Source organism: Gossypium raimondii, chromosome 9, assembly GCF_025698545.1.
Source record: "Gossypium raimondii isolate GPD5lz chromosome 9, ASM2569854v1, whole genome shotgun sequence".
Taxonomy (NCBI): domain Eukaryota; kingdom Viridiplantae; phylum Streptophyta; class Magnoliopsida; order Malvales; family Malvaceae; genus Gossypium; species Gossypium raimondii.
In genome coordinates, this window is record NC_068573.1 from 42,509,709 (window position 1) to 42,580,887 (window position 71,179).

At 32.2% G+C, this 71,179-nt stretch overlaps 7 protein-coding genes and 1 long non-coding RNA gene across 10 annotated transcripts in view; 5 read left to right on the forward strand and 3 right to left on the reverse strand.

The window, feature by feature from the left end:
* Window positions 1-6,185, forward strand: part of LOC105799902 (peptidyl-prolyl cis-trans isomerase PASTICCINO1) — a 6,232-nt gene extending 47 nt beyond the window's left edge. The window contains exons 1-21 of the mRNA XM_012630716.2: window positions 1-134; window positions 323-402; window positions 492-576; window positions 730-799; window positions 986-1,083; window positions 1,224-1,346; window positions 1,589-1,621; window positions 1,887-1,945; window positions 2,051-2,135; window positions 2,290-2,448; window positions 2,548-2,605; window positions 2,986-3,134; window positions 3,310-3,407; window positions 3,510-3,579; window positions 4,006-4,065; window positions 4,244-4,300; window positions 4,642-4,710; window positions 4,840-4,917; window positions 5,329-5,430; window positions 5,509-5,580; window positions 5,670-6,185. The exon at window positions 1-134 is cut by the window's left edge and continues 47 nt beyond it. Of these exons, the coding sequence (XP_012486170.1) occupies window positions 329-402; window positions 492-576; window positions 730-799; window positions 986-1,083; window positions 1,224-1,346; window positions 1,589-1,621; window positions 1,887-1,945; window positions 2,051-2,135; window positions 2,290-2,448; window positions 2,548-2,605; window positions 2,986-3,134; window positions 3,310-3,407; window positions 3,510-3,579; window positions 4,006-4,065; window positions 4,244-4,300; window positions 4,642-4,710; window positions 4,840-4,917; window positions 5,329-5,430; window positions 5,509-5,580; window positions 5,670-5,945 (1,875 nt within the window). The 5' untranslated portion in view covers window positions 1-134; window positions 323-328 and the 3' untranslated portion in view covers window positions 5,946-6,185. The remainder of the gene's footprint in view (window positions 135-322; window positions 403-491; window positions 577-729; window positions 800-985; window positions 1,084-1,223; window positions 1,347-1,588; window positions 1,622-1,886; window positions 1,946-2,050; window positions 2,136-2,289; window positions 2,449-2,547; window positions 2,606-2,985; window positions 3,135-3,309; window positions 3,408-3,509; window positions 3,580-4,005; window positions 4,066-4,243; window positions 4,301-4,641; window positions 4,711-4,839; window positions 4,918-5,328; window positions 5,431-5,508; window positions 5,581-5,669) is intronic.
* Window positions 6,186-8,550: 2,365 nt separating this feature from the next.
* On the reverse strand, window positions 8,551-9,289 carry LOC105799905 (18.1 kDa class I heat shock protein). Its single transcript, XM_012630720.2, has one exon. It carries the CDS (start codon window positions 9,192-9,194, stop codon window positions 8,715-8,717), a length of 480 nt encoding a protein of 159 aa, XP_012486174.1. The 5' UTR covers window positions 9,195-9,289; the 3' UTR covers window positions 8,551-8,714.
* Window positions 9,290-14,718: 5,429 nt separating this feature from the next.
* Window positions 14,719-19,435, forward strand: LOC105799906 (uncharacterized). The gene is made up of 4 exons (XM_012630721.2): window positions 14,719-14,919; window positions 15,035-15,097; window positions 16,086-18,680; window positions 18,776-19,435. Exons 3-4 carry the CDS (start codon window positions 16,170-16,172, stop codon window positions 19,073-19,075), a joined length of 2,811 nt encoding a protein of 936 aa, XP_012486175.1. The 5' UTR covers window positions 14,719-14,919; window positions 15,035-15,097; window positions 16,086-16,169; the 3' UTR covers window positions 19,076-19,435.
* Window positions 19,436-19,815: 380 nt separating this feature from the next.
* Window positions 19,816-21,555, reverse strand: LOC105799907 (uncharacterized). Of its 2 annotated transcripts, none has more exons than XM_012630724.2 (3): window positions 21,361-21,555; window positions 20,817-20,955; window positions 19,816-20,526 (listed from the first exon to the last, which is right to left on the reverse strand). In XM_012630724.2, exons 1-3 carry the CDS (start codon window positions 21,391-21,393, stop codon window positions 19,949-19,951), a joined length of 750 nt encoding a protein of 249 aa, XP_012486178.1. In that variant the 5' UTR covers window positions 21,394-21,555; the 3' UTR covers window positions 19,816-19,948. The 2 variants fall into 2 exon arrangements, with proteins under 2 accessions (XP_012486178.1, XP_012486177.1); XM_012630723.2 differs by having other exon boundaries at window positions 20,781-20,955; window positions 21,361-21,553.
* Window positions 21,556-39,426: 17,871 nt separating this feature from the next.
* On the forward strand, window positions 39,427-42,884 carry LOC105799908 (phosphatidylinositol:ceramide inositolphosphotransferase 1). Its single transcript, XM_012630728.2, has 12 exons — window positions 39,427-39,923; window positions 40,010-40,099; window positions 40,577-40,663; window positions 40,779-40,847; window positions 40,998-41,078; window positions 41,302-41,373; window positions 41,468-41,528; window positions 41,627-41,729; window positions 41,978-42,073; window positions 42,162-42,208; window positions 42,293-42,420; window positions 42,515-42,884. The coding sequence occupies exons 1-12, from the start codon at window positions 39,891-39,893 to the stop codon at window positions 42,590-42,592; spliced, it is 945 nt and encodes a 314-aa protein (XP_012486182.1). The 5' UTR covers window positions 39,427-39,890; the 3' UTR covers window positions 42,593-42,884.
* Window positions 42,885-47,459: 4,575 nt separating this feature from the next.
* LOC105799909 (serine/threonine-protein kinase BSK6) lies at window positions 47,460-50,913 on the forward strand. Its single transcript, XM_012630729.2, has 10 exons — window positions 47,460-47,990; window positions 48,082-48,302; window positions 48,403-48,538; window positions 48,608-48,741; window positions 48,829-48,934; window positions 49,027-49,112; window positions 49,430-49,618; window positions 49,784-49,948; window positions 50,143-50,256; window positions 50,522-50,913. The coding sequence occupies exons 1-10, from the start codon at window positions 47,909-47,911 to the stop codon at window positions 50,762-50,764; spliced, it is 1,476 nt and encodes a 491-aa protein (XP_012486183.1). The 5' UTR covers window positions 47,460-47,908; the 3' UTR covers window positions 50,765-50,913.
* A 74-nt stretch (window positions 50,914-50,987) lies between these two features.
* Window positions 50,988-53,866, reverse strand: LOC105799910 (uncharacterized). The gene is made up of 2 exons (XM_012630731.2): window positions 52,957-53,866; window positions 50,988-51,645 (listed from the first exon to the last, which is right to left on the reverse strand). Exons 1-2 carry the CDS (start codon window positions 53,391-53,393, stop codon window positions 51,405-51,407), a joined length of 678 nt encoding a protein of 225 aa, XP_012486185.1. The 5' UTR covers window positions 53,394-53,866; the 3' UTR covers window positions 50,988-51,404.
* Window positions 53,867-64,513: 10,647 nt separating this feature from the next.
* LOC128032655 (uncharacterized) lies at window positions 64,514-66,045 on the forward strand. Of its 2 annotated transcripts, XR_008188904.1 has the most exons (3): window positions 64,514-65,593; window positions 65,673-65,731; window positions 65,854-66,045. It is a non-coding gene; the product is annotated as an uncharacterized LOC128032655 (long non-coding RNA). The 2 variants fall into 2 exon arrangements; XR_008188905.1 differs by lacking the exon at window positions 65,673-65,731.
* Window positions 66,046-71,179: the final 5,134 nt, after the last annotated feature.

Below are 71,179 nucleotides of genomic sequence, written 5' to 3' on the forward strand. Positions count from 1 at the left end.
ATTGGTCCATGATCTTCTTGTGAAGTGATCAATGATCGAATATTAGCGGACGGACTTTGTTGCGGCATTCGCCTGGACGCTTGGAAACATCAACGACATTTGGTCAACCACTCTTGAACATTCGCGAATTCCCGGTAATTATTTTAATTTTTATTTAGTTTAATGTTCACAAGTTTTAATTTTTGGGTTCTTTTTTTCGGGTTTAATTTTGGTTACTAAGAAGAGGAAATGGAGCGACTTTCAAACAGTTAATTACGACTGTTTAGTTGAAATTAAGCTTGAACAAACTGCGATCATAGTGTAATATTGTTCAAATATTCAGTTAACGATGGCGTCAGAGGAAGATACCGAGCAGAGCTATGTACCGCAGAAGAAGAAATCGGAGTCTGAGGATGACAAGAGGTAGCTTTGTTTCTTCTTCAACCATATTTTTTTCGAACTTTTAGGAAAATAAAACAATACGGTTTTTATTTTGGGTTTGTAATTAATAGGAGAAAGAAAATTGTTCCTGGAAGCCTAATGAAAGCTTTGATGAGACCTGGAGGAGGAGAATCAAATCCTTCAGATGGTGATCAGGTTATATCTTTTTTGTTCATAATTGGATATGTGAAATGCGGATTTTTTTTTTTTTTTTTGCATTTGTAATAGAGAATATATAGTTTGAAAAACAATACAATGGGTTGAGTTGTGAATTGGTAGTTCTTTGTTTTCTTTTCTAATGTTTTGTAGATTATATATCATTGCACGGTTAGGACATTGGATGGAGTTGTCGTTGAGTCAACGAGATCAGAACATGGAGGTGAATACTAAGCGTTTGATTAGATTTAACTTTGAGGGATAATTTTGCGCCCTTGCTCTCTGGTGAATTGTGGAGTATTGAAGTTGGATAAATTGGTCTTAAGTTAAAGAGTGTGCATAGTTGAATTGTCTAATGGTACTTGCTTTTCTAGAAAAAAAAATGAATTGACATTCCTTTATGTGACAGGGAAAGGTATTCCGATAAGAAACGTATTGGGCAAGAGCAAAATGATATTGGGCTTGTTGGAAGGGATTCCAACAATGCTGAAGGGTGAAGTGGCAATGGTATTGTTGTCTTTGTAGTTCACTGAACTATATTTGAGTTTATTGCTCCAAAATTCTTTACCAAAAGTGAAAATAAAGGAACTTTGATTTCTCATTTCTTTTTATTTCTTAAAAGAATCTGGTGACATCTCTTGTTTCAGTTCAAAATGATGCCTCAAATGCACTATGGGGAGGAGGATTGCCCTGTTCCAGCTCCTAGTAGTTTCCCCAAAGAAGATGATCTCCATTTTGAGATTGAGTTGATAGATTTCTCCAAAGCCAAGGCAAGAATTGCTAAAGTTCAAATTTGCTATTTTTCTTTTTTGTTGTAGCATTTTGGCATGATGCAATTATTATCCCCTTACACAATGTGTATTCAGTGTTCCCATACATGCTTTCTTAGTAATGCCATTAGCATTCATATCATATTTTTGAGGAGCTGGTGATATCTAGATGTTATTGATTAATTCGCATGTAGCCTATTTTTAGTTCTAATGGCTTGTTATTTTTTGCTGCCCATTTTCAGGTTGTGTCTGATGATTTGGGGGTTTTAAAGAAGGTAAAGTGCCATAGCAGCGCTTACATTTTGCTAGGAATATGGTGCTAGATGGAATTAGGAAGTATGCAAGGAAGATTGGACCATATTCCTAGTTTTTAAATATGCTGTCAAATTTTAATGCTTTGCAGCTACATAGTTCATTATTATAATCATCATTTTTGGTTTGTTGTACTGTTGCTGTTTGGACTTCATTCTTTCCTCCATACTTGCACCATATTTATTTTATTCTGAAAGACATCACCTCATTAATACTTAATATAATTAGGTGATAGATGAAGGACAGGGTTGGGAATCACCAAGGGAACCATATGAAGTAAAAGCTTGGTAAACTTTTTCTCAAGCCTTTTTGTATTCTTTTGAGTGCATTGCACTAAGCTTTCCAGAATGGTTTAGATCATTTGTTAGATGTATCTTATGTGAACCTTTCAGGATTTCTGCAAAGACAGGTGATGGGAAATTGATTATGTCACACACTGAAGGAGAACCATATTTCTTTACTTTTGGGAAATGTGAGGTTGGTGATTTATATGTCTTCTAGAGTTTTTTTTTTTTTTAATTAGTCATCCTGGTTTTCTTTATCTAATCACGCGCTTGTTCTATCCTGCTTCGTGTTGTCATGCTTAAGCTACTTTTGATATAGATTTTGTTCTTGATCCAATAATATTTAGGTACCTAAAGGTCTTGAGATGGGAATAGGAACAATGACACGGAAAGAGAAGGCGGTAGTTTATGTTACCAATCAATACTTAACCCCATCTCCTTTATTGCCCATGATAGAAGGCTATGAAGAAGTTCATTTTGAAGTTGAGCTTGTCCACTTCATCCAGGTAAGTCATTGCTCTGCTATAGATATTTCTCATGCATATGTTTAATTTTGAATTACCAAATTATGGATGTAAGTGAGCTCTAGAGTGTTTGACTTATAGGTGAGGGACATGCTGGGAGATGGTCGCCTAATTAAACGACGACTACATGATGGAAAAGGTGCTGTTTGTTATTTGATTAAATATTTCCATTAAGATATAGCTTTGTTAAAATCTCTTCAGTTTTCGCTTCCTTATTCCATGCGAGATTCATTCAATGAACAAATCTATTGTTGACATATCATTAGTTATGCTCATGTGACATTGTCATTCTATTTGTTCACTCATTTGAAAGTTTTATTTGGAATTACAGTTTCTACACTCATTCTTCTTTGATGGAAAGATACCTAGGATGATGCTTAAAATTATGATTTTCATATCTGCAATTTATGTGCTAGTTACCGATTCCATTTCATATTCCTGTAATTGTGTCTGTCTGTCGGCAATCCTCTTTGTGTGGGTGCGTGGATGATGGTTTTCTTTGTTGTTTGGAACAATCAGGGGACTTTCCCATGGATTGCCCACTTCATGACAGTCTTTTACGAGTCCATTACAAGGGCATGCTTCTTAATGAAGAAAAGACAGTGTTCTATGATACAAGAGTTGATAACCAGGGTGAACCTTTGGAGTTCAGTTCCGGAGAAGGGATGGTAAGTTCTCCCTATAAAGTTGAAAAGGTTTTGTGGATTCTTTTATCTTCATCTTGTTCTAGTTGAAAATCAAAATGTAATATCAATACCAATTATCCAAATTGCTTTGATCAAAATTACAATGTTAGATTGAGACTGTGCCTTGGATCTTGTGAACTTTTATTTTTCCTTACAGGTGCCTGAGGGATTTGAAATGTGTGTCCGTTTGATGCTACCTGGGGAGATTGCTCTTGTCACATGCCCTCCTGACTATGCATATGACAGATTCTCAAGGTTGCTCTTTTTATTTATTTATTTATTTATTCTCTTTGAATATTATTATTTAATTTTCTTTTTTTGTGGATGACCACTGTACCTTGCTTCCAATTGTATTAGGCCACCTAGTGTTCCTGAAGGCGCTCATGTTCAATGGGAAATTGAGCTTCTTGGTTTTGAGATGCCAAAGGTAAAGAAGTCATCTTATAGTAACAATTGGTTTTAGGCAGTGTTATCTGACATCTATTAAGTCTTGACTTTCATAACATTCCAGTTAGGTCCTTCTGCCTATAAACAATTGGTTTTAGGGTGGATGCTTAACATAATATCAAAGCTCAGGTGTGTTCTGTTCTTGCTTTGGTTAACTACCCCTTGTAAGGCTGTCCGCGTGTAGGCCCTCGTTGAGATAGATGTGAGAGGGAATGTTAAGTGGTGTTATCCCACATCTTTAAATTGGGTTTTCTGTAGGCTTATATTCAAGTTAGACCCTTCCACCTATAATTAATTGGTTTTAGGTTGGATAATATAGGTTGGATAATATAGTCATTACATTGTCATTGTGCACTAATATTTTGTCATGACAAATAGTGCTTCCTAACTCAAATCTTCATTACAGGATTGGACTGGTTTGAACTTTCAGGAAATAATGGATGAAGCAGAAAAAATTCGAGTGACGGTATGTGGCATATTTTATGTTGCATTCTTCCTAAATGAGCCATTGTCTGGTCGTACACTTTACAGCCCCATTTCCATGTGTATGCTTGCAAGCTGTTGTGATGCACATTAATTGTTTAATCTTTTGTTTTGTTGTGCTGTAAGACTATTAATTTGAATATTTAACCATTTGTCTGCAGGGTAACCGACTCTTCAAATCGGGAAAATTTGAACTTGCCAAGGCAAAATATGAAAAGGTAGTATGTCAACTGTTTTAAATAGATCTTATATCTCCTTTGGGATCATGAACTATGTTTTAAGCATCAACCAAATATCTAAGCCCAATAAGAACAATTAAAAGAAATTGGCCTACATTGTGGTAAACAAATATGGTGATAAATGATAGAAAAACAAAATAAATAGCCCAGATCTGAAAACCAAGCTTAACATCCAATCCAAATGAATTGGTAATAGCTATAGGGTAAGCCTAAATACACTTTATTTAGTAGATGTTCATGTGAAATCAGTGAAAGTGTTTTCTACTGTGGTACATTGAAGTTCATATGTAACTCAATTCCATGTGTTGCTTTATTTATAGGTGCTTCGGGAGTTCAATCATGTTAATCCACAAACGGATGAGGAAGGAAAAGTGTTTTTAGACACAAGAGTAAGTTTCTTCCTGCTCGTGGTAACTGAAAGAATTTATCCTGTCCTTTGATCTATCAGTTGGTACATGATATTAGATAGCTGTTTCTGGATACTATTAATTTCTACTTTCCTGATTTATTGCATGAAGAATTCTTTACATCTGAATGTAGCTGCGTGCTTCCTCAAAATGGGAGAATGCAGAAAGTCCATTGACGCATGTAATAAGGTTTGTTATGACTTTAAATTGAAACTCTTTATCTTTCTCTCTTCCATTAGGAAGAAATTTTTGTGATTTTATTGGTGTTCATGTGAAGAGATGCATATTATTATCATAAATAACCAAAGGTAAAATATCATCTTTCATGCAAGAGTTAAAGGATATTCAAATTAATCAGATTGTTACCAAAATAACGTGGTGATTGGTTCTCAACTTCACGAGGAAAATTTTGTGTACATCTAATTTTGAGGTTTAAAGTTGAACTCAGGGAAGAAATAAAGATAAAAACAACCAACATAGTGGATCAGGAAAATGCTTTGCCATGAGCTGCTTTCTGTTTGACTTGTTTACGTATCTAAATAATAGATTGTTTGAGGATAGGCCATGGATTTGGTGATATTTTTTATTTAAACTATGTAGGTTTTAGATGCAACGCCTGTACATGCAAAGGCACTATACCGTCGTGGAATGGCTTACATGGCAGCTGGAGATTTCGAGGAAGCAAGAAGTGATTTCCAAATGGTACTGTAAATCTTTAAGCTTAGTGCACTCAAACCGGATTCTTGACCAATCTAAAACCCTGTTTCTGGATACTATCAGATGATCAAAGTTGATAAGTCATCAGAACCAGATGCAACTGCAGCTCTAGCAAAACTGAAGAAGCAAGAGCAGGTGTGTTAGTCGGTGATATGCTTTGTTTTCCATTCAACACAGTCGAAACATGGGAACTCATTATGTATATTTGTCGAGTTTATGAGCAGGAAGTAGAGAGGAAGGCTCGGAAACAATTTAAAGGATTATTTGACAAGAAGCCAGGAGAAATTGCAGAAGTTCAAGTTGAAGATAGAGCTGGGCGTGAGATCACTGGTGAAAACCAGAAGAATGATTTGTCGGCGCCATTATTAGAAAGAGACGATTCTCAACATTTTAATGAAGCTGATGGTGGTCAATATGGAATGGGCTGGTTTTACAGCTTGTGGCCTCCTGGGAGAAGAACATTTTCAGCTCTTGGCCTTGATAGATGTACCATACTCTAAGATTCTAAGTTTCTCAGGGAAGAATAAAACTACTAGGTATAATTTTAGAAAAGAGCAAGGTTTCTTCCTGTCTTTCAACTCTTTTCCCATAGTTTTGTCAATCGAGTTGTGTTTCAGAGGTCTCTGATTCTTCAAAACTTTTAACTTTCTCTTCTCATATCGTTAGAATTGAAACCGAGGTACCAAAATTTATCAATAAGAAATGTGAAGGGTATCCAATGATCTTCTATTTTGTTGCAACGTATGTCATATGTGAATATTCTTTATCGCAAATTTTTTAAGCCTTCAAGCAGACTTGAGATGACAGACTGATAGTTGATTTTGGTATTTGAAGATGTAAAATATTACGGGGGATTCCATTAGAAATATCTTGTGCAATACTCAAAAGGGAACCCTTTATTTATCTATTACATGCACACACAATTCATGGGTAAAAGCTTTTAATGAGCACCGTTCACAAAGAAGTTGGTGGAGACGACACAAATTTCACAGAGCTTAATTATATCCTCGATCTTAGCAGCCAAGGCTGTAAAACCGGTTCCTTTTACGCCATCTTGGCAAACTCTAGTGGTATTTGCAGCATGATACAGACGAGCAATCATGGGATTGATGATCTTATTGTAAAGTAAACTGCTAGCAATCCAAAGGTCCTCCATGGTGTTCATGTTAGAATCCCAACATATTTGGAGAAGCTCTTTGGCCTGTAGAGGGTTCTTTGCTACTGGTAAGATGGAAGAAGAATCATTAAGTAGACTAGCTATGATGGTTCCGGCTTCCAGAGCTTTTATCTGTGCCCAACCCAAAGTGGTACTGGCGATCCTTTCCCCGGATAATGGCGGCTTTGGGATTATGGTATCGACGCAATATTCATTGTGGGATGTGTGGCGGCAAACCTCGTCGACGAGGGCTATACCTTTCAAATGCTTAAGTCCGTATGAGGGATGGATGATGACCACCAAGGTCAGTAGAAAGAAAAGCTGAGGGGGGAGAAGTCGGGCCATTTCTTATTCAAAGTTGTTTGGGTCATTTTAATTAAGCCATAAACAGACCTTTTTAAATAGTTAGAAAAACATGATTTGGGGGATGATTCAGTGTCTCAGTTCATTACAACTTCTTCCAACTTGTTTAATAATGTCGTAATTTTTGTAACCGTTTCAGGAATATATGGCTTGCAAGTTCTTCATGACACTAAGGTAGGGAAGATTATCATCTTGAAAAAGCAAATATGATAGAAGAATTTAACCTCACTTCTGATGTTAGTACAGACTATGAAAATGATTAGATGTTTCACTATTTTGTATGAGTCATAAAAATAAATTTATTTGTTATAAAAAGATATGAGTCAAAAAAGTAAGTTTATTTACTCTCAACTGACACAAAAAATGTTTCGGCTCAAAATTCTGTTCTGACGACTTGCTTTTTTTAAATTTATTGTCCATAAATCTTTTAAGGCAAAAGCCCATGCCCAATGATAATGACATCAACATTAATCCATCATGTACATTTTTGGTTATTTTTTAAAATTAAAATCCTAATTTATCCAAAGCACGTGTTTAGGTTTTAATCTTTTGTCATGTATACTTCGCTTAGTTAATGACAAAGGTCTTCATGTGTCAAATTGGGTTTAACCAAAATTTTAAGCTTGAATTCGACTTAAAAAATTGACATAAAATTTTGCTCAAACCCGACATAGATAAAAATGCTATCATTATTTTTTTATGTTGTTATACTAAGGTGATATTGCTAATGTGGAAAATATATTTTTTTAGAATAACAAAAGTCTTTTCAATCACATTTTTAAGTCTTAAATGTCTCAAATGTCTCAAATTAAAGAGCTCGCGAGCTGTCTACGGTGCTTGTGTCTGGCACCATTCTCTCAAGTGATATCATACACCATGTTATAGTGTAAGAAAACTTTTCGTATTTGCATAATTAACACTGACCTTATAATATTTGGGTTCATAGTCCAAATAACTCATATTTTTAATTATAAAAACTAATATAAAATTAATTTGAAGAGAGACTTAGGCTAGGTTGTATCTCTTTTTATAATACGTAAATTAAATAAATAATAATATACATTTATAAAAAGATTTTATAAATTGTTTAGTAACTTTCATAACACTTCTTATAAATAATATATACATTTTTATTTTTTATAAATAAGTTATAATTAAAAAAAGGCTTTAAACATTTTTATGAATAAATTATTATTTTTATAATATATAGCATGGAGACATAGATAAGTTGTTGCCATACTTTTTGGTCGTAAATTTTATAAATAAATATATTATAACATTTTTAACAAGTAAAATAAATTTTAAATAATATATATTTTTATATTTTTATTAAATACGTAAATTATTCTTATAATATAATAAAATTTTGGCCATAACCACCTCAAATAGTTAATGTTTATAATATAATTTTTATAACTTGTATAAAATAATTTTAAAATTAGATTTGAAATCTGTATAATTACTCAAATTTTCACCCTCTTCTATATTACATCAAATTAAGTGAGAACCATGTGATTACAATAATCACTCAAATACGCCATTATTATATAATTATTAGGTGGCTACCTTAAATCTCTCTCATCAGCTCAGCCAAATATATATTTTTGAATTTTATAATATAAATAGTATTTAATTTATCATACTAAATTATAAGAGCCAAAATACAACAAAAGCACTCATAAGATTATATATATATATATATGATTCATAAAGACCTGGTCTCATTGTTAAGCAAAAGGGAAACACGAGATTACTGGACATGGATCTGAATGGTTCTTTTAGGGGGGTGTTTGTGCTCTTTCTTAGGAACTGTGACGGTGAGCACCCCCCGCTCCAAACACGCCGTCAGCTTATCAAGCTTCGCATCCTCAGGCAACCTGAAACGCCTTACGAACGCACCGCTGCTGCGTTCAACGCGATGCCACGTCCCGCCGCTCACTTCTTTCTCCACGCTCTTCTCCCCGCGAATGCAGAGAACTCGCCCCTCCTCTACTTCCACCTTCACCTCGTTCTTCTTCAGCCCTGGAAGCTCCGCTTTGAACACGTGAGCTTCCGGGGTTTCCTTCAAGTCTAGCTTCGTAAGCTCGAACCGTGATTCGGGCGAAGCAGCCGCAACCAAGCTGCTCCCGCCGTGCGGGACTTCTTGGAACGGATCCCAAACTGCTTGCTGCTGGTAGTAAGGCTCGTAAACACTGTGCCCACCGTAATACATACGTGGAATCATGGACATAGTTGTAAAAACAAACTAGGCAAGACGTGTAGATTATGTAAGAATACTCAAATGCTATTTTGCTATGAGAAAGAGGGTAAGATAGAGATGCATTTTTATAAGGGAAAAATGAGATATTCTTAATTTGATGCGTAATTATACAGTGGGTTTATAAATCTATATTGTAAAAATTCACTCAACTATCCAGAGATCTGTTACAACTTTTGTTTTTTTAATTTATTTTGTTTTCACCTTTCATATTAATATTCACCTCTTTATTTCCTTTTAGTATAAACCAGTTTTGACTTCTGACGCATCATTTTCATTTTTTAAATCCTATTTTCTTACGGGATAATTTACAAGAATAAAAATAATAAGAATAACCTAATTTTGGATTAATTAACGGAAAATTTATTGACGGTCCGCGCTAGAGACATCCTAAGTTTTAACCCTAAATTGATAAATTTTTAATTTTAATCTCTTTAAAATAATTAAATTATAAACTAATACAATATAAATCATATTTTAATCTTCAAATTTTTATAATTCAATTTTGTGCTAAAAAAATAATTTGCTTCACACTTAGTGCATAAAATAGTGAGCGTGAAGATGTTGGAGACAGGAATAAGGAATCCACTTTAGGGAAATGGTGCACATCCAGATGGAATTTTATCCATGATGAAGTGATTTAGACGAATATATATACTTATGGAGTTTCTTTTGCGTGGGGGGGAGTAGTCATTTTCAGAATATATTTGCATTACTAACAGTTCCTCAACAAAAGGGTGATGTAAGGGACATTGACGCCATGCCATTGCCATGTTCTGTTCTCAACCTAAATTGGGTCTAAATGTCACTAAACAATCCACCATGAGAAAAACCAATGAATGGGCCGTCACAGTAATGTTTAAGCTTTTGTGAAGTCCTCGCAACCCCGTGGGCGTTATGTTGCCACGCACAAATATCAATCTCTTATTTTTAGATTAAGGCTTGTTTAGACTAACGGAGCATCTCAACGGAGAGTCTGAATAGAGGGATTTGTTAGTTTAACAATGCTTTTAAGAAATATTTTTGGGATAAAAAGTGTTTTTAAAAAAAAAACATTTTTTTGAAAAAAAAAATCCTTAAACGTCAAAAATTGACTAAATGCAAAAATAAAAAAATTTGAGTTTTTGTCAAAAAAATTCTTTGTTAAATTAGTCTTTAGACGATGCCAGCTTGTAAATGAAATCAATGATTAAACATGCAAAAACCAACATTAGTATTCCAAGGAGAAAACTTATAATATGAAACAAAGAATAAAGGATGATATTAAGTACCTCACGATCCACGTACCAAATAAAAACTCTCCGACTAATGAAGTAAACAATTGCCGATTCATCGACAGGCTTAGGGCCTCCTTCACATGACAAATGTCTTAGGTTGGGCTTGCTTAATCAAATCTTGTAGAACCCAAAAATAAACAGAAAAATCTTGTTAATTTGAAAAGTAAAGTTTATTTTTTAACATTGTTAATATTTTTCTATTAAATTTGTTATTGTGACATTTTAATTTTTTTTAAAAAAAAAACCTTATTTGATATTCGTCTAACAAAAACAATAGCATTATAATAAATATGAATTTAATAAAATATTTTAATGGTGTTAACAAATTTTAAAAATTCACATCACCATTTTAATTAGAATAAAGTATTTAAATTAAGTGATGATTAAATTTTAAATTTGAGAAAAACACGGAATTAATGATTAAAAAGTAGAGAGATTAGAATTGAGATTCGACCATTACCTTCTCATGTTAAAAAGAAAACAATAGATATTGGACATGTTAGGGCCTTCATTTTATATGTAGTAGTATAGATTATCTAAAATAAATTAAAGTGTAAAATGGTAAAATGTCATTGTAAAATTTAAGAATATCAACCAAGTTATTAATTGAAAACAACAATTAATCCTCCGTGTTTACTTTTATAAGTTTTATTTTTTTATAATATTATAATTTTTAAAATTTTGTTAGATTTTTAAGAATTATTTTTTTAGTTTCTTAAAATGTGAGAAGAGCATCCCATGTTTAACGACCAGCATTGAACAAAGTTACTCGAGCAAGCACCTTGTTAACAGATCATCTAGTTCACTGAAAACAAACACACATTTAATTACCGTGTTGTTATTTTTTCTTTTTAACTTTCTCGTCATTATTTTTTCTTATTAGTTATCGTGCTATTATTTTTCACATGTAAGTGTCATGTCATAATTTTTTCACGTTACCGAAATTTTGAGGGAATATTTTCCATTAAACATAAGTCAATAGTATTTTAAAACATAATATTAAACTTAACTTTCAATGTTTATATATTCTATTAATTTGATTTTCTTTTACTTAAATTTAACTCTTAGTTCTTTTTAAAAAAGTTAAATTATTTTTTTAATGAAAATACTAATTAAAACATTAATTTTTTAATGATGTTGACACGACAACTTTGTGTGGCGATCTACATGTATTTCATTCTAACATAATACCATTTGTCTAATATGTCCCATCAATTAATAATTTTAAAATATAAAATATTCAAAAGTTATAAATTATAAAAAGAAGTTCAAAATTTAGAAAATAGCATGAAAAAATGTGTATTTGCTATACGAAATGCCAAGTTTAAAAAGTTTAACGTTTTAGTCAATATTTTCGTTAAATTTTTTAACTCTTTTCAAATATTGAAAGCTAAATTTAGCTTAAAATAATAAAATACCAAATTGATAAAAAATGTAAACATTGAGAGTTAAATTTAACATTATGTTTTTCCCCCCACATTTTGTGGAGCCAATATTGTCTTTGCCCTTTCTCCGTGAGCATAATTAAATTAAGATATATATGTTAATTTTATTAAAAAATTCATCGAATTAATAATTTTATTAAGCCCTAGGCTTGGTTAAATTGATTTTAGGTTGGAAGACAGGTCTATAGATGTTTGATGGCGTCCTTAATGAAGTTTTAAGAGCCCTACATCACGATAAAGCTAGTAGTGTTTTTGCTTAAATTAATTTGATGTAATTTTTAAATTATTTTATCACACAAAAAAATAAGCAAAATAGTAATAACACTAACTAAAAAAAATAGAAAGTAAATAAGAAATTGGAATAAAAATAAAAAAAATAAAAGAGAGTTGCATAATAAGCACTTAAAAAGTTGGTAATTGTAGCAAAAAGAATTGATTGAATTTATGTTACAGATTTGTGAGGGGTAAGGTGTAAATGAAAATAATTGTGAACTATTTGTATAACGTTCGTTTAATAAATGAACGAATACGAACAGAGGTGTGTTCGGTTCATTTATTAAACGAACAAACTTGCTTATTGGCTCGTTTATAAGCTCGTTTATTTATTAATAACATTTTCTTATAAAAATTCCGTTAGTATATATTAATAAAATTATATTGGTTTGTATTTTTTTCGTTTATAATATTTATATTTGACTATTTTATATCTAAACAATAAATATGTGTATGTATTTATTGTTTGTTTGTTTATTATTTATTAACATTGTTCGTGAACATGTTCAATTATATGTTCATGAACATATTCGTTTAATGTTTGTGAACATGTTCGATTAAGTTAAATGAACATATTCGTGAACATTAAACAAACGAACATGAACATATATAATTTTAAATACACAAACATGAACATAAATTTAAAATTCTTAACGAACACAAACTGAACACGAACAAATTTAAAAATAAACAAACGAGCATGAATAGAGGTTTATTTATTTAAGCATGGTTCATTTGCAGGCCTAGTGAGGTGGAGGTAGCAATGTATGTTGATATAGAAAATGTGTGATATTTTTTCAATTTTATTTTAATTGAAGTTTAATAATTAAACTGAAATTATAACAATTAATTTGTTAATTAAGTATTGCAAACGTAAGTTTTAATTGTTAAGGTTTTTTTTCCTGAAACGTAATTACTAAAAAATATATAAAAGAAGAACCATTATGATCTATTAGAATTAAAATATTATTTATCATGATATTAAATTTTTAAATTTTCTAACATTTGAAATTTTAAAAGGTGAGTTTTTTAATTTGAAAATTTTAAATTTTAAAAATTAAGTAAATGTTGAAATATTATCTATGTGCATGTCAGATCAATAAAATTAAAAACATTATTTTTTCATCCATTTTGAAGTGGTTTAAAATATATATAAATTTAAAACATAAAAAATAAAAAATAATTAAAATAATATTTTATATGTAAAATATTTAGCGTTGGGAGAAGCAGAAAAGACAAATATTAAAGTCACTAATTCTCGACTTTATCCAATTGCCTCATGCTTAGGCTGCATTTGGATAAATAGAACGTCCAAAGTCAAATTTATTTGATATTAATTAAGAAATAAACAAATGCATAACTTTTCTACGGAAATAAATAAAGTATTGTTATTTAATAAAAAATTTACAAGGGTGATTAAATAATTAAACTTTTAGTATATATTTGGCAGTTTCTTCACATCATTTGTAAAACTAAAAATTACACCATCAACTTATTAAATAATTAACATATATTAAACAATTATCCATAAACAAAATATATAACTAATAAAGAGAATATTAATTCAAAAACAACAAAGAGAGTAAATAAAACAATTATTTAATAATTATCAAATAATTATAATTGTGAAATTATTTTATGAAACTTTCTCACCACATCATCCATGGCTCCTTTCTAATTATTTAATGACATTTTAACAAATTTTTTCATGTCATTGACACTTAATTTTAATAATTCTTTTACCTTAGACCTCGAACCTAGTATCTTAAACCCTAAATCTCAAGTTCTAAACCCCCAACCATGAATCTCAAACCTAAACACTGAATCCTAAACCTTAAACTTGGGATTCGAGATTCAAGGTTTAAGATTTTAAGTTCAATGTTTAGGGTTCAAAATTTGAGATTCGAAATTTAAGGCTTAGAGTTCAAAACTCAAATTCGAGGTTCAAAATTTAAAATAAAAAATCATTAAAATTATATGTCAATGATATAAAAATAATAATTGAAATGGTCGATAAAATAATTACAGTCGAGCACAAGTGATTAATCACTTTGTTAGCATCAGAATGACCTTAAATTACAATTATGATCAATATTACAAGACATAATTAAAAAATATAATTGATACAAGATATCACTAAAATTTAAAATCTCGAAATTTTAAAAATCTCAAAATTTTTTATTGTCCTGTTTTTTAATTATAATTCATCTTAAAAATAAAATAATAATAAGAAAAAGAGCAAAGTGCTTAGCCTATAATAATTAATAATTAAGAGAGAAACAGTATAGGAAGAGTCCGCTGTTGTGGACCTGATAGTGAAAGGGGTGGCGAGTGGGACCCACGTTTATACATCGGGATCCGCACACGGTAGGAAATGGTCTCCAAAGTCACAAAAAGCGGGCCCACATTTATAGCAAAATCCCCCGCCCCGTCCCCGCTTTTTTTTTTTTTTAACCGTACGATCTAAATTATATAACGTCAACCTTTCTCACTCTCACTTACACTTCCCCCTTTCGCTCCCCAACAAAAAAAGAACTTGATTAGCCGAGGTTTTTTTTTTCTCCGCCACTTGATTGCTTCTTTTTATTTCTGATCAAAATAATATAAGCAAAATTGATATTTTGTTGAAGAAGATAAAGATCGGTGATTGCTTTTGGTACAGAGATATATATCATTTCATTTGTTCCTTGTTCTCGATTTGAGGTAATTCTTAATTCTTTGCTTTGCTTAGAATCTACGTTTGAGTTTGTTTCTTTTTTTCTGGCGTTCGGGATTTTCGCCGACTTACTTCTCTTCCGCAATCGATATCTTTTTCTAGATCGGCGAGGTTTTCAAGGTTTTCCTCGCTTTCTCCAACCTGCATTGCTTCCATTCCTAGCTGGTAATCAATTATTCTCTCCCTCACGCACACCTTTTTTATTTGATTAATTTCGCTTTATGTTTTCATTTTTCTTTTCTTGTTTGTTAATTAGTGCTGTGTTTGGTTGCCGGTAAACAAGAAGGGAATAAAGAAAAATAAAGGAATGGTTCTGTTTAAGTTCTTTTGTTGTTTTATTAATTTTGTTTCAGCTGAACTTTGTGACCGATGTTAGCTTTTTATCTCGACATTGGAAAGAATTCTTTCTTTCTTTCTTCTTTTTTTTTTTTGGTTTTATCTTGCATTTTCCGTAAATTTCTCAACTGCTAAACGGAGGCTGGCTTCTGTGATCCTTAATTAGGATTCTTTATGGATCTGTGAGATTCTTTTGTTTTGGACTTGAATCAAACGAAGCTGATTGTGTTTGATTGTTGTCCGTAAATTTAAGTACGGTAAAAGAAACGTCGTTAAGAATATAGAATCTTTCTTGTTCTTTTTCTAGAGACCATAATTGATTACTAGACCTAGAGATGGACTTCTGTTTAAATGAAAAGGAAAAAGATTACATCTTTGGGACTTTTTCAATGGCAAATGACTCTGATCACTAGTGGTTTGTTGCATTTCTATTGATCGGTTGCCTTGCCTGCTGAGCTGCCATAGATTCTAATTACTGAAGCAGAACTAATCTTTTCTATTGATCCATTGATTTTGTGTTTGTTTTTTTTTTCCGGAGGGAATTGGACTTATATCTGGGCAAATAGAAAAGATAAGCTTGGATTTGTTTGACCCTGGATGATTCGGATAAGATTTTTTGCTGCATTTGTTGGCCATTGATGATTAGAACAAAATTTTGTTTCAGTAGGTTTTGAGAGGAAACTTGGCATGTTTTGTTAACATGACTTGCAAAAATAACAATAAATTTAGTACATTATGTCTTTTATACATATTCAGCTATAATTCAATGAAATTGGTGAACAGCTCATGTGAGAAACTAAGTTTTGCAAATTTGCAGCTAAGATGGGGCAGTAAAGCAAAAGAATATCATTGCCATTTGATAGAACAAAAAGCTAATGAATAATTAGAAAGTTTGAGGGACATGGGATTTGGTTCAAAGTCAGAAAGGAGTTCAAACCCACAGCAAAGTTCAAAGACAGGGAAGGAGAAAGTTCACTTGCCTCATGCAGGCCTGAGGTTAAAGAATAATGAGAAGTTAAATGTAAAGAACGGTATTACTTTTCCATATGGTAATCTGCCAGGTGAAATAGTAAAAAATCAAATTCAAAGCACCTTGGTTGAAACAAAACCTTTTGGGAATTGCCAGGGCCAGCATCTCAAGAGCAAGCCAACAAAAGAAGATGAGCTTGTTAGGTACATGTCAAACTTGCCGGGTTACCTACAGCGTGTAGACAGTTCAGATAACCTTCAAGAGAAGGCATTGAATGTCGGAGTTCTGGATTGGGCACGTCTAGAAAAATGGAAGTACCACCGAAAGCATATCCCAACAATAACTGGCAATGATGTATCATCCACAAGCACCATTTTAACATCGAAAACAGATACCAAGTCCGCTTCCTTTTCTAGTGCTGTTACCAAGGTTGCCTCTGCCAATAAAAGTAAGCAACACTCTTCAGCTTCCTCAAGTCCTACCTCACCTCAAAAGGGTGGCATTCCTCGAGGTGCAAAACCATCTACTCCAAAGGTTAGACACTATCAAGATATTGATACTGCTTCCAAGAGTATCTTGGATCAGCAGAAGAAGACATCCAAGAGAAATAAATCCTTCGGCAAAATTCATTCCGATGTAATTCTTGAGAAGGGGAAGAAAAAAGAGTTAGATCAGAAAATCACTCCAGAAATGGGAAATATGTCATCAAACATGAGTAACCATGGGGTCTCACCTCTGCCAAAGGAAACTGCAAGTGTTTGTAATGGTGGAACGAAAAAGAGAGTAGAGAAAAGGCGGGAAACTGATGTAAACATAAAGGACTTGGATCAAAAAAGCACTTCAAATCTGGAGGCTTCTTTGTCGAAATCCAGAAGTTATGCAGCTCCACTGGGTCCTAGCAAAACACTAAGTGCTGAGAGCAACAAAACTAAGAACAAAGAGATGGAGGAATCCAAAATTGATCTTACTCATCAATTTTCCCCTGGTGAGCGCAAGAACGTTGTTCTTCTTCCAAGATCTGCCCGAGGCAGCTTTTCTGAAGAACTCCGAGATGGGACTTTGAATGAAGCAAAACGGAATAGCTTTTCCTATGACCTACTTCAGAAGGATCATTTTCTGGAATTATGTTCTGATGTTCCTCATTCTTGTCCACTTCCTTCTGGAGTTGAGAGGAATCCTGAAACTAGAATTATGGCACAAGGTCTGAAGCCTTCTTCTGATGCATCTAGTAGGTCTGTGTTAAATAGCACAGGAAATATAAGATCTCAGGGCAAGTGTTCTGCAGAGAACAAGATCAAGTCTCAGGATGCTCATGTTGAAACTTTAAAGATACTGGAAGAAGAAATGGCTGAATTGACTACCAAAGGAAGCAGAACTAGCTCACCAAATCGCCGTTTTAGTTTCAGCTTAAGTCGTCTGAGTAGAAGTTTCAGTTTTAAGGAAAGTTCTGCAGTCCCACAAATGAACCCCGGTTATGTTTCTGTCAAGTCTGGCCCAGTGAGGTCTGATTCTTCTGGTTTTCTGGATGATATGAACAGAGATAAGTTGAATGGCCATACCAGAACTAGATCCAGCCCCTTAAGAAGGGTGCTAGATCCACTACTGAAGTCCAAGGGCTTAAATTCCTTCCGATCCACTGACACTGTTCAGACATCAAAAGGAGGCTTGAACTCCTCTAATCCAGGGACCGTTAATACAAACGAATCCTTTCAGGCAGAAAAGTTGGGGCGATCAATGATTAAAGCTCTTCTAGAGGTTGCAACAAAGAATGGACTCCCACTGTTCAGATTTGTTGTCATCGATGGCAGTAACATGCTTGCAACTACCATGAGAAGTCTAGCATCATCTGCCAAGGGGGGATCTGATCAGATTTATGTATTCTCTTCAGTTAGTGAAATTAAGAAGAGTGGCAGCTGGATAAGTAAAGGAAACAAGGATAAAAAATGTGGCTACATCTACAATATCATTGGACAAATGAAGATTTCGGACTCTCATATTTCAGATTTGGTAAAGGAGTCTGTTCTGTTCAGCGTGGAGCAAAGACAAGCAGATCAAGCATCAGCGAAGTTTACGCCAAGTACTGAGCTTGCTGCTGTTGTCATCAAAATACCTGGTGAAAGCAATGTACAGCAGGTTGAAGATATAATGAATAATGGCTCTACAGAATCTTTGGCTACATATGGATGCACTTGCAACTTTATAGAAAATTCGAGCTCCAATATTACTACTGCCATACTTCCTGGTGGTGTCCACAGCTTGCCTAACAAAGGAATACCTTCCCCATTGATTGACCGGTGGAGATTTGGTGGATTATGTGACTGTGGAGGTTGGGATGTCGGTTGTAAATTACATATTCTCTCCAACCAGAACTGCAGTTGCTGTAAGAATTCAAGGATGTATCAAGCATGCCCGGATCCCAACCATCTTGAACTTTATCCACAGGTATCCTCGTTTCTTTTTCATTACCATTTAGTTCTCCACCGCATCATAATGTCGTTTGAATATCTAAATTAGTTCCTCTTTTGTACTTCATGCAGGGAGAAGCACAACAGGACATGCCTATCTTCAGCTTGGTTCCACATAAAAATGGAATCTATGCAATTGAGTTCAGTTCATCAATCACTGCATTACAAGCGTTCTTTATCTCAGTAACAATTATAAGTTGTTGGAAATCCTCTGGTTTTCCGGAATTTGGTGACCTGCCTGAAGGAAAACTTATAAAGGAGACAATGTTTAATGGCAGCCTTGGGATGGACAACAAACAAACCGTTGCCCTTGGAACCATGCCTGCAAGATATGCTCCGAACCCACCACATTCCCCGGTTGGGAGAGTATAGTTTCAAATGCCGGGACCAGCTTTGATTTTTCAGGTATAGTTATCAAAAATCTCAAAGGGTACAAAACACAGGGATGCCATGCTGAGAATCAAACCATTCATGAGCCATACAGGGAATTGGATTTGGGTGTAGACTTGTTCAACATGGTTAATCATGATGATTTTGTTAAGAGTTGCACATCATCAATAGATCACTTGTATAAAGGAAATAATATTGGTAATTCATTATATACCGTTCACAGTTTTAATCAAGTGGGGTTTTCGTTTTAAGGTCAACAATTGCTTAGCTGTGTTAGCACTTAGCGCAAACCTTTTAATAATATGCTTATGAAATATACCAATCGGTTATTTTCCTTGCTATGATCATTGGATTGAGTAATATAAATGCACTTATTCTGAATGTAAAATCTTAAATTAATATTGATTTCTGTGTATGAATACAAGTAAACTAAAATGTAATGGTCAATTCAATAAAATATAAATTGTATAAAAGATTTTGCCACGTCTTATTATTTTTTTAATTTTTAAAATACAACTTAAAACACATGACAAAATTTTAACCTCACTTAATGGAGTTAAAACTTTCCACCAATGTACAAAATACTTATCCAATGATTATAAAGCAAATTGACTACCATCATATGAACAATGTAGACCACCACAGCAGCTAATCATTTTATTTCCAGATAATATTGATATCGGCAATGCATTAAAGAAATTATTTGCAAACATCCACCCAAATTAAGAGGGAAAAGAAACCCAGACTTGATTGAAAAGGAAATGTTAACAATGTGTTCTACAGATGATCTTCTAAAAAGAAAAAAAAAGAATGTATATAATAGGAGTACAAAACATAATGATAATGAAATATGATTCACAAGTCAGCTTGAGAAGCATGGTGAATGCATATATACCATTCACCATTAATCCTCTCAAACACATTTGTTACAAACTGTGCCCCCCAATTGTTACCTTTTGTTGTCTTCACAAATTCCATGCATGTAACATACCCGAAATCTCCTTTAACATGAACCCTAACATTTTTCAGCTCTATTTCTAGCGGAAATTCATAGTTCATCCACACAATTTCCCAGCTTTCCATTATGAAATCATAACCAGATATCCCATTTGCCGCTGGGTGCACGCAACAAACATCATCTCCTTTCGCCCAAAGGTTCTGCATTGTGGCTAGATCCCCTCTCCTAAAAGCATCATAAAACCGCGAATTTGCTGCCAGTACAGAAGCCTTACTATCCTCATGTAGGACTCGTAGATCGTCCCTGATTTTTGCTGCTTCAGCATAGTTTTCTTCCTCGATGGCAATCTGTAGGTCCCTCTGTAAGGTTTGTTCATCCGATATGATGCTTTCAGCACTCAGGTTACCCTCCACGTCATCGCCTTCGGCTTGACAAAGCATCGACAGTAGCACATGTGGATTTTGTCTGAAGGGTGCTGCACTAAATTAATCAGCCATTAGAACTATCTCAAACTCAAATCCCAACAAGAAAATACATTGGTAGAGTGAAGAAACCTAAATAAAAGTAAAATTCTTCCAACAAAATATATATATCGAAGAACTCATTGGAAGCTAAATATGAGTTCAATTCCAAATGTAGATAACCAACTTCACAATTACTTAATTTATATGAAAAAAAAACCCTCAGAAATATATATATTCAGATAATTTACAAAGCCAAGAAACTCACGAGGTCTTCCATTAGGCAACTTGGAGAGGCACTGACCCGGAAACTTGGTCTTGTTTCCTCTTGAAGCCTTAGCTACTACCGTAATGCATGGCTTTGGAATTGGAAGTGGTTGAGACAAGCAACGAAGTCCCTTAAAACAATTAGTGCTTGAACATGGCATGCAATTAACATTTGCCTATACCAATTAAAAGAAGATTAAGGATAATTTAGTTGTAAATATCTCTGCAAATAAACAAAATCCCCCCGCCCCCGCCCTTTTATCTCAAGCAAATGGGAAATTTTCATCATTCATCATTCATCATTTCAAGAATTCATTTTTCCCAAATGAAGAGATATATATATATATATATATATATATATATATATATATATATATATATATATATATAAAGGTAATCTCAGTTGGAACCATATCTATAGGATTTGAATTTAAGAAATTGAATGGGGTTATTAACTAGATTAAACAATAAAAAAATGCCCATTTGTTCAAATTCAAGGAATTAACAGCAACTAAAACTTGAGCGAAATAGATTACAAAAACAAAGACACGTACGAGTAGGGAAAATAAAATAAAACTTACATTGTAGCAAAAGCTAGATCCTTGGATTGCCATGAAAGTGAAACCCAAAGTTACTTACATAGAAAGATAAATATAAGAGAGGGAGGAAAGAAATATGGGTTTTGGGGTTTGAAAGGTAAAAGGGTTTTGCTGTATTTGCTCTATCTTGTGTGGGATCAGGTCAGGCGCATCTGGAAGCAGAAAATGGGAGATTTCATTATGGAGGGCATTTCATGTATTAGAAAATGAGTAAAAGGTTATGGGCCTCAAAGGTCCAGTTGAACATAAACTCAGACATGGGCTCCCTGGATTCACTCGACAAAAGATAAGCTAATGTAACAGACCTGGGTTTTGGGTTCACATAATTGAAGCCTGTTTGGTGGAATTATATGGCTCAAATTGAAGCCTACAGAGTAGAGGCTATGATGAATCCAGGAAGAGGAAGGCGACATTAGTGTTAGGTAATTGAAAGGTGCCGCTGTGTATTTGGTATTTGGCAATTGGTACCCACGCACTGCAAACAGGGAAGGGGAAGCAACAAACAAATTAGCCATCAAGCGAAGTCAGCCCTCCTTTCATCTGGAGTTTCCAGGGAAGGGTCCCCCACTGGCCTAACCCTGATACCACCCAGCAGCCTTTCTAATTTTGACATGCTTTTAAGCCTAGTTTAGGCCTTTGGAATAAACGATGCTTCAATATAGGGTTTAGGGTTTAGACTCTTTTTATCTAACCACCGTATGGTATAAATATTTTGGAGGTCACTCTAGGCTCCCAGCTAATTTTAATTTCTCTCAAAATCAATGAAGTGATTTAGTTTGTAACCTATTTAAAACTGAGAAAATAAATAAACAATTGAATATAATGTTAAGTATTTTGTTATCACATGTTACACCCTGCCATTATTGCTTGGAAGATAGACCGTGAGCTGTAGGACTCTTGTGAGAAAATTTGGCTTATAATTTGTCTACAAGTGGACATACTCATTAATCATCATATTAAGTCTAAGATCGCTCATGACACGTCTTAGTGTTACTTTATCGAGGCATATGACATCAAGCCACTTGCTTCTAGCATACTAATAGCTAGTGGTGGAGCCAGGATATTAATCTTGGAGGGGTCAAGCTAAAATTAGACATGTTATGTAACAATCGATTTAAACACATAAACAATCGGTTCAAAAGAAGCAATATTTCAACATAACAATCGATTTAAACATAAACAATCGATTCAAAAGAAATCATATTCCAACATGACAATAGATTCAAAAGTAGTATTCCAACATAACAATCGATTTAAACATATAAACAATTGATATAAAGAAGAAGAAGCAGTATTCCACCATAACAATCGATTCAAAAGAAACAATATTCCAACATGACAATCGATTTAAACATATAAACAATTTATTCAAAAGAACCAGTATTCCAACAAAACAATCGATTTAAACATAAAAATAATCGATCCAAAAGAAGTAATATTTTTAGGAATTTACAAAAGTCTTAAACCTTGGGGGGCCATAGTATATCTACAAAAAGCTAAATTGCAAAAATTTTAAACCTTAGGGGGCCATGGCCCTCCATGGCCTCTACTAGGCTCCACCATTGCTAATAGCAATTGAGCACATGGAATATTGAGACAGAACATGACAATTATATAATGCCTTGAGTCTAAGGAGAGACCTAAGCAACCCAAATTCTTTTTCTCTTGACCTATCCCAAGCCTTATCATCTCATTCCTTCTTAGACCTGTCCATGGGCCGGTCGGCCCGGCCCGGCCCGACGGCCTGACGGCCCGTCCGAAATATGAGAGGGTTCGGGTAAAAATATAGGCCCGAAATATGGGTTTGGGCAAAAAAACGAAGCCCGTTTAAAAAATGGGCCAGGCTCGGGCTCAACTTTTTTGGCCCGGGCCCGGCCCTGCCCGGCCCGAATATAATAAATATATATTTTTTATTTTTAATTTTTAATTTTTAATTTTTATTTTTAAAATACTTTAAAAATATTTTTTATTTTTTTATTTTTAAAATATTTTTTTTTGTGTTTATTAAAAATCGGGCCGGGCTCGGGCTTACTCTTTTTTTCCCGGGCCTGGCCTGGGCGAAATTTCAGGCCTATATTTCGGGCCGGGCCGGGCCCGGGCCTAAGAGTCAAGCCAAAAAATTTTTCTGGACCCGGCCCGGCCCATGGACAGCTCTATTCCTTCTCCCAACTAATTCAAACATTATCTTGCAGTTCTTTGTCTTGTCTTAAACAGCGTGAACCACCCATCTTCACGACACCTCTTGTATCATATTACACAAACACATGTCCAACAACAATTATTTTTTTCTTTGGTATAACTACAAGTGTTTTCGTTTGTTTTACGATTTAAGCCTGATACTATTCGGTGCTAGGGTGGTATTCAAGTAAAACTCTCTCAACAATTATGACTTTAAGATTCAAATTCAAATTCAATTCAAATACTTGGATAAAATGTCCATTAAGACTTCTTCTAATCAATTAGTTTAATTTTGATTCTACATATTAACAAAAATATTTAACGCCAACTTCCATTGTGATTGTTTGTTTATATTTTAATTACTAGAAATCCTATTACATGCATATGCGTGTGAAAATTACGGATTTAGAACACAAATGTATATTTAAAATAAAATAAAATAAAATAAAATATATAAAACATTATAAAATGAAGCTATAGTTGAATGGTAAACTTAAAATTTTACTACTACAATTGACCTAGGTTTAAATTCCATCATTTTCATATTTTTATTAATTTATTTACGTATAAAGATTAAATTACCTTCAAATAATACAGTTTATTTTAAGAAATTAATTAAGGAATTTTATTTATATTTATATGATTTCTATGTGTCAACAAATTATAAAACAAATAACATTATTCTAGATATACTATATGAACAAAATTTATTTATTTGTAGACCACCTTAATTTAGTGGGGCTAATTAAAAGAAAAGGTTGATTTTAAAATATAATTAGAAAATTAGGTTATTTTTTCTTAAATTTAAGGAAATAGACTGATTTTAAAGAGAGACGAAATGGGTAGAAAATAATTTCTCATATATCGACAACTCCACTAGTGTCGTTGAAAGACAACAATACGCTCGAGCATTCATCCTGAGGTTAATCGAGGGTCTTCTAATGCCAAATAAATCTCAAATTTTGGTACACTTAAGGTGGCTCCTACAACTAGTCAACTTAAAAGAAGCAAGACGACTCAATTAGGGATCAGTTGTGTTGGCGACATTGTGCCGGGAGATATGCCAGTCAACAGAAGCACAAAAATTTAAAATCGATGGTTGCATACTCTTTCTTCAGTCATGGGCATGGTACCACCTACCATTTTTACGTCCCCGAGTAAACACCCCTTATGGATTTCCACTCGTAATAAGGTAAAATTCATTTAATAATATAATTATCATAATATTTTTTTCATTATTATATTTTTGAAATAACATATTATTTGAATAGGTGGAACAATGACGTGAGTCATATGGGTATACCAGATGAGCTCGAAGATATCCGATTACTGTTAGATCAACGATCAGAAGTCGAGGTTTGTTTTTAAAATTTTTAATTATATAATATTTACATAAGGATTTGAAATTTAATATTAGGTACATAATAATATTTATAATTTCGTCACTAGCCTGGTATGTGAAATTGAACCGATGGGCCAATCAGTGGCAGAACAGGACTGGTTGGGCTGTCATTGTCCCGGACGAAACTGACTCGAGGTGCCGTGAGAGTGTTGCACTTGTAATGGCACCATCGGACCCTACGGTGCCGGTGATGGCGACATTATAGTGGCCAACGGGTGGTCCTTCGGCGGTTGAGCAATAGAGGAATCACACTTCTACTGGGACTCTACCAAATAATTTGATTTCAAATTAACTATTCCAAAAATAATATTATTTTAAAAATTTAATATTAAATTAAATTTAATACTTATTTTGATAGTATTTTATTAATTTAATTTTAAAGTGATTATCTTAATATTAAATTTAAGTTAATATTTATCTTGTAGATAAGTATTCTATTAATTTAATATTAAAATGATTAATTTTAATCATAGTTGAACTCTCTAAACTTTCTCTTTATAAAGAGAGCCACGAGTCATTATTTTTCACATACTAAAATTCAAGAGAAAGTTGTAAAGAGAAAATTCTTTAAAGAAATTATTTCAGAAGATTTCTAGAGTTTTTTTATTTACAACTTGGTCCAAAAATTTAGACAAATTACGAAATTACCTCATTGGTAATTTTGTGAATTTTTTTATTCTAAACGATACCTATTGTAGTTTTTAGGATAATGAATAAGACTACTCGGCCGAAGCGTTCATCTTAAATGAATAAAAAAGGTACAATTTTGATTAAGTGATTATTACTTTATATATCCAACACTTTCACTAACCCTATTTGTTTTACATAAGCACCACATTATGCACCATTATGTCATGCATCAACACCTTCTCCAAGTATATTTTTTGCACCAGCTCCATCCCCAAGACCATATAACATGCCACTATCAACAACAACACCGATGTATCTGCCATCACCTACAATTCCAACATTCTATCCATAACTAGATTATTTGACACCATACACTTATTCGTCGATAGTGCTGCAACTTTAGCATCATTGTTCTTTAGAGGTGGGTCATATTTGCAACCACATATTAATACCACAAACAATATACGATATGAACCTATGACACAAATGCACTCTAGCATGGAGGAAGGAGATGAAGATAAAGATCAAGAAGACGGTGGAGGTCAAGATGAAAATGAAGAAGATGAAGAGCTGGAACCCTAACTACGGCAAAATCCTCTTCGTAACTGGAACCCACTAGGTTATGGCACACATTCGGGCCGACGATGCTAATGAATTTTTTATTTTAAAAGTTTCTCATGTAAATAATCATTTAGTTTGTGGACAAATTAGGTATTCTCCTCAATGTTGCCCCCAAGTATGGACATGTTGGCTTACTATGCTCTGGGTTCCTACAATAACTACATAACCTTGGTTGGTCTATCCTCTCCCAAATGTCCATATTGTCGTGTATCCAAGTAGAATTAGATCGACCCGACTCGCGTTTCAGCTTTTTCTCCACCTTCATAATCACTTCCCACTGAAAGTCTTCTTGTCCCCACCTTTGACACAAGTTCCAAACAATAAGGTTAAGGATACTACTTTGATAGAGAAAAAGAATAAGTTGATGATATTGGTAACCCCCCTTTTCCCTATCATTACGATATAAAACTTATGTATAGATTTTATAAAGCATTCTCTTTTGATGGTATGAAACTTGAACTCGTTACCGCATAACCACTGCCAACTAGGGGCCCGAGTTATACTTGAATTTGTGACTGCATAACCACCATGTTAAACTAGCTTTATTTGATGAATTATTTTGATATAACAAATAAAAATATTTTTGAATAAAATTTGTTTTTAGACAAAGAAATTATAAAGTTCAAAATATAAAAATAATTTCAAGACTTCCAAACATCTTAGAAATTGTTTTGAACACTTGGAAAAAATTTGGTCAAAGTTCAAAAACGGCTTAAACTCTTTTAACTCAATTGAAACATTTTTAAATTGATTGAAAAACTTCTCCCTACAAAAGTATCAATATCGATACCTATTGTATTTTTTAGCGATAATGTTTTAAGCTTCGAAGTTGAAAAATATTGAGCAAAAATCAAAAGTATCGATACTTATATGTAAGTATCGATACCTAGACTTTTTCTATCGATACCTTAGCTAGTATTGATACAAATTTTGGATTCTGACTTTGAGATTTTTGAACAATCACAAAAAGTGTCGATACATTTTATTAGGTATCGATAAAATTTCTTTTGTATCGTTGTAAACCAACTTTAATGGCCACTGAATCAGGCATTAAATGCTAATAGTATTGATACTCGTAGAAAAAAGTATCGATACCTTTTGTTGCAAGTGAATTTAATGATATGGTATTTTCATCCCCAATGACTCTATTCAATTCCTCAACAATCACAACGGTTGGAAATCAATTAGAGGGTATAAATACTAGATTCTAAAGGTCCTACAACAATAAGTGAGATTACAATAGATCAAATGCTTCAAGATACAAAAAAATTCCGTTACCAATCACTTTGTGCTTCAATTCTTTATCTTCTTCTTGTAAACACTTGTGAGCATTCATTGTATTTTCTATCAGCTCAAGTGTTTTCTTTATATTTGTGCTTAATTGGCAAACATCCTAATCTTATGAGGAATATTTCTTTGTTTGCTTTTTGTTTCTCTATGAGAGGGTTTGTGTCTTAATATTTGGATAGAAATTTTAAGGGAGTTGTAAGGTTAAACCATGTCCTCAAAGGTTGATCAAATTAGTGAATTTAGGAAAATCCTTAGTTGTGGAAAGCTAAGGTAGTGGAGTAGGCAATTGGGGCCGAACCATTATAAATCATTGTGTTTAATTTTTCTGTAAATCAGATATCTATTTTTGGGACTCTGTTTTCGTAAATTGGACTCGTAAATATTTATAATAAATATTTACGAAGTTAGTTGTGTAGTTAATTAGGTTTTGGTTAAGTGAATTTGCATGAATTAAGAGTAATTAGGTATAAGGACTAAATTGCATAAAGGGTGAAAATTGAATTATAGATTAAAGAATAATTAAAAGGACTAAAGAAGCAATTATGCCATTTTTTAATTAATGAGGCGGCATATATATTATATTATAATAAAACAAATAAATAAAAGAAAAAAGGAAAGACAAGCAAAACGAAACAGAAAGGAAAAGAAAGAAAATAAAAAAGGGAAAGAAGGAGAAAGAATGAGATGAAGGGCCTTAAGGGCTTCAAAGTTTCAAAGTTCAATTGGTTAGTCAATTTAGTCCCATTTTCTTATATTTTTTATATTTTTGAAATCCCAGTGTTAAATACTACCCGAATCATGTCGAAATTTTAGAAATTATTGAGTTTTTAAGTGTTGTTAATGTTGAATAATTTTAATATTAGAGATTAAATTGATAGATTTTAAGCTAGAAATGAAAAAGGATTGAATTGTAGAATAAATTGTAAATTTTGAGTAATAGGGACTAAATTGTAAAAATCAAAATTTATGGATTTAAGTGAAAATAAGGAGTTAAATTTAGTCTAAAGTGGAATTTGTATGAAAATAAAGAATTAAATGTGAATAATAAAAGTTAGTCTCGGTTTAGGGACTAAATTAGAATTTAGGAAAATATTGAGTAAAATTGAAATATTCAATATGAAATTGAATTGTGTTGTATTGATGAATTTTAATTGTTTTAATTCCGTAGCTAACATTATACCGAAATCCTTAACTAAAAAGGAAAAGATAAAGTCGACGAGGAATAGCTCAAAATTTCCGGTTTGTATTTCTATAATCCGAAGCTAGTTATTAATTGTTGTAATTTTTATTTAATATATATAGTAAGTGTTGCGGTGAGTAATTGATATTTTGATAATTGATTGAATGAATTGAATTAGTAGATATATATATTAAAGGGATTGATTTTTGAATTGAAATGAATATATGTGTAATTATGTGATTATATGAAAAATCAGTATTAGATATTGATTATATCTTAAATGTGAAATTAAACCCTATTAACTGTATTGGGCTGAGTCAGATATAGATGGCATGCCATAGGATTGGAAGAGTTCAGGGATTTTTTCGACTTTGAGTCGATGAGACACTGGGTGCCAATTTATTACTTCGAATTTATTCGATGAGACACTGGGTGTCAATTTACTTCGGTTTTAACCGATGAGACAATAGGTGTCAATTTAATACTTTGAATTATCCGATGAGGCACTGGGTGTCAATTTACTTCGATTTTAACCGATGAGACACTAGGTGTCAATTTAATACTTTGAATTATCCGATGAGGCACTGGGTGCCAATCTGGTGTGTTTTGGTTGGATCCGTGTATCCTTCCGAGTCCGAGTCCGAGTCGTGTTAATAGGGGCAATTAAATGAAATGACACTATAATTGATATTGGATGATATTGTATGTGAAATGAAAATGAGACAGTAAATTGAAATATGGATTGAGACACATGAATTGTGTATTCATGAATTGGATATGGAATAAACAATATTGTTGTTTAAATGATATGTGTATCATATTGTGAAAAGCTATTATATAACAAATGATGAGAACTGAGTATGGTATGCAATGATGTATTTATGAATTGAGTATTGCATGATTGATGCCATTGTACGAATAAATATGATTTGATATATGAATAACCATTTATATAGCAATTGTGTGAATTAGGATATTGTTTACTAAATGAAAAATGATAGTTATGATACTAGACATTAATATGTCCTTATAATTTAATTGTGCCTATTATATTATCTTGTTTTTAAATATTCGGATTATAAAAATACCACTGAGTTTTTACTCAGCATACGATTTTGTTTTCCGTGCGCAGATTAGGTACAATGATTTTGAAGAGTTGTAATTGAGGTTGTGAGCATCTATCTCATCACATCTCCAAGTGCCAAGAGGGTACGTTTCAACATTTTGAATAGAATGACATGTACTTAGAAAGATCAAGTGTGTTCCAAGTAGTATGGACTAAAATATGAGTTATATAAAAAAAAATTATGTTCAAATATATTAGTGATTAGCCAAAATCACTTTGGCACCAAATATAATATTCCTAAATCAGGTTCCTTGGGTCGAACCGGGTACAGGGGTGTTACATTTTCTATCATTTCTTTCAAGTTTTCACAAAATTTTTAAAAGGTCAATTCACCCACTATTGGTTATTTCTAGTGATCAATCGAGCTAACACACTGTCAATTGGGAGCACGAGTTTTAATGCAACACCTTATAAAGTGATGGTGCACTCCCTGCATGAGAAATAAAATATATAGGTCTCCAAACGCCACCGCATCACCGTGAACTCAAAAATATTTTAAAATTATCACAATATTTCCCTAAAATACATACACAAATAAATCTTTCTCTCGAAATTTCCAACACCCAACACTAAAATTTTTGTTGGAAGGAAGAAAACACGCTTTGTTGAATGCATTTTCTATTTATCCCTTCAAAATCAAACCATTTCCCTAAATTTGAGAAAAAAACCTAATTTTCTAATTAAATTCTAAAATCAGCCTTTTCTACTAATTTCCCCTACTTTAGTGCATATATATATAATTAATTAAATTTATTTTACTTTGAAGGGTAGTAAACTAGTCCCACGTCCCATTATTCATTCATCCCCCCATCCAAATTCTGACATCATATATTTTAAATTTCGAAACTTTATTGACTTTTGGATTCATAATTTGTCACGCGGAACAGGTTTTCAACTGTAAATAATCCTTCCCAAGAAAAGTGGCTTAAATCAAAATAGGCTTTATTAATTACCATTTCTCAACAATCACACTAAACGATAAGTCCCCACTTCACACTACTTTATATAATCTTAAATCTTCATCTGCACACTTAATTTCAAAACTAATTAGTTAAAATGTTGAAACCACTTCAAACTCATTGATGAAACCATTTTAATTTTCTCTACCAAATTTTAAAAAGAAGAGAAAAATATTTATATGAAAAATATAACCATGATTAAAAATTAAAATATGTTGTATTTATATAACCTTTGCTATCTATAGTATGAATGTTTGAATTTATGTCAATAATTAATTAGATACCGGTTTAAATAGTAAATGACTTAAAAACCTTTTAATTTTTTGGTATCTTTTATACTGCTTTCTGATCTATACTCGAGATTTATGATTGTCCCTCTCAATAATATTGTCTTCAAGGTTCAAACATAAATTTTCTCCTTAACAATGCAATGTGCCTTATTACTGCATCAAACACTTCTTAGTAAAACTTTCACTTTAAAAAATTAACACATCTATAAAAAAACTGATATGAAAACCAGACGTGGTTATTGTTGAAATGGTATTATCAAAGAGAAGGAAGATTTCGAAGTATTGAGTTCAAATCTTGTATGTATTTTTTAAAAATTGTATATAAATAGATAAAAATACCTTCAAATTTATATTTATATTTTTATAAAAATATTGAGATTTTGACAATTTCACAACTAATTCAAGACTTTAAGGATGAGACTAATTCAGTAAAAACTTTAATTACGATATAAAAATAGTTTTACCTTTTTCATAAAATTTATAAAATCAATTCAAACAAAGAATAAATCTTAAAAGAATGCATTATAATACTTATATCTAAGACATTAATAGCCCCAAATCTTCAACTTATCATTTGAATCAAAATTTCACTAACCTTTTATATAATTTTTGCATTGTTTTTTATTCACGTTACTGTGGGCTCTAATATTAATTTATATATATATATATATGTATAATAAATTATTTGATCCTCTAACTTTATAAAAAATATTTTAATTTTTATTTAATTTTTCATCTCTTTTAACCCTTAAATTTCTGAATGAAAAGTTAGAAAATATTAACTTTATTGATGTGACATCACGTCATTAATTAATTAATTTTTAAAATTATAAAAAATATTTTAAAAAAATAAAAATGATTAAGAATATTTAGAAAATATAAAAAAATTAAAAGTGATTTTTAATTTTTTTAAAAATTAATTGGTTGTTAACGTGATACATGTGCATGCCACATTTACAGATGTTAATTTGCAACGGTTTGCCCAAAAAAGCGAAAAAGGAAGATCCCACCTTGAATGTGGAGAAGGGGCGGCAATAACGACCATTGACTATTGACTGCCTGTATAATTTGTTTTCTATAGAATAATTTTCTTAATTTATAGTATAGTTAAAATACCACAAGCCAATTGAATATTAATTTAGTTGTATAATGATAAGATAACAAGTTATATTTTATGAGGATATTATTTTCTCTGTCTTTGTTTCATGTTACTTGTTTATAAGTAGTATTGAGGCTCAACTTTATTTTATTACCATTGTTTGCATCAAAGTCGGTCCACAAATGTTAGCTTAGTTTGTATTAAGTCATGTATGATAAAGTTAACTTGTTTGCTTGAAGTTGTTAACATCATCTACAAATCTCTAAACACTTTCATCAACATTGTGCATTTAAGTGTACAAATCTCTAAACACTTCCATCAACCTTATGAATTAACACTTACTGACAAACAATTTTTGTTATGTCGTGTCAAATGTCAGTATCATGTTAACAATTAATAGTTGCTAGGTGATGAACATAATCAATTAAAATGTATCGTGCGATGATGATATATATTATGCAATTGTCAAACATATCATGTAAATTGCAATCCAATGAAAACAACACAAATATGTGTCTCACAAATGATTCGGATACCATATGTTGGGACTTTAGAGAATAGTTGATGTAACGGAATTTAAAAATATGACAATCCCTCGCCATGGAGCCATGTGCAATATAATAGATCCGAGGAGATAAAAGATTCAAAATATACCTTGTTTCTTTTTGAGTGGAGGATTTGAGTCTAATAGAGTATTCTCAACTCGAAAAATGAATTGCAAATGCAACCTTTTCGATCCAACCTTTACTATATCCACCCAATCAACACGATTAAAAGTTCGGGGAACTTTTCAAAAAGTCATCTTGAAAATAATTTTGGGTGACTTAAAAAAAAATGGGATGACAAAGTTTTATTTTTTTCAAATTGTTTTGAATAATGAAAATAACGTTATGAGAAGATCAAAGAGATTTAAAAATAAATGTAATATCTTATTTTCTTTTAGAATCCTATAAGATCTCTTTAATCAAATTATTTAAATATCTTATTTAAATGATTTCAATAAATAAGAATTTTCACTAATTAAAACCACATCAAATATGTTTCTTATACCCTCTTAACATATGTGTCATGCACAAATATATTTCGTGCCCAATCTGTAATCATGTTGAATTAAATTTATTATATGAACATTTCTATATAGATAATTTCATATAATTAATTTAACTTTATGTGACAGATTGACATAATCTTGATTTTCTTTGGATCTCAACTATTCCATTATTGGGTGCGACCTTGTAGGGTCCTATAACATTGATAATAAAATTAAAATACTTCCGTTAGGCCCGTAATATTAAGAGAGGGTGAATTGATATTTTGAAAATTCTTTACAAACTATTCCAAAATAAAAGAACAATAGAGAATAGTTTCGACACTTCAATTTAGAGTGGTTCAACCTTAATTACTTACCTCCATTACCTTAGCTTTCCACCACTAAGAATTTCTCAATTCACTGGTAGAATTGATACCTTTCAAGGCGAAGGCATAACCTTTACAACTCAACCTTTTTCTTAAGGCTTAGATAAAACCTTTTCCTCTAGCTTTTATGGCTAAACTAGAACCCTTTTTAGTTTTTGTGGCCTAACTAAAACCCTCCCAATTTACAGTTGGTGATATGAAAGAGAGTAAACAAAGATTTAACAAGAGAAAATGAAATAAAGCTCTCAAAGAAATGAAATGAGAGTGATCAAAGATCTAACAATCAACTCCTAGAGATATATATATACAAGAGAAAATGAAAGAATAAAGAATTTTAAGGCTTTTCTCTTGACTTTGTTGCTTGAGGATGTTTCTTTTGTGTCTTGATGTGTCTTTGAAGTGTATTTATACCAAGGAATAAGTTTGTGGACGTTTATGGCCGTTGGGGATTATTTAGAGCCGTTGCAAGCATTAATTTTGGGCTGAAAATGTGTTCCTATAACTTAAGTCTCGATACTTATCAAGGAGGCATCGGTACTTGATATAAAATTAATCATTTATAGCTATTGCAGGGCTAAGTCGTGAGACTTATAGTCCCAAGTCTCCATACTTGCCTGGTAAGTCTCCGTACCTTTCCCCTCTAGAAAGTGTTGTTATCTACTAACTTGCAGGTATCAATACTTAGACCTCAAGTATCTATACTTGGCTACCAAAATGCCTTGAAAAACATGTTAAACACCTTAAAACACTTTGATATTGACTAAAAAATATTTGGAACATTATGAAACACATAACATATTTTTGAGTTTTTGCAAGTCATTGAAATGCTTTGAAAATGTTTGATAAAATTTTCATAGTTTCAACAAATGACTTAAGGCTTTAAAAGCTTGGGAATTCAAAGCTAACAACTTCTAATACAAACAATGAATGACATCTAGCAATACATTACTGTTGCTCGAGTTGCAGGAAATTATGGTTTGAAATAACCTTTTCGTGATAATGTTACTATGTAGTCCATCATTTTGTTCATGATGTCAATTGAACGTGAGTCTTGACACAATTACACTAGTATAGCTCAATCTTTTATTTATTGAATCTTGAATAAACTAATATATACAAATAGTTTGATATCTCATATCGACTAATTTGATCATGATCATGCATTTTTAATCTAATTCTATCAGGTGGCCCAAGATATTACTCCAATTATATAGGAGGGACAAATTATATCTCAGCTACTATTATCCCACTACATAGTTTATGGTACATACAATAACAATCTATTTAGTACATCTAGCTACAAAAGACGTTTATCTGCGTCAAAATAAACGACTCTCGATGTGGAAACTATGTGACCTCAAGTCTAAATATCACATAAATTAATATCACTATGAGAATTATTGTGATCATTACATAATTATCTAAGAAGAGTTCTCATAGTAGGTCAATTTAGTACATTGTTCTTCTAACATGTATCCATGTGTTGACTTAATATCCAATATGCATGAAAAATTCTTATCATCAATCAACTGTACATTAGCCTAAACATATTATTGTTGTCCCGATTCACAATAAATCTTGGCTAAGAATAATTTAATAATAATCATATTATTTTAGGGACTTTATTATTAATCTATTTACTTAATACATAAAAATAATAAGTGAAATAATAATGGGAATACTTGTATCATTAGACAAGGTAAATTATTATGATATTATAATCATATTATAATTAGTCTTTGCACCTACTCCAAAACTTAGAGGCAAACTCATTAGTGAATAGAGTTAAAAAATAGTGTAATATTTCGTTCTTCTACAGAATACTATGTTTGAATTTTGATACTATATGGTTAAATTCGCTACTGAGCAAACTAGGGGTTTCTCTATCATCAAATTCGATTGTTTAGTATGATTATACCAGTAATGTTGTGCACTTTGCTAATTACTCAATACAGCATGCTTGTATAAAGCATGTTGAACTCGATTTTGTGTTTTGCACGAGAAAAAAGTCATGAAGAGCTAGTTCAAATCAACTATGTGCCTACTATTGATCAGGTGGTTGGTGCCTTTAACATCGTTAATTTCATAAATTTTATTCAATATTGTTAATTTTATAAATTCACAATATATCATCAGGAAAGTGTTAAGTGAACCAAGTGTATTAATGTAATACTTGCCAATGTATATCAAACATTGTAAAGTAACTCTCCCAACAATGATTACTAACAATTACGTATAAAAGAATCACATTTCATTTAAATCATAACACATGGAACATCAAACATCTAGATGCATTTAATTAATGGAATGTGGAATTATGAGTGATAATAATACGATATTACCAATAGTGCCAAGATTTGAAAATATATAAAGATAATCTCATTATCACTTATTTCTTAAGTAATTTTAATTACTTTACTAAAGCGACATTTGTGTTAGTTTTTCCTTTCTTTAATATATTTCATGAACTACCATTTTGTATATTATTATCTTAATTTTTTTCTATATTTTTATGATAAGTTTTACTCCAAGCATTTTTAATAAAATTTATCATTCTTATTTTTTATTAAAATGATTTTGAAAAATTACTTTTGGTTTTATTAATTAAATAGTAAACTTTTACCTTTCAATTAAATAAGATAATGTAATTAAATTATATAAAAATTAAAAATAAATAAAAACAGTCATATATCATTCATTTGACCCTATTTAACAATAAACAAAATAACAATCTACTGGTGAAGCCAAAAAATATTTTAGGGACCGAAATTAAATTGTAATCTTTACGATAATAAAAATGTAATTTTATCATTTTAATAGCCTATATCTTTATAATTTTTAAAGTATTAAATCAAATTTTATTATTTTTTGGGGGACAAAGTGAAATTTTATATTTACTAATTTAAAATTTTAAAAATTTCAAAAAGCCTAAATGAAAAATTTTCTACTTTAGGGGGATCGGGACCCCTGCTAGCCCCCTGGTTTCGCGCAATCTATCCATAATTAAAAAATTTTAACATTTCCTTTTTACATAGAATTAAGCAAAGTCGAAACTTGAATTATTAGGACCCAAAGCACATGTTTTAAATGTTAATAATTTTTTTTTCAAAAAAAATCAAATTGAGTAGCGGTTTCAGCCATTTCAATAACCTATAATCTATAATATTTATTCAGTGTTAGTTAGTATTTCTAAATGGGTCGCCAACTCAGTTAAGAAAATTATAGAATGTCTTCCTGTAATTAAAATAATTTATATTATTTAAATGTATTTTAATCTTTTCATTTTAACAAAAACTAATAAAACATGCATATGATATGATTTAAACCCGCACCAATTGCATTAATAAAATTTTAATTTGTCATTCAACTAAAGTTTTATTTTAATATTTTTATACATTTTAATTTAATTATGCAAATTTTATTATCTCCATCAGTTGTATATTTATACTTACTATTAATAAAGCCCTTTATTGAGTTGGTGTCACAAGTCCACCGCCCACCAACTCAATTAGGAAGTTATGAGAATGTTTTTACGTAATTAAAATAAGTAATACTATTCGAAGGTATTGTAGTTTTTTCACTCTAAAGAATACAATAAAAATATGTATATGTTGGAATTTGAACTCACGCTAATTGTATTAGTAAAATCTTTAATTTACCATTTAGCTAAAACTTTATTTTGATATTTTTGATATGTTTTAATTTTTTATTCACACTTCATTACTTCCATTAGTTGTATATATCTATACTATCTATAAAACCTCCGACTGAGTTGGTATCTCGAGTTAATCGGGTGCCAACTTGGTTAGGAAATTATTACTATACCTTTTAATAAATGATTACTATTATTATTTTGATGACATCTTTATCTTTTCATACTTTTATATCATTTTTAAATAAAATAATTAAAATTAACATATTTAGGAATTAAACTCATATTTAATGGAGTTAATTCTTTACCGCTACACCAATAATAATTCTTAAATAAATTTAAAGAAGTCACTTTTAACATAAAATGTTTTCTCTCACTAAATTTGAAGTTTTCACGCATACTCATGTGATAGAATTTCTAATATATATTAATGTATTAACTGAGATAGTCTCACCCATTAACGAGTCCTAACTTAGTTAAGAATCACCAAATACTCCTTAGTTTTATAAAAATAAAATAAAAATATTTTGAGGGCATTTATATTTTATATATGTATTGATATATAAACAAATGAATGCATATAAACATGAATAATGAGGTTTAGACCCAAGATATCATAATTTTACTTATATCAGGTTTACAATTTCAAGAAAAATCACATTTAATTTTTATGTTAATTTTACTAATTGAGTCTTAGTTTGATTGGTATTGTCATTGTTGCCAATACAAAAGAGCATGGGTTCAAATATGTTGAAGCTTGATTATTTTTCTATTTAAGGGTTCGTGAGAGGTTATGATTTTTTTTTGTATTTTTCTTGTCTATTTTTACGGTTCACTATTATCCCTTTCAATATCATTTTTTAGATTCAAACAAATATACTGCAACGTGTTTATTTTTTTATTTAAATATTAAAGAGAGATTATAAATTTTATTTATTCTCTATATCTATTTTTACGATTTATAATAATAACAAATTCAAACTTAGATCTCCCTTAATTATATTAACACTTGGATGCCTATACAAATCCATTGACTATTCAATAAAAAAGAAAAAGAAAATTAGAAGAGAGTAATGGTAAGCAAGAAATGACAGACAGACAGACAGACAGACATACTGGCAAAAATAACAAAATCTGAGTATTTGCAGTTTGCACATTCACAGTTTGGCAGTTGGCAAATGGTCGAAAAAATACCCCTTTTCGAAAAAGAAAAGAAAAGAAAATGGAACCCATCTATCAATCAAATGGTGCGTTCAACATGGCATCTCCACGTGGATTTGTCCCCTTTAATCATTAAACTTAATCACCCTCTAAACCTCAAATAATCCCCTCTGACATTTTCTTTTTCTTTTTTTTTTAGAAAAATCAAATCCAACCGTTCAATTAAATCGATTGAAATTGTTGATTTATATTTGGCCGGAAAATTGGAAATTGAAAAAAGGGCAAATCAGAGTTTCTGCTTTTTGTTTTTATTATTTTTACAATTTTGATTTATTAAAACAAATTTTTGTAAATGTTTTAATTGCTTTTTAAGTTGTGTATTTTTTTTAAAGAAAAAAATCAGGCAGCTCAACTTTGAATTTGATTTTTCAAAATTTGAAAATCGTAAGACGAGTAAATACAAAGAGTCAAACAGAGACCCAAGACCACGAGGCTGCTTCATAGTTATCGTAAGCCGAGACGCTCGTGACAAACTCACCCACAAAAGGGCATTTTAGTAAATAAAGCAGTTATATTATGAACTGCATATTTACCCGAAATTGCAGGCCGAAAACGGAGCTCACAACGGATGGACGTGTAAAATCAAAGTTTACAGCCTTTCCAAAGTCCAGTAAGTAAGTAAAAGTTAAATAAAGAAAAAGCAACCAAAATTTCAATTAACGTTAAAAGTAATTAAGGAATTACCGTTTCTCCTGTCTCTTTCACTTTCGTAATAAGGTTTAAATATCCTTTTTCAACCTTTAAACTTAAATTTTCTGATTTAAAAAATTAAGATTTAATCAATCAGGCATTCAAATTTAACTTGTAAATCTTCTTAAAATTAAAAATGATTCAATTTTAAGAGTTGAAAGCGTACAAGGACCGAGACAGAATTAAACCACGCAATAATAGTAGGAATAGGCTAATAGCGGTGAAAATCTTTAAAAATAATTGAAAATAAAAGTCTCATTGTAATGTCCTTCTCCGTGTTCAACTCGCGTCGCGTTCTCTACTAGGAAAAAAAAAAAAAAAAACCCAAAAAGAAGATACACAGGGATAAATCCAGCGAAACTGTTTCGCAAAGTTTTTTTTTTCAGAGAAAAGTTTCCTTCATATTTATATCGAAGTTGAAGAAGCCTTAATTCAACACTTTATTCCCTCGTTCATTTTCTTTGTCTTCCTTATTTGTCGATCTCGATCGAGGGATCGCGTTGTCTTTGATGATCGCTTGAAGAATCGATAAGAGGGGCGTCGATTTTCAGTTAATTATTGGTGGAAGGAAATAGAAGCTTAAATAAATTTCGCCCACTTAAGTTTTTTTCTTTTTTGGCGGCGGTTAACTTGTTAAGGTTTTGGGTAAAAGGGGATTTTTCTTTTCAAAAGATCGAGTTGTTTTTAGTTTTAATGATGTTAGCCTTAACTGCTGGGTTTTGAAGTGCTATGGACCTTGTTGTTACACCGCAATAAAGATGACGCTTTACATTGGTCGCGAAGCTTCAAAGGTTTTTTTTCTCTTAGTTTACGAGAAATGAAAAGCATAAGGGATTTTTATTAAATTGTGAGTATTCTTTTATTTTCTTTTTTGTAGTTATGGAAGAGAATTTGTTCAGAGACAACTACAGAGATCAACCTTCTTCTTGATAACTGGAAATACCTTCTTGCTGGTCTCATCTTTCAGGTTTCATTTTGTTCAAATTAAACCCATTTTCTATTTTCAGTATCTATTTCGTTTGAATAATTAAAAAAAAAATCCAACTAGCGAACTTTTTTAGCGTTTTAAGTATTGATGGGCAGTGGAAAAACTAACATTTTACTCTCTTTTCTTTTTTTTTTTCTAAAAAAAAAAGTGAGTTGCTTGTTTTGATTGAAAAATGGTAGGATCTGGTAAACTGTAATGATCGTAGTTTCATATACTTGGAGAAACGGAGCTTATGCTTTTAGCATAAGATAAATCTCTAACGTGGTTCATACAGATAACGCTGCTTTAGCAACGAAAATTTTCACCTAAATGGATTTCATGGTCTACTGATTAAGCTTTTCTTTATAGCTTAGTGTTTTTATTTTCCAAAAAAAAGTATGCTTAATTTATGGTCATTCCATAACTAGATTGTGTCTTCTGTTCTGGGTCTGAAATGTGCATTTTTCACCTCTGCAGTATATTCATGGTCTAGCTGCTCGAGGAGTTCATTACCTTCATAGGCCAGGGCCAACACTTCAGGATCTTGGGTTCTATATTCTTCCAGTAAGAACTAGTTTTGTTTTTGTTTTCGTTTTCGTTTTTGCTCTTTGATTATCTCTATTATCTGCCAATTGTTTGGCGAAATGCATTCTTATATTTAATTATCTTGTAAATTTAGGAGCTTGGGCAAGATAAAGCCTACATCAGTGAGACTGTGTTCACCTTTGTCTTTTTATCATTTTTATTGGTAAAGTTATCTTGATACTGTCCTTTTCTATTTTACTTCTCTTGGGGTAGTCCTTTCACTTTTTTAGTACTTGATATTGCCGTTCTCTTATTTCAGTTCTGTTAGCAACATTTATTTCTCTGACTTCTAACATATTAATGGATATTGCAGTGGACTTTCCATCCATTCATCTTCAAGAGTAAAAAGATCTACACTGTTCTTGTTTGGTGCAGGGTGCTAGCATTTCTAGTTGTGAGTACTGATGCTTAGTTTCTATTTGTTCTGATTATATGTGCACCTAACATAGAGTCTTGTTCTAGTATTACCGTTTTCATCAGTAATATGTCTAATAAAACTGAACTCATTGCTGAAGACTACCTGTACTAATTTATCTTGATAACTTTTGAAACATTGAGCATTTCTTCAGTATTTTACTTAGAATTGTTTCTTTTCTTTGTTTATTTATTTGCTGCAGGCTTCTCAGATTCTCCGAATCATCACATTCTATTCTACTCAGCTTCCTGGACCAAATTATCATTGCCGAGAGGTATAGTCTTGAAATTATATGGGAGCTTGCCCGTACCTTTATTTCTACATTTTGAATTTTATGATCATATATTAAACAACTCTGTTTTTTGTAGGGTTCTAAGCTTGCCAGATTGCCAAAACCAGAGAGTGTGTTGGAAGTCCTCTTAATTAATTGTATGTCTGTTTTGTTGAAATTTTCAATTATTGCTTTTAAAGATAATGGCATGTTTTTGTAATAAATATTTTGGCTGATTTGCTTGTCAAATTTGCAGTTCCTCGTGGTGTAATATATGGTTGTGGTGACTTGATTTTTTCATCACACATGATCTTCACCCTGGTCTTTGTGCTCACCTATCAAAAATATGGCACTCGAAGGTAAAAGAGATAGCTTACTCTTTTTACTTGATTTTAGCTATTAGCCCCCAAAAGGAAAAAGAATTAAATGAATATAAACGTTGGTAACACCTAAAAATTAGTGTATTGAATAGTATTCTTATAAACTTTTTTATTCGCAATAGCCATGTTTAGATGTGGTAACGGGCAATGCATTCTAGCTTGCTATGTTGACATACATGCGTGTAAATAATCGATAGTTTTCTGATGGTATTGTTGTCTAATTGCAGCTTCATAAAGCACTTTGCTTGGTTGGTAGCTATTGTTCAAAGTCTCTTGATTGTGGCATCCCGCAAACATTACACGGTTGATGTAGTTGTTGCATGGTATGGAGTACACTTTTGAAATTTCTATCTATGATCGATATTTTATTTCTTTTCAATTTGGTTTGACAATGGTATAATTTTTCCGCAGGTACACTGTTAATTTAGTGGTATTCTTCATAGACAAGAAACTGCCAGGTCTGAATATTCTGTGATCTTATTGAACTTTCGTCTAATCTTATTTCAATTGCATAATGTTCTAACAGTAAGATATTACTGCAGAATTGCCTGACAGAAGCAGTGGAAGCTTACCAATGTTGCTACCATTGAGCACCAAAGACAAGGATAGTAAAACCAAAGAAGAGAACCACAAGCTCTTGAATGGGAATTCTGTAGATCCTGCAGATTGGGTATAGTAATTTTATTTGGTTAATTCTTTGAATACCTTCATGACAATATCCAAATTAGATTCTCGTATTTACGTTTCCTTCTTCATTTGTTTAGAGGCCGAGAACTCAAGTAAATGGCAAGATTCAGGAAGATGGAAATGGAATCCATGATACTGCAATGAACGGAGCATAGATGATGGAAATTACATGCTGTCACCGTAATGGGGCTGCCTGCTTGAATCCTTTATGTTTCTTCCAAGGCTGGTAAATTTGAATTTGTAATCATAAGAAAACGAACCTTAGTGCAGGTGTAAATTGTGCAGTCCTCCTAAAGTGTGTTTGTTAAAACCATCATCAGCATCAACATGTATCATGGAATTTCCCTATTCTCTCTAAACAAATGTCGAATTGGTGAAATATAATTTGTTGGTCTCTGTCAATGCCGAAGGCCATTGAGATAAGAATGCTTTCAATTGACTTGAAAATCTTTATGTTTCCATTTCAAGATAGGATTTTTGGTAGGGACTTGGGCCCTTTAATGTTCATATAGCTGTGGCAGCCTGGCTTTAACAATAATTACTTCAACAAACTAAAAAGACCGATGTCGCGTTGGCAGGATCTGATTCTAATGTAAACTAATGCGCATTGCCTGAACGTCCCCGAGCGCCAGCTGTCTACTGGCTTTGCACCCTCTTTTTAGTACACTTTTTTTATACGTTTGGAAGGTACAATAATGTGCCAGGGAAGGCTTATTTTTCCTCCACACAACCAAGCCAGGCTGCTTATGTTTTTTTTTTTTTGGGTGTCGGAAAATCTTTTCCTATACTTTAATTGAGTATGTTTATTTTTTACTTTTTGAATTTTAAAATTTTGATTCTAATCAAATAACATTTATTAAGTTCATTAAGTTATGCTATTTTTAAATTTTGATATGACAAACTTATTACGTGTAATGGTCATGTCAATTTGTTATTTCCACATACTACACACACAAAAATTAGTTAATAGATTTAACAACCGTTATTTGCATTAAGACTAAAATTTTAAATTTGAGAAATATAAAGACAAAAATAATTCAATCGGAGAACATTAACTAAATTTACAACTTTGTGTGATACGAAATTAATAGTAGAATTTGGCCAAATAGATTTAGCTGCTACCATTTGATTAGGAATAAAATTTTAAATTTTGAAAAGTACAGGGACTAAATCAATGCAGAAAGCATAAGATTAAAATTAATCAAATTAAAGTATAAAGATTAAATAGAGTACAATGACTAATAGCAAGATTTTGCCCTTTTTTATCCAATCATACTTTCGGCAACGTTTTATAGCCAACGAATCTTAACGGAGTTTAACAATTATCCAACCGTAGTGCTGTAACCTTTTTCTTCATAAAAATATCATGAAAGATTTTTGTTTTAAGAGTCAGAAAATTGTCAAATTAATTTTTATAAATTAGTACTTTCAGTAGAAATTAGTGTCTGGCAAAATAACTCGACAATGATATGTGACATGTCACACATGTAGGGATCGTTTTTAACTATAGAAATGGATAGAATTTGTAATAGAAGGATCAATTTGCTCTTTAATCTAACAAACATACATTTATTTACTTTTTTAGTAAAGAAAAAATACAATCTAATTTCTAATATAGTTACTTCTATAATATTTTACCTTTTTAAGGGGTGAAGTTAGAACCATTTCATGCTCCCAGCTGTATGCTTAGGTTAAATCATATTTTCCTCCTTGTATTATATTTAATTGAGAATTTAATCTATATAATTTAATTTTGTGTAATTTGTATTTTTACTATTATTAATATTAAGATTAGTTTCAAATCACTAACACAGTAAAAAGAACTAGTTAGTCAGCTCATGTGATTTGTTTTTCTGGAAGTTAAAATTTTTTATGACTAAAAAAGTTAAGGTTTGTTAATTTTAGATTATTATGTAAGTAATTAATGTATTTTTAAAATTACAAAAATATTATTTTAAATATTAAAAATTAAAATTGTTAATGTAGCATATATGTGGGCTACCATGTGGATGTCACATTAGCAAAGTTAACAAACGTTAACTTTTCCATTCATTTTAAGGTAATTTGACAAAAATACAAATTCAAATACTGAAACAATATTTTTTATAAAGTTATAAGATAAAATAAGTCATTATGCCTGAATTAAACTAAAACAACTAAATACTCAAATCGAGTATTTAAGCTCATATATCCATAGTAGAGTTTGAAGGGTATGGGGTAGAGTCGAGGACAAGTTGACAGCAAAGAGGCCCCATAAATGTTGGGTGATATTATAAGCAAAGGGGAAGTGGTGTGGGGGATGTGTGAGTAGAAAAGCGAAGCATGCAGGGGCGCGATTAAAGCTATGGAAAAGTTGGTCAATAAAGAGAAGAAGCAACAACGGCGTGTCTGATTTAGAGAAAAAGCAAAACAGCAGGCTGCAATTTTCATCATTGTTGATTGCATAGCATTGCATGTCTCCTTTTGCATGCTCTCCCCGTTGGGTCCTCTTGAACCCTAAGTGGGTGCTTCTAATTATGTCAGACATGGATGCTCTCTTTTCATCCTTTTATTTTTATATTTATCCCTCGGCCGTTGGTGCAATATATGTGATCCATCGCTGCTATTATGATAACGGTCCGAGTCTTGAAAATAGCAATATTTAAATAATATTCAACACAAATTTCGAATATTTTAATCTTGTAAGGAGGGCATGGTTAAATTGCGACATGGACCTTTATGTTTTCAGTTTCATATGAAATCTTGTGCTTAAATTATTTGATAAAAGTCAGCAATTTAAGGGTTATACTTAATTTTTAATTAATGAGTGAATTTTTAGTACACTGTCACTAAATTATACCATGATATCTCACTAGTGATATAAAAGACAGTAAATGACGAATAGTACATAAATCCTAAGCTCAAAACCCTAAATCTCAACCCAAAATTCTTAAATTCTAAATCACAAACTTTAAACTCGAGAAAATATAATAATGATAACAAATATTTAATTATGATTAAATAAAGTTATTAATATTTTTTTTAAAAATATGTTTTTTTGTCTTATCCAATACTCATGTGTCTTGTTATTATTCTCTAATGGTGTAGGAAACTCATGCACTAATAGTACATCAAATATTATTCCTTAATCAATTATATTTTATGTTATATCCTATCTAAATGGACTAGATCCATTTAAAGTCTAAACAACAGCCTAAATGCACTTCGACTCGATAAGGGCACAAAGCCTACACATGGTTATAGGCAAGATTTTCAGAACCGGACTGGTGTCGAATTGGTCAAGTTATCAATTTGTCAGATCGATCAATACAGTTCAATTAAATAAATCATTAGAAAATATTAAAAATCCAGTTCAACCGTTCCTATGTCAACTAATTCAATACCTTTATGTAAATCGATACCTCAACTAATTCTCAATCCGACCAACCATTCTATTTAAATTCAAACAACCTTAGCTATAGGTGGATCTTAACCTATCTAGTGATCCAAACAACTTCAGCTCAACTAAGGCACATAACTTGTCACGAGTCTAGACTCAATTTGATATACTAGCGTAAAAATACGTGACGTGGCATCAGTAAATTCCCTCCTCCAATAGGGGGAAGGTTCTACATAGCCTTCCTAACTCAACCGAAGTAGCAAAGAAGAATGAGCAACTAACGTCCCTAAAAGGGCAGGGTGCTGCAATCATGGCATGTTTCTAATTTCTTCTTTATCAATGCTAAATTGTTGTATCACTCAGGCACTTGATTCGATACATTTAACATTTTTTTTTATGATTTCTCCATTTGATTACTGATTTAAGTGTCAAAAAGTATTTTGGAATACTAACTCCCAACATTTCTTAATTCATTTATGTTTTGTAATTTTTTATCTATATAATCCATAATTCAACCTATGATCCAATTTGTCATTAAAAGGTATCAACACTACAAAGATACTTCAGATGAGTGTTTTTTTCCTTAGACTCTTCGATACAAAGTTGTCATATTAAGCCCAACTAAATTTAAAGACAAACCAAATTAGGCCTTTGAATGGGGCTCAAAAATTCTAATTGTCTTTTCTATCACAAAACTTAATCCAAGCCATTGATATAGTTTCGAGTGCACATTTAAAAATTTGGGAAAGACTATTGGTATTACTTGATACGATACCTACTTTTACTCATAACACCTTCTTGACCTTTAGATCGAAGAAAAACATTCTCGAATCAATATCCTCTTCAAGGGTGGCACCATGAGGCTAGTAGGGGCCCTAACTTTTATAGCCCTTTAAAATTTCTAAAATTTTAAATTAGTACATGGTAAAATTATATTTTGACCCCTAAAATGATAACATTTTAATTTTGTCTTTTAAAAAAGTATTAAAATAATAAAATTATATTTTAACTCTGATAAAAATATACAATTTAATTTTGTCCCGATTTCACCACCAATGCTCAAATCCGATTGAGAATCAAACTCGTTAATAATTATCATAATAATTTATAAATGGTAATAAAATCTCCTTCAAAAAGACATCCACCTTTTTTCCTTTGATTATGGCTTCTTGGAATCACATTATTTAAATTCCGAAAAAAGAAAAAAAGAGTGAAAAAACAAGAGGTTGACGAGTCAAATTACACGACAATTTCGCTTCATTGTCAATGATCACATGCCTTTCCACCATTTCCTACAATCATCAATGGAGTCTATAATTTCAAATTTTCCTAAAGAAATTGTTTTAATAAATCAACAATCATTTTCTAGATGATCATGCTCACATACATAGTCATACAACACTATTCTTGTTTTCATGGTGGATTTGTCATGCAAAGCGTGTAGAATATACAATATATTTTCATTTCTCACTTAAATTTTTTAACAAATCAACCCATCAACTTTGAGCCAAAGCAGGAAAATTTAACCCAAAAAAATGGTGAATTGGTCTCTGTCAAAGCTAGATATGATCTAAAGACCAAACCAACCCACATACATACTCACATAAATCCGCTTCCCACGTCAGTGACCAGACCAGACCAGACCAAACTATACCTCTACGCGTTTAAAGAACACTGTGTTTCTGAATCTTTTTTACACCATTAAAGGCCAAAGAATATTTTCAAAATGACCCTCTAATCATAACATATTTTCCAGAAAAAAACCACCTACAAAGTTGAAAACAGAATGAGAGGGAAAAGGGAACTCAAATGATGAGATTGTAGAAAAAGCTGAAAAACTCAAAAACAAAAAATAAATTTAAAAAAGAGCTTTTTCTTTCCTTTTAGAATCGGTTAGATAATTACTTAAAAGCGAACATTTTTATTTTGCTGTAAAATTTCCCATTTTTATAGTAAAGAAAGGGGGAAAAAAGGGAAACTTTGGATTCACGACGATCAGAGTTCGGGATTGTTGCAGAAATGTACGGAATCTGATTATTTGACTTTCCGTTGATTCTCCGTCTTTTGATCGTTTGACTTGAAAGAAAAAAAAATGGGAGCTCGTTGTTCTAAATTCTCTATCTGCTGGTTTCATTCTCACCTTAAAACTTCTGTCCTCGAATCCTCCGATCTCGGTACTGCATTTTTTATCTTCAGGTTCTCGTTCTTTGTTAAAAAAAAGCTTCGTGTTTTTTTTTTTGGAGTAAAAAGTTAAATGAAATGCAGAGAATGGGGGCAAAGGTGAGAAGAATGCATGGCCGAGTTTCGGTGAGTTTAGCTTGGAGCAACTCAAAGTTGCTACGTCTGGGTTTTCTTCCGATAACATAGTGTCGGAACACGGTGAAAAAGCTCCTAACGTTGTTTACAAAGGGAAACTCGACAATGACCGCTGGGTTGCCGTTAAACGGTTTAACAAGTTCGCCTGGCCCGATTCTCGCCAATTCCTCGTCCGTTTAATTCATTTCCCTGCTCACCGCTTCATTTGGTTTACTAACTGTTTGATCATTAAACTGAGTAAAGATTACTTTGAAATTTTCATGTTTTTAGGAAGAAGCCAAAGCTGTTGGGAGTTTAAGGAGTGAGCGGTTGGCAAATCTGATCGGTTGTTGTTGTGAAGGCGATGAGAGATTGTTGGTCGCCGAGTTTATGCCCAATGAAACGCTGGCTAAGCATCTTTTTCACTGTAAGTTACTCAAAAGTGAAGCTTGGGATTGAAGTTAATGAAAGTTACTTACAGGGTTAATTTTGTCAGGGGAAAATCAGCCAATGAAATGGGCAATGAGGTTGAGGGTGGCACTCTACTTGGCACAAGCTTTGGAGTATTGTAGCAATAAAGGAAGAGCTTTATACCATGATCTCAATGCTTATAGGATTCTGTTTGATAATGTACTTATTAAGTTCAAGATTTTGCTTGTAAAATCAAATGACCCTTTGATTATGATTTCTGAATTGGGTTTCTTTCTTTGGTAAAAGGATGGTAATCCCAGGCTGTCTTGTTTTGGGCTCATGAAGAACAGCAGAGATGGCAAGAGTTACAGTACAAACTTAGCTTTTACACCACCTGAATACCTGAGAACAGGTTAATCATGTTCAAACCACTCATTTAATCTTTATTTAAGAAATCTATTTCTTTGAATCTAAACTCAATGTCTGGATGTGCTTCTATGGCAGGTCGAGTGACTCCGGAAAGTGTCGTGTATAGCTTTGGAACCTTGCTGCTAGATCTTATGAGCGGCAAACATATTCCTCCCAGCCATGTAAATTCTCTTTGTCATAGCATTATTTTTTTACTCCAATTATGATCTTTTTGTTACTGCAAGAGAAAGCTTGGTGATGTGAACTTAAAAATCAGTGTTTCATTCATATTGTGAATCTGGATGTACCAGTTTTTGGTTGGATAATTAGAATTTACTGTTATTTGTGCTCTGTGATATGATTTCTTAAGTGAGTTAAAGGTTCTGCAGTAACTGCATGCGGGAGATGAAGATGTGATGTCAACATTTGGATGCTGTTTGCTTTTAGTGTATCTTGGTTGAATTATCCATGGTATTTTAGTTTGTTTGCTTCGTTATAGGCACTTGATTTGATCCGCGGTAAGAATTTTCTCATGTTGATGGATTCTGCTTTGGAGGGTCATTTCTCAAACGAAGACGGAATGGAGTTAGTGCGGTTAGCTTCTCGCTGTTTGCAGTATGAAGCTCGTGAGAGGCCAAATGCCAAATCCCTCGTCATATCTCTCATGTCTGTTCAGAAGGAAGCAGAGGTACATACAATAATTGCTGATTGAATTAAATACTGCAAGTTCATAATCTCCAACCATTAATTCTGTGCAGTTTGGTATCTCCCCAACTCGATGTCTTTCATTATTAAGGATTTATGTTTTGTAAACACCATTAAATTTCTCATTAATTAGATGGAATTTTGCTAGGTACCATCATATGTGTTGATGGGTATTCCACATGGAACTGCTTCTTCAAAGCAACCATTGTCATTGACACCTTTTGGAGAGGCTTGCATGAGGATAGATCTGACTGCTATACATGAAATATTGGAGAAGATGGGATACAAAGACGATGAGGGAATTGCTAATGAGGTTTGGTAACTCTGTCCTCGATATTCTACTTTTATGAGGTGCAAAATACCTTGTAGCTCAAGGGGCAAAGGACCATTACCCTACTTCTTTGGTTATCTTGAGTCTACTTATCTAGAGTCTACTTTTATTTTTACATGTTTAATGTTACTTCACCTATCATGTAATTTGTATGCGAATTCTCTGGTTCCTTTCAGCTTTCTTTTCAAATGTGGACCAGCCAAATGCAGGAAACCTTGAACTCCAAGAAACATGGTGATACCGCTTTCCGAGCTAAGGATTTTGCAACTGCAATTGATTGCTACACGCGAGTGAGTTTCTCACTTACAAATCTATACTGCTTGTGATTGTTGCTCTAAAACAACGTACTGAGTTCAATACTGCCTATTTGAAATAATAGACACCATGTTTCAAACGCAAGGAAACAAGATCATACTACTGTTCATTCGATTTTCTCAGTTTTTTTTTCTCTTTGCACTAACAACTAGTGCATTAATATACCATAGACGAAATATACTTTTTGATGGTTTGAACAGCATGATAAATAGACTGAAGATGTTGACCATTCTTATGTAGTTCATCGATGGCGGGACCATAGTGTCACCAACAGTCTATGCCAGACGCTGCTTGTCCTACTTGATGAATGATAGGCCCCAAGAGGCCCTTGGAGATGCGATGCAAGCCCAGGTGGTGTCGCCACAGTGGCCCACTGCTTTGTATTTACAAGCGACTTGCCTGTTTAGCCTAGGGATGGAAGGTGATGCTCAAGAAACCCTCAAAGATGGCACCAACTTGGAAGCCAAAAGGAGTAAAAACTGAAAATTGTATAGGTTTTCAATTTGTTTTATTTAATTTCTCTTTTTTTTTTCTTCTGGCTATTGTATTTATTCTGGGTTTTCGCCGCATTGCAGAATTCTTCAATGTTTTTATGGTTGGTTTTTTATATTTAACGTTTGTTCAATCTCCCATTGAAAGGACAATAGCTCCTGCAACTCAAAATGGCTAGCTTAGGTTAGATTCTATAAGACAATCACTTCAAACATAAAGAAAACAACTATCTCACTGATCACATGGAAAGGAAAATTTGGTTAAATTTTCCCACTGGATATTTTCTGGAAATCACAACCGTGTTTAAATGCAAAATCCGATTTAACAACACCCCACACAACCAGAGCATAACCATCAAGAGCTCTTCTAAAACCAGATATGGTGGTCGTCTACTAAAGCAAGATAACACATCTTTGGTAACTATGATGAATGTGCATAATATAACAGGCTTTCTACACGTATGAAGAAGAGAGATGTATATAATTCGTATTAACCACCACGAGACTCTAGGCTAATTCCATTGCTCATCATCACAGCAACAAGTTTCCCCAGGCTCCTTTACAGTAATTCTGTTCCTTTATTTTTTTTTTCCTTCTTTGGATTTTGTTTGATGACTGCGCGGAAAGAAGTTTTAGGATGACGGTACATTGAAGTGGAAGAGCCATGATATGACAAATGCAAATACCATGCAAGCGAGGAGAAAGTTGAGGAAGCGATGACCATGCCAGAAGCTTCGAGACTCTGTATAGGATGCTGCTCCCAAGACTGCAGTGGTTGCAGTGGAACTGTTTGTCTCGTTTGGTTGCTCTGTCGACTCGACCTCGTTCACTCCAACTACGTTGCGTGCAATAGAATGACAAATTTCACAGGTCCTAAATGATTTAAGCAGATTGAGTGAGTACATAATACAATAATCCACAAAAGAAAAGCAATGCATTATCAGTTACAGATACAATGATTTGATATACGATCATTACACTTTACATATCACTTAAATGCTTTAAATACAAGAATCTATGTATCACATAAATTATTATGATGTCATTGTATATAAAGAATCATGCTCCCGTGTAAAGATAAACAAGTTCATTCATTGTTCTAACAGCTGAACGTTAACTCGGATATCATAGTTGACATTCTTCAATTCCAAATGCCTGTCTCTTTTGGTATGTGATTACATCAGAAAACACTTTGTTGCCTATGACCTTTCATTTGCAACATATAAGACGGATACCTTGTAAATTCTTATCCAAAACCAGTAAACTTAGATGATCAATAGAAGAGTTGTATTAGGAGCACAACAGATCATTTGTTAGAAAGTTCTAAATCCAATCTAATCAATTACAAAGGTCAATGATGGAGGGACCAATTGACCACATAATTGGAACTTCGATGGTACAATAGCTAGCAAACACTGTTCAGTTCACTGCAATCGTGGTAGTCACCGTGTCAACAATTGTTTCGCCAATGCAGGCAGGCATGAAGTGCAGAACATGGCAATGCAAGATGTGCTAAAACTTTAGAATCAAGGAATTCCTTGCACCAATGGTTTGGCACCTAAAATATCACTAATCCCTAATCATGTCAAGCAAGAAATCTAGAATTTGCAATTGCGAATTAAAAATTCACAAAGTGATGCACCACCAAACAATGATCATCAACCAAAAATTAGATAATGCGTCAATAAAAGGTCAAATCCCCACTTTCCTACATGGAAAGAGAACATAAAGTAACAAAAAGAAGAAAAAAAAAGAAAACAAAAGAGAGATTCCTAAACCTAAAAAAAAGCACATAACAGCACAGAATCGTCGGTGTAGTTAGACTGACAAAAGAATCGTCTTAGTCTTTAGCTTTATTTTCAACCTCCTTTATAAATCTAATATCCATCCCACTTTCTTTCACATTAAGCAAATTTCACCTTTTCACATGCATATTTTCACCTTACACCTTATTTTTTAACTAGGATTGTAAAACTAACATCTAAAATAATCCACCTTTTTAACTATCAAGAAAGAGTAACTCTCAATTCCCAAGTCCAAGCAATCATCAAAAGAACAATACGTAGAAATCTCAATTATGATCCATGAAAAAAAAGATGGTTTTTTACTAAAAAGTTAACAATGTTAAGAAGATTGAACCAGAAAAAGAGAAAAGGGTTGGGAATTGGAATTGTTTTAACTTACTTATTTCCTCTGATCTTAAACCATGCTTCAGCACAGTGTTTATGAGCAGCAGCAAGGTCATCCTTGCAAGAACAACCCAATTCAATAGGGGCACCAGATTCATGGCTGTTGCTCTCTAAACCCAAATGGCAAATTCTACAATCTTTCTCAACTTTGGCCAAATGCAGCTTGAGTTCATTAGCTCCACTTGGAGCCCGCACCTCCACCGAGCAATCCGAGGCCGAAGACACCCTCCTGGAATCCGAATCGCCACCAATCTCGCAACCGAAGCTGTACTCATCGTAAGAACCACCCGTGGTGGAATAAAACTGAGAGTAGCAAGATCCCTCGTCGGCGTCCGAGAAGCACACGCTAGCTTCGCCGGCGCTGACTTCGCTCTCGTTCCGGCGGTGAGTTCCTTGCTCTAAATCGATATGGGACATCTCTAATGATGACATTTTGGAAAGACCCAGAAGCTGAAGAGCATTAGCAGGCTTAAAGTTTCAAGCTTTGAAGATCATCAAGTGTTTCTGTACTCAACAGTCTCAAAGTTCAAGCTTTTGAAAGGGCTTTGAACAGGGTTCGTATAAAATGTTAAAATTTAAACAAGTTGCAATTGGATTAGATTACCCTTTACCTCCATTACCCTTTCATTAAACAAGAAAAGTTACAATAAAATGGAAGAAAATAAGGACTGACACAGAGAACCAAAAGTTGAAAACATGGCAAGCTTTTACAGAGCCATGGCTTCTCACTTAAGAAAAATGCATAGAAAAGAAATACAAAGACAGAAAGAGAGAGTGAAAGAGAAGCTTAAAGAGGAGAAGGGGTCTTCCGTTCAAAGCCAAAAAGAAAAAAGAAAAGACGGAGAAACAAAGTTGTTGGAAGATTTGGTGTTGGTACTTGAGGATCTCTGTCCTAAGCAGATTCTGTACGTCCGATGGTATCAATATAGTGATGTGTGAATCTTGAAGATAATCAGGCGGTTAAGAATTGAGGTAGGCATACTCCATATGAGTAGCGCAGTCCTTTTCATTACAATAGAATTTCGAGGTTAACAAACAAATTTACATGTCGGAAAATTGCCAATTTCAGTCTTTTTTATTTTAATATTTATTGGTGTCTCTCTCTTTCTCTGTTTCCATTTTCACATATTTATGTTGGGTTTTTTTAGGTTGTTTTGTCGGTATTTCTTAAATAGATATTTTAGCATTTAATAATTGGGTTTTCAATGAATGGCCTGTTTTAAAACTTAAATATAGAAACGAAACTGTAACATATTCATCACTTGGCTTTTCCATCGTTACAAAGCTAATAAAAGTAATTACTTCAACTCCATTTCCATCTCTAAATTCTGTGCATCGATTTGACTAAACTTTGATCGCTCATCTTCTCAAGCAAAGGAACAGTGATGATGATTTGATGTATGGAAGGGTAGACTGGAGTAAGCCTGCATGGAGTCTGATAAACATGCGAAACATCTGATAAATATGTTACAAGGAAGCGGTTTGACTGGACGAGGACCACCACTGACTCACGGCCTCACGCTTATATGGTCAAATTCTAGTCTTGGTCCTTTTATTAAGTTAAAATTCGAGGTTTAGTCACTATATTTTTAGTTAATCGAAATTGTTGTGCTCACCCCCCCCCCACACCCTTAATTTTTTAAATTCTTTTATTATCCGTTTAAAAACTTATATGATTACTTATATTTATGCTAAAATTCTGGGGTTAAATACAGAAAAATACTGATTTCTTTTGGAAAATTATTGGATTTGGCCGATTTTTCTAAAATTTACTTGATTAGGCCGAAAAAATGACGCGTTTTCAATGGATCGGCAGGCTGGAAGTGTTTTTCATAACGGGTACCCCACACCCCAACGGTCAAAAACCCAACGGCTCCCCTACCCCCCAACGACTATTTCAACGGCCATTTAACCCCCCCAACGTCTCTTTTTTTCCCTATATAAACCCCTAATTCTTTTTCTTTTTCAATTCAATCTCAACTCAACTCTCTCTCACATTCTCAATTCTCCCTCAAATCTCTTTTAAATGTCTCTTAATTCTCACTCAATTTTTATTCCTCTCTCAACTCTATTTTTTTATTAAAATTGTATTAAGGTTTTTTAAATTAATTTTGTATTACAATTAATTTTGTATTTATTGAAATTAGTAATGACAAAATCTCTAATTTGTTTGGATGACAAACACATTTCAATCGATCAATTGCAAATGGTAATAATTTTTATTATTATATTTAATCTAATCTAATTTAAATATTTTGTTGTTATACTGAAATTTAATATTTTGTATGGTTTTTATATATAGTCGAAAGAACGAATTTTGGAGATGTATATTCATAATCTACCCGCTCCTCAATCGTTTTTAATTTAATCATATTTGAAAGATGCGGGATTTTTGCACGTGGCCCGTATGAGTATGGGTGTGAATTGGACCCCACACTTATAAGTGTGTTGGTGGAAAGATGGAGACCTGAGACACACAAATTTCATCTTCCATACGGCGAATGTACTATCACACTTGAGAAGTCCAATATAAATGAGTAGAATTACCTGACTTCAAGCTCCACCAATAAGAATTCATCAACTTTTGAAGGCCATCACAAATGCTAAGTGGAAGCAAAAGACACTCATGTAGTAAACTGGTAGAGCTTGGGTGATTGGTTTCAATAGAATCTCCTTACCATCCCGTGAGAGGAGTCCGTTCTTCCAATTGAAAAGACACTTACAAAGCCAATCCCAAAGAAATGAGAATACCTGCTTCTTGTTTCACCCAATAAGAAATGAAAGGCTTAAATAACAACTATGATCGAGAAACGCAAAAACTCCCAAAATTGAATGCTCCATTTGCTTAACACTTGACAAAATGTTCAAGCTAAACATAACACCTGACTTTTACAGATTAATAGCTTAAGCAAAAGCAAATTCATATGTGGCTAATCTACCGAAATTTAATATGTCAAGTTAGGCTCTCTAAAACATTTAATGAGTTTGTTCTCAAACAGTTTACAAGTCTTTTCTATACTTTTCGTTGATTTTTAGTTTTAAAAATCGTTTTTATTTAGTTTTAGTCCTTTTGAGGTCCAAATTGGCAAAATGGTGCAGTTGGGAATCTAATGGTGCATTTGAGTTGGTGTAGGAAGATGACGACGACCAAACCTTAAGGAGAACTACTTCTGATATGGGTGTTGTAACACCCTTAACCCATATCCATCACCGAAACAGGGTTATGGAGTATTACCAGAATATACATATCAAATACAGACATTTCATATTATTTAACATTCATGTCAGAAATTATTCATAAAGCTCCATATATGAGCCCTCGAAGCCCAAAACATACATTAGAAACAAGTCAGGACTAAACCGGGTACTCAGAGAATTTTTCGCAAAATCTCAAAAATTTTCCAAGGTGCAAGGGACACGCGCTCGTGTGGTTAGGCTGTGTGGGCATTCGAAATAGGGCACACAGTTGTGTCTCAGCCAGTGTCCGTACCCGTGTAACTCTCTGACTTGGGTCACATGGTCAAGTCACACGCCTGTGTGTTAAGCCGTATGAACATGAAAATTTGCATTAAATAGGTGCAGGGGTCACACGGCCAAGCCACACGCCCGTGTGCCAGGCCGTGTGATCAATTTTGAGCATTCTGTTTTTAAATTTTAAAAATGCAGGGGACACACGGCTAAGTCACACGCCCATGTGCTAGGCCATGTGTCACACACGGCTGAGACACACGTCTGTGTCTCTGCCGTGTGGACAAAATAAGGTCATTTTCAAGCCTTATTTCTCACCCAAACTTGTCTTCCACCTACATTAACACTTAAACACATTCTCAATCCAATATAAAACATTTGAATCAAACCAAAACCAAGTCTTATGCATATCATATCATCTTATATAATTAAGTAACCATGCTTAACAATTTGATCACTTACATATATATATATTCATATTTGTACCAACTATACCAACTCAAGCCATGTTACAATTTGCCCATTAGTTAACCATCATTCAATTATACCAAAATACATATCAACCATAATTAGGTCATATACTTATATATATCAAAAGGTGTCAAACATAAGCCATTCAAATGGCTAATCACAACAAAACATTTACATGCTATCAATGACCAAGTTAATCTATACATGCCATTATACCAAAGTTGATTTAATAAATATACCCAAAAATGGCGATTGATAGTGTGATGTGGCTCCGACCAGCTTCCAACCTTAACAAGCTTCCAGGTTACTATAAAACAGAGGAAATAAAACAAAGTAAGTGTAACAGCCCAATTTAGACCCTAGACGAAACAGTGGTTTTGAAACCATAAATTTGAGGTCGTAAAATTATTTTAATATTATTTTTGGTATTTACAGCATAGTATTTGATATGTGTGAAAATTTCAAAAAGTAATTTTACCGATTGGTTGGTTAATTTGATAAAAGGACTTAATCGCGCAAAATACAAAAGTTGTATGCTATTTGTTAATATGCTGTATTGCTATGGCTTATTAACCATGAAGTCCTTATTATGAAAATGGACCATTGATATGGTTAATGGACAATAATGACCATCCACTAAGTGTTTATAAATTATATTAATTAAGGTTGAATAAGTAATTTTAGAAACAATGTTATTATTAAATAAAACAAAGTTAAAATATGCTTATATTCTTGCATGTTCAACCGAATATAGAGAAAAGAAATAAGGTTTGAAGCTTGGTAAATTTCGGCACCTTTAAATCTTGATTTAGATCAAGAAAAGAGGAGATCGGATTTGGATCGGGGAAAAATAAAAAAATTTTGAATAGTCGTCCAGTTTATTCGTGTCCGTATGAGGTAAGTTCATAAGTAAATAAATGTTGTTAAATTCGAAAGTATGTGTGTTATATGTGCTGAATTGAATTATAATAAGTATATGTGCATATGTCGAAATGAATTAAGCACTGGAGAACTAGTTACGAGGTTGAATCGATCGAATTATGACATTCGAAAGCCCTGTACGAACCATAGGAATAGTATATGATACATATGTCATGACATAGGATTCCAATATGATTTATCGTTTAAGACCACGTCTGGGACGTTGGCATCGATTTGAGATTTACGTGTAAGACCATGTTTGGGACATCGGCATCGTATACGATTCGTGTAAGACCTTGTCTGGGACAGTGGCATCGATATTTGATTACATGTAAGACTACATCTGGAACGTTGGCATTGTAAGAGCTTTTAAGCTATCCGAGTATCCTTATTGATTCCGAACGGGTCAACGGGCAATATCGAGAAATGAATGACTATATGAAAGTATATCTGATTCAGGTACGTACGAAGTGTATATGATATTCAAGAATGAAATGTGAGTATGTTTCAAATGATGATATGTGAAATAAATGACAATGAATGAAACGAATGTATATAAATGAACGTTGTGATACATATGCTAATTATATGAAATTGTAATGAAATAAGCTTAATTATATTCAAGAGTTCGAATACCATGAAATTGCGGTCCTATGTTTCGAACATGGGATTTATGAAACATGAAACATGGTTTTGAGGTATGCTAGTTTGGTTTGAAAGATGATTAGATAAATGTTATTGATAAGGTTAAATATTTAAATATGTTATGTATATGTGAAAGAGTTAAATAAGCATGTTTTGATTTGTTGGTTATGTGTTTTGTATGACCGAATGTGATATATTTGAATGAGGAGTATATATGGTTCGAACAGTGGAATTATGAAGCATGTGTAATATGACTTTGATGTATGGTAGTTAATTTGAATTTTGAATTGATAAATGAGATTGAAATGGTTGAATCTTAAAGCATGGTTTATATGTTCATTGATAAATAAGGTAAGTGAAGTTGTGTAATATGACAATATGGATTATATGAGAGAAGTGGTTGTATATGCGTATGAGATTAACTAAATTCAGTCTATTCGAATTGTAACACCCCTAACCCATATCCGTCGCCGAATTAAGGTTACGAGGCATTACTGAACAAACACAACTATCTCAAAATCAATGCATATATATATATATATATTATATTTAAATATAATAAGCTTGGTCTATTATAAAACAAAATGCAAAATTTTAAACTTCTCTCTTCTAACCATTTTTAATAAACAAAGACATTAAAATCTAACTAATAAAAACATTGCAAACTAGCAAATCCATAAGAAAATAAACCATTTTAGTATGGCTATAATAATCGTATACAATACAACAAAATACGGCCTTCAAAACATTTATCTAGTCTATACATGCCATAATTAGAATTTAAATATTTTAAATACCGAGATAATAGTTAGGGTGATGAACTTGCTGACGATCCCCGAGCTTGAAGCTTGATCTAAAGTCTATAAAATAGAGAGAGGTAAACGAACAAAGTAAGCTTATATAGCTTAGTAAGTCTATAGCATAACTAAAAAAATATATAAAAGTCATATAATTTCCAAATTAAATTCATGAAATCGTAAATAACACAAATAATTATTATATTAGCATTTGCTGTCCTTAAACCATTTTATTTATAATCAAATATATAAATACCAATCGAATGGATACATCTCAATATATGTATATGAGATACATCATATGCATATAACCGATCATATATATATATATATATATATATATATATATATATATATATATATATATATACACTAAATAAACATTATAACTGAATGCATTTAACCAAACATGTATATATATATACTTATTGAGTGCATTTGCCGAATATATATTTATCAATTGCTTAGCAAATGCATATACCTATTGCATATATATTTAATATATGCATATACCGAATGCACATATATATATATATATATTTAATAATTGCTTAGACCGAATATATATATGTTCATCAATTTAATATAACCAAAATCATATGACTGAACATTTGTATACTCATCAAACACATGTAACTGAAAAATAGATCGAACGTTTATGTATTCATCAATTCCATATAATCAAAATCATAGATATATCAATTGCATATTCTTACATAATTTAAACAGATTCACCGGTACTTAGCCTGTTAGGTTTTAAAACCTGATTCGGTACACCGGCTTTTAGCCTGCTAGACTTATTGTCCGAAATGTATCACCGGCATTAAGCCTGCTAGACGTATAGTCTGAATAATTTCACTGACAATAAACCTGATAGGCACTGAGCCTGAAAATCTCAATTCACAGAAGTTGTTACTCATGTTCGAACTATATTTGTATATACTGTCCATACATAAAAATTCAGCTCAATAATTTATAAACTATATTTTTAAACCACATAGATATATAAAGATCAAATACTAAATTCAGCTAAATAATTTAATTATACATTCGTACACTCACATATATATATATATATATTCATATAACTTAATAAATTAAATCCTACTATTAAAATCTTATCATTTAACTTATATCATACCTTAAGTAATATACATTTACTAATCGAATCACTTAAATTTATATATATTTCATAACATTAAAAAAATCAATTCAAAGAAAATATATATCATACATTCTAATACCTTATAGATAATCTAAGCTAACAATTTCATACCTTTAATTCAATACAAAATTTGTACATGTATATACACACATATTCAAATTACATATACATACATAAGATTCATACCTTTAAATATATTCAAGACTTATTCATGAGTATACATATATATTACAACTCACGTGTACATATATATACACATCCATACCTTTAACCAAGTCCAAGGGTTTAAACATGTATATGCTTATATATATATTCGGACCTTATGTATACATGTATATTATATATATAAAACCTTTGATTAAAATCAAGTATTTATACATATATATATTTTCGAAAATGATACATATATATATATACATATCATTCATACTTAAACCAAATTCAATCCATATACTTTCAATTTCAGCTCATCAAAATACAATAGATATACATGCATATATACTGATTTAATAACCTCAAACTGCTAATAGACTTACCTCGTACGTTGAAAAGTCGAAACCAGACGATTAATCGACAACTTTATTTTTTCCCCGATCCAACTCTAATTTCTTCGGTTCTTGATCTTAATTTGAGCTATTTAATGGCCGAACCTAGCTAGGTTTTATTTTTTTATTTTTTTTTCTTGTTTCAAATTCGGCAATAGGAAGATGATGATGAATTTATTTTCTTTTTGTTTTATTTAACATATAATAACATATATATTTTTGGTTTACTATTTTAACCTTATTTAATTTAATTATAAAACATATAATACAAGGGCAATGTTGACCATTGCCACCCACTATCATCTAAATGGCCCAATTTTCATTTAAATCCCCCATTTTCAAAAGACAACAACAATTAGGTGCTTTTAAGATTGACCCTTAAATTTTTAATTTTACACGATTAAGTCATTTTCTTTAACCAGTCATTCAAACGATAAAATTTAAACATGGAAATTTCACACAATCAAATTCACACATAATAAACTCTCTAAATAATATTAAAATATTTTTTTTACTCGAATTTGTGGTCCCGAAACCACTCTGTCCTATTAGGGTCAAAATTGGGCTGTTACACGAATTGAATTATATATGTTACTGTGATGAATTATTTGCTTAGTGTAATACCCCGAAAATTACTACAGTAAGTAGGGGTGTGCATTAGTCGGTTAAAACCGAATTTTTTCGGTTAACCGACTGAGTTCGGTTAATCGGTCGGTTAACCGAAAAAATTCGGTCGGGGGTCGGTTAAGGTTTTTTTGTTTGTTCGGTTAACGGTTAAATCGGTTCGACACGGGTCGGTTAACCAAAAAAATTCGGGTAAACCGAATTTACACCCTAGGCCTACTCCCTCCCAATTTAAAACCCAGCCCAATTTAAATCCAGCCCAATTTTCTCTTAGGCTTACCAAATAGGTCCATTACCATTTGGTCCATTTCTCATCTCAACAGGCAGCAGCAAACAACACCCCTCTTCTCCCTAATTTCACAATTTTCATTTTTCACTTTCACTTTCATTCACTCTCACTCTCACTCTCACTCTCACGACTCACACACACAATCCGTCAGTCCCAACACCCGTAGGCCATAGCCGGTAGCCTTGAATCTCAACCTCAGTCTTAACACCCAACACCCGACATTCTCAAGCTCAGTCAACACTCGATAGAAGAATCGGGAGTAGCCGGAGTCACTGAGTACCAGGTTTGCTTTCTTCTAACTTCATCTTAACCAATGATATCCATAATTGCTGTCTTCTTTTGTACATATGAACACTTAAGGTATATATATTATGTAATTAATCATTTACAAGCAGCTATGTAAAAAAAAAAACCCTAAACAGTAAAAATGGTAAACATACATGAAAAATTTTAAACATCCAGTGCACAAATCATCTTGCAAATACAAGTATACAACGAAAAATTTAGAAACCTTACCTAAAATTTGTCTTTCTCCATTTTGTCTCCCTGCGCTTTTGAAATAACCAAATGTTGGTTGCTTTCCATTAAACCTCCAGGCTCCACGAATTGAATAAATAAATTTTCAGTTTATCTTTTTTGTCTCTTTGTGGGTATATCTTTTTTTGGTTTTAAATTTTTCGGTGAATTGAATTAAATTCCTTCAACATTTTTTTTTCTAACCCAATAAATATAGTTAATTGTTTTAATTACTTAGCTTAGAAAGCCCTTCCTTTTTAAGGACATTGAGAAAGCCACTAAATATAATTTTCTGTGATCATTAATGAGTTAATTTTTTTAATAGTCATGATCCTAAAATAAATAAATATTAAAATTTAAATTATTGAATATATTGTAATTAATGTATATTATAATTAATTTAAGAAAAAAATGATCAGTTGGCTGTAATTAATGTAAGAATCGATTTCATTTTTAATTAATTTGCAACTTATTTCATTTTCAACATGATTTTACAACAGAATCGATTTGATCAGGTAACTTTTGTTGAAAATTGAGACATTCTACTTCACTCTTTCTAAAAATTCAACTATACAATAATTAATGTACTAGCACGATACTAGGACAACAAGTCTGAAACGATTTTAAGAAAACTAACTTAGCAGTACAATAATTAATGTACTGCATGATACTAATACAGCAATTCTGAAGTGACAGACCACAACATACTGATTACATTAATCTCAGAACATTGCAATGAAAAACAACATGGATCTTGGTTAAATTGCAATTTCTGTTCACTCAATAATTCCTTTTGCAGCTCTGCTGAACAAGTTGTAAACCTGCTTTGATGAAAGACCAATCTTTTCCAAGTCACTTAGCTGCAAAAAACAGACAGCTTACCTACCTTCACTCATAATTCAAAAAACTTGTTTAAATTAGCATAGAAAAGCTTTTCTTACCGATTTTAAAGGGCTTGTTTCTCTAACTTGGTAGATGCGAACAACATATATCTAGAAACAATAACATAAATTTAATAATTTTAGTGTTTTGATATCTTAACTAAACTTGTATATGTTTGATACTTTAATTATTCATCTAAACCTTAATTTTGTAATGGGTTAAACTAAACTTGTATATGCTGCTCTTGATCTTGCAGAATGTCAACCAAACCAACATCTATTGAGGGTAGTGTTACACCTCCTACTTCGATAGATTCTGAAAATTCGGGAGTTGGAGCTTCAATCCAAACAAAGGGGACTACCGGGAAAAGAAAAGCCCCTCCTCAAAGGGCAGAAGTTTGGTCTCACTTCACTAAGTTTATTAATAGTGAGGGCGCAAGTAAGGCTAAATGTAATTATTGTGAAAAGGAATTTTGTTGTGATATGAAAAAAAATGGTACGGGGTCATTGAAATATCATATTGGTTCATGTAAGAAAAATCCTAGTAATGTTGTTGACACTAGTCAAGGACAACTAGTTTTACCTAGAAAGGGAGTTGAAGGGGGGAAGGGAATATTTCAACTTGGAGATTTGATCAAGAAGCATGTAGGAAAGGATTAGCACAAATGATTTTGATTGATGAATTACCTTTCAAGTTTGTTGAAAGTGAAGGTTTTAAGAAATTTATGTTTGTGGCATGTCCTAGGTTTCATATTCCTTCACGAACTACTATGACTAGGGATGTTTATCAATTGTATCTAGATGAAAGGGTCAAGATAAAACAACTTCTGAGAAGTTCTTGTTCTAGAGTTTGCTTAACTACTGACACATGGACATCTTTGCAAAGAGTTAATTATTTGTGTCTCACTGCTCACTTTATTGATAACGATTGGAAATTGAATAAAAAGATTTTAAACTTTTGTCCAATTTCTAGTCATAAGGGTGAGTCCATTGGGATGGTGATTGAGAAATGCTTGTTGAATTGGGGATTGATAAGTTGTTTATCGTTATCGTTGATAATGCAAGTTCAAATGATGTTGCTATTGGTTATTTGAGAAAGAAATTTAACCCTCGAGGGGTTTAGTTCAAAATGGTAAATATCTTCATATGAGATGCATGGCACACATTGTGAATTTGATTGTTGTTGAAGGCTTAAAGGAAATGAATAAATCATTGAACGTGTTAGGGGGTCATTAGATAAGTGAGACAATCTCCAGCTAGATTACAAAAGTTTAAGGAGTGTGTTGTGGTGGAAAAGATAGAGTGCAAGAAGATGTTGTGTCTTGATGTTTGTACTAGGTGGAACTCGACCTACTTAATGTTAGACACTGCTCAGAACTTTGAGAGAGCTTTTGAGAGATTTGAGGAGCAAGATACAAATTTTAGAAATTTGAACTTGAAAGGGGAGAGGGTTGGCCTAGTGTGGATGATTGGGATAATGTTAGAAACTTGAGGGATTTCTTGGAACACTTTTATGAAGTCACTTTGCGTATATCTGGCACTTCATATGTCACGTCCAATAATTTTTTTGATGAGCTTTCCAAAATTGATATTCTTTTACGTGATGCTCAGTTAAATAGTAATATTGATTTCAATGTTATGGCCATCAAGATGAAAGAGAAGTATGATAAGTATTGGGGTGATATTGATAAGATGAATTTGCTTATGTTTGTTGCTTGTGTTTTAGATCCTAGACAAAAACTAAAGTATCTTGAATTTGCACTTAGTGAAATGTCTAGTTCTGAAAAAGCTTGTGAAATGATGCAAAAGTTGAAGGAATCTTTGTATGAATTGTTTGATGAGTATAAGCCTCCACTCCATAGTACTTGTAGCCAATCGAGTGTGTCAACACATGTTTCTATTGGTGAACCACAACAAAAAATGAAAAGGCGAATGCAAGCTTTGTATAAAAAGCGTGAGTTGGAAATTTGTGGTGAGGATAAAACATCCGAGTTGGATAAGTATCTAATGAGGCTAATGAAGAATTTGTTGAAGATTTTGATATTTTATTGTGGTGGAAAGTGAACAGCCCTAGATTTCCCACTCTTTCAAAAATTGCCAGAGATGTGTTAGCTATACCAGTTTCTACGGTTGCTTCAGAGTCTGCATTTAGCACCGGAGGACGTGTGCTTGATCAATATAGGAGTTCTTTAACTCCTAAAATTGTACAAGCTCTTGTGTGTACTCAAGATTGGATTCGAAGATCATCATCACAAGAAGACATAAAAAAGATTGAAGAACAAATCCAAGAGCTTGACAAGATTGAAAATGGTATGTTTATTGTTTTATTTTAATAGTTTCAATTTTTTTACCATATCACTCTTACTTATTTAATTGATTCAATGTTTAGACATTTCTTGGAATGCATTAGAGCCTACCCTAGATTCATGAGCTTTCGTGAGTTGAAGGGTATGCTTACTACTATCTTATTCTTGTTGATTTATAATCTCTTCGTTTGTTTATATTATTTGAGTTTTTTTAAATGCGTATATTTCTATTATATGCTAAATTTTTGCTCATGGTTTTTTTAGGTTTAATGCAAATGGAGATATTTTGGAGAGATGAAATGAATATATTTTGGAAAGATGAAATGGATATAAATGGAGAATGTTAAAAACATATATTTCAATTATGTTTTAATTCAAGACTTATGTAATATTTTTAATTATGTAGTGATTCAAAGACTTATGTAATATTTTTAATTATGTAGTGATTCAAAGATTTATGTAATGTTTTTAATTATGTAGTGATTTAATTCGGGTAATTTGGATAATTTTCGGGTAATTTTCGGGTAATTCGGGTAATTTGGGTAATTTTCGGGTAATTCGGGTAATTCGGGTAATTCGGGTAAGTCGGGTAATTCGGGTAAGTCGGGTAATTCGGGTAATTCAGGTAATTTTTAACCAAAAATGAATAACACATATTTTTCGGTTAATTCGGTTAACCGACCTTATTAACCGAAAAAAATTTCGGTTCGGTTAATTATTTTTAAAAAAATTCGGTTCAGTTAACGGTTAAAAAATTTGAGAGGTCGGTTAATTCGGTTACAAGAATTTCGGGTCGGTTAACCGACTGAACACCCCTAACAGTAAGAAAGTAAGATAATATCCTTGATATAGTAAAATAAGGAAATAAAGTGATAAAAATGGTAATATTGAGTTATGTCAACATTGAGAAGTATATTATGACATATTAATTCAAGAAAGGATTAACTTGCAAAAGTGAGAAAAGTTTTATTGCCCAAGAGTAAATACTTAAAATTTGAGGGGTTAAAGTGTAAATACAAAAATTTAAAGGACCAATAGTGTAAATATTTAAGGTTGGAATAATCTAGAAACTAAGGAAAATGGATGAATTAGGACCAAAGTGAAAGGGTGAAGAATTTTGATGGACTAAATTGTAATTTTACCAAATTAAGTGATGACTCAATGATGGAATTTAAAAAATTATTAAGGGCAAAATGGTCAAATAGAGAGAATTCTAGAAGGTAATGATGATGTTTGTGATATTTTAATTAATTAATTAGATAAATATTATTTAATTAATATTTTATTAAGATTTTTAGTATTATTTTATTATTAAATGATTAATATAAAAGGGAGGAAAGATGATGAAAAATCATCATCTTTCCATGCAACCAACTTAGAAGAGAAGAGAAGAAAGAAAATTTTACTTTCTTTACAATTTGGTCCTTTCACCAAAAATTCACTATTTTCACCTAGAAATCAAAAGAATTTCCATAGCTTCCAAGAGAGAAAAATAATAAGGAGACAATGGGGAGCTAGAATGTCAAGTTAGATTCAAGAAATAGAAGCTGGAGGAGAGATAAAATCAAGTTAAAGTTTGAAATCAATAGCACAAGGTAAGAAATCAAGATTTCAATATATTTTTAAGTTTTTTATTGTTGAAAAAGCATGTAAATGATGTTATAGTAGAGTTTTATTAAATAAAGTCTTATGTTCTTGATACATTAGTGAAGGGAAATAAGTGAAAATGATGGGAAATATTATAGAGAAAGGGAATAAGGGAGTTATAAATTTAGTAATCAACATCTTGCACTAAAACAGTTTTGGATAGCAGCAGTAGGTTAACTTTGAAAAATCACCATAAAGTGTGGAAATCGAATTAAAGGATGAAAAAATATGAAATTAAATCTTATTAAGTCTAGTTTCTCATAGAAGAAACGGTGTAAGTAATAGAATTGTAAATCATGAGATCTAATAAATTTTGTGAGACAAGGTCAGAATGAATTCAAGTTCCCCTGTTCTGACTTTGGAAAATCATAAAAAAATTGAATAAAAATAAATAGAGGCTTAAATTTATACGTTTAAAATCCAGAATGAGTCTATTTTCAATAGAAACAAATGGAAACATCATCTAAATTCTGTACAAAGAGATAATTAATTTTTAGTGAAGAGGGGTCGGAACTGTCAAACAGTGAAACAGGGGAAACTTTAAAGAATAAACTGTACTTATTGGATAAACCAAAAATTCTGAAAACCTTATGGTAAGAAGATATGTGAGTCTAGTTTCATAGGAATTTAGCAGATCTTAATTTGGAGTTCCGTAGCTCAAGATATAAATAATTTAGTGACTATGACTCAAGTGGACAGCTTTGAATTAATATATAAATAAATGGTGGAATTATATATAATGTTACATATAAGCATATTATACATTAAGGATGTGGAATGGAGAGGAGGAGGAGGAAAATAAATGATTATTCAACTAGCATGAGTTCTCATTAAAAATAACCAATTTGCATGTTTTAGGTTCAAGGACTAAATTGAATAAAAGTATTATTTTAAGGGTAAATTGGTAAAATGTCAAAAGTGACCAAATTGCATGAAATGAATTGTTTTATTATTTAAATTAATAAATTGAATGAAATATTAATTTATATCAAGATTGGGTGGAAATTCGAGGAAAATAGAAAATTACCAAATGTCCCTGAATTTTGGTATTTCTGCAATTTAGCCTAGTAAGTTCGTGTAACTTGAATTATATTCTTAGATGATTGAAATATATATATTGGATTGAGAAATTGATTTGAATTGTGAACATGAGATATTGTGAATTGAATGAAATGGAAATGAAGCTTTGAATTACATGAGTAAATATCGGGTCTCGTAGGCCCTATTGGTTATGAATATAATATTTCAAGGATATGTTGTAAAGAATTATAAAAGCACGTTAATAATTTAAAAGTTTTAATTCGAATGAAATTTTGTAACTCGGTTTAATACGTATGCAAATGTATGTATTCTAGTAATGCCTCGTACCCTATTCCGGCGTCGAATACGGGTAAGGTGTGTTACAATGTGACATCGCCAGATTCGGTCATAACGTTTAGACCGGGTTTGGGGTGTTACACTTTTGGCTTACTAAGCTTTCAAAGCTTACTTTGTGTATTTTTCTATGTTTATAGAGTTTTGGAGACTTGCTCAGATTGGAAGTCATAGGAGACCACATCACACTATCCAGTTTTCGCTTCGGTAAATAAATGCTTTGAGTTTTGGTTATGTGGCATGTATAGGCTAGTTTTGATATACTGGTTTTGGAATTTGTATATATATATAGACATGTGAAAATGGCTTTATCATGATGTTAATGCTTGTGTGTATTCGGTCATATCTCAAGATTATTATGGACGTATGTTTCATGGTGTGTATATGTGTGGTATTTGGTTATATAATTCGGTTTGAATAATGAGTTAGTTGATGGTTGTGTTTTGCTAAAATGCATGAGTTTTTATAAACTAAGTTTGGTATAATTTATGGCTTATATATTGGTTGTTTAGGTACGGTTGGTGATGGCAAAGTATGCACATGTTTTATGCTTGAATGGTTGGTCATTTAGGTTCGATTTTTAAATGACTCATTGGATGGTTGAAAAGGGTGATGTCTAGACATGATTTTAGAATGCGAACTAGGCATGATATGTCTATTTATTAGTGTTCGAAAATGGTTCAAATTGATATGTAATATGCGCATAATTTTGTAATGTGAAAAGAGATATATTTTGGTAATGTGATAGTGCTAGTTATTATCTATTTTGTTAATGGAAATTAAGCTGTGGGAAATGGTCGAATTGGTATAATATACAAATGTGTAAAGCTTATAAATTTGGTATACTTGATTCGGCAACTGAGTTTAGGAATAGCTATTGTCACTGTAGCATATTGCGCATGAAATTATAATGTATTAACACTATATTTGATCATCTGGTGATATTTGATAATGACCTGGATAATTAATAGGTCATATAATATGGATTGGTTTGACTTGGTTTGCTGACGCACTTAGGTTTATGAAATGATACATTTAATAATTAGCCATTAAATTAGATGTATACAAAAGAATGAGATGAAATATGTGATTGTTATATGGAATAAAATATATTTGATTATATTTTAGGTATTTGAATGCCATGAATAGATCGACATATGCTTTGAACATTGAATTTATGAAGCATAAGAAACAAGATATGGATATTTATTAGTTGGTACGAATATTTGAATAAGTAAATGGTAATGACTTGGTTGAGTTTCAGAGCATGGTTTGTAATGCGAATTTGGTTTATGTGATTGAGTGAATTATGGCTACTTGGTTCGTGAATGATTCATGATTTATTTAATTGGATATGTGATATATATATATATATATATATATATATATATATATGTAATGACTTGACATTTATGAATGATTGGTGAGATGTTATTTGAGCTTGAGAATTTTGATAAAGAAGTTGATAAAATTTTATACATGAATTTTAATAAGTGATTGTTCGGAAAAAAATTTGTCCGGTAACGCCTCGTAACCCTAATCTGGCAACGGATATGGGATAGGGGTTTTACAGTAAGCATTTAATGCTTAGTAAGTTCGTATAACATGAATTAACTTACCATTTAATTCACATTTAAGGTAAGCTAACTAAACATGTTCAAATCAATTTGGCCAATTGCCTAAACACATATCCTCATCAAGCATGTTAGTCATGTAATTCACATATATGAGCTCAACAATAATCAATAATCAATTTCCATATACTTATACTTATACTTTTCACATCAAGTATTCATGAAACTTGTACAAATAATATCCTTGTATTTCAAGTATATACTCGTAATAATTCATCTCAGATTCATATTATTCCATATCAGAACTTTGCCCGTTGAATCATTTAAAATATCGATGGATATACGAGTAGTACACACTAGGTGTACAAATTCTGTATTTCGTTAATTCATTTTCAGGAATGCTCATACGAGAACATAAACGGGAAACTCATGTGAGCCATGTAACGGGAAGCTCCAGAGAGCCATTAGCGAGAAGCGCATACGAGCCAATATTGGGAAGGTTCAAGCGAGCCAATATCGGGAAGCTCTGGAGAGCCAATTAATTGGGAAGCTCATTAAAGAGCCTTTAATTGGGAAGCTTCGAAGAGCCATATATCTGGACGCTTATAATAGCTGCGGTATATCCACAACACATGCAAAATCACAACCGATCGGGATGCTCCGAAGAGTTATTAACGGAAAGCTCACAAGAACCATTTAACGGGAAGCTCATGAAAGCTAATAACAGGACGCTCTTACTTGTTATGGTGTGTCCGCAACATATGCAGGACCACAACCAATTCGAGAACCCTGTATCCATCGAATCTCATTAATCCAAACGGGAATTTATTATTTATTGGGCATTATCGGATATGTGATCAATTTCATATATATATATGACATTTATATAATTTACATATACAACATTAAATTCAAACATACAAATATACATAATTTAGTTACACGAACTTACCCCGACAATTGTACATTGATTTGTTGTCTACTATTCCGACACT

Coding starts and splice junctions, on each gene's coding strand:
- LOC105799905 (XM_012630720.2), bottom strand. CDS start 9,194: ATGTCCATGATTCCACGTATGTATTACGGTGGGCACAGTGTTTACGAG.
- LOC105799907 (XM_012630723.2), bottom strand. CDS start 21,393: ATGGCAATCCAAGGATCTAGCTTTTGCTACAAT. Junction 20,956..21,360: donor GATCTAGCTTTTGCTACAAT/GTAAGTTTTATT, acceptor TAATTGGTATAG/GCAAATGTTAATTGCATGCC. Junction 20,527..20,780: donor GTTGCCTAATGGAAGACCTC/GTGAGTTTCTTG, acceptor AATTTAGTGCAG/CACCCTTCAGACAAAATCCA.
- LOC105799909 (XM_012630729.2), top strand. CDS start 47,909: ATGGGAGCTCGTTGTTCTAAATTCTCTATCTGCTGGTTTCATTCTCAC. Junction 47,991..48,081: donor CCTCGAATCCTCCGATCTCG/GTACTGCATTTT, acceptor AATGAAATGCAG/AGAATGGGGGCAAAGGTGAG. Junction 49,113..49,429: donor AACATATTCCTCCCAGCCAT/GTAAATTCTCTT, acceptor GCTTCGTTATAG/GCACTTGATTTGATCCGCGG.
- LOC105799910 (XM_012630731.2), bottom strand. CDS start 53,393: ATGTCATCATTAGAGATGTCCCATATCGATTTAGAGCAAGGAACTCAC. Junction 51,646..52,956: donor TTTAAGATCAGAGGAAATAA/GTAAGTTAAAAC, acceptor TAAATCATTTAG/GACCTGTGAAATTTGTCATT.
- LOC105799906 (XM_012630721.2), top strand. CDS start 16,170: ATGGGATTTGGTTCAAAGTCAGAAAGGAGTTCAAACCCACAGCAAAGT. Junction 18,681..18,775: donor ATCTTGAACTTTATCCACAG/GTATCCTCGTTT, acceptor TACTTCATGCAG/GGAGAAGCACAACAGGACAT.
- LOC105799908 (XM_012630728.2), top strand. CDS start 39,891: ATGACGCTTTACATTGGTCGCGAAGCTTCAAAG. Junction 40,664..40,778: donor TTGGGTTCTATATTCTTCCA/GTAAGAACTAGT, acceptor TTGTAAATTTAG/GAGCTTGGGCAAGATAAAGC. Junction 41,730..41,977: donor CAAAAATATGGCACTCGAAG/GTAAAAGAGATA, acceptor GTCTAATTGCAG/CTTCATAAAGCACTTTGCTT.